This window comes from Lissotriton vulgaris, chromosome 8 (genome assembly GCF_964263255.1).
Source record: "Lissotriton vulgaris chromosome 8, aLisVul1.2, whole genome shotgun sequence".
Taxonomy (NCBI): domain Eukaryota; kingdom Metazoa; phylum Chordata; class Amphibia; order Caudata; family Salamandridae; genus Lissotriton; species Lissotriton vulgaris.
Window position 1 is genome coordinate 587678685 of NC_141696.1, and position 72089 is coordinate 587750773.

Here is a 72089-nt window from a genome sequence, read left to right on the forward strand (position 1 = left end):
GAGAGGGGTGGATGCAAAGAGAAGGGCATGACCACGCTGAACTATTTGCAGCACCCACGCGCTGAAGTTGTAGCATAATAGCCAGAAAGAAGACAAATCTTTTCTGCCACCAATCAGTCACACATGATCACGGGAGGGGGAATCAAAGATCTTTAGGCACATTTTGTGCTATAACAAAATGGAAGCTATGAGTAGAGCCTCTTTGTTGAACACACTTCATAACCAGAGTTAACATGTACCCTCAAAACAGAGTGTTTTGAAAAGGTGTCAGTTGATGTAGTTTACATTGTAATTGGTGACATTAAAAGGCACACACAGTAAAATATCGCACAGTAGACCCTTTTTGCAAAAGGCCTCTATTTTGTTGTATCTTTAAGAAAGTCTATGTGTGCATGCTTTTGCCTTGGGAACAAAAAAACATGAATCCAACAGCAAGTTATCATGACAGCAAAGTAAAACAAATAAATGTGCAAATGTGATTAGAGAATAGTACTGTGTCTTGATGATAAGCTAAGGCATCCAAATAGCATATACTCCATAAACAAATAAATCCATACATCAGCAATTAAAATGTGACTCTGTATGCAAATTTATATCAAAGAACACACACTGGCTCTCATGTTGCATGTCCAGTCTAACAGAAGAGGTATTTAATGTCCTATAACCAAACACTAAGGGGAATATAAATGGAACCATTCTCAAAATACTAAGGACTTGATGGATAACTTGTCCAAGCAATCAATGACAAAGTATGACCAATACATGAAAGAAAATGGCTGAAGGGGGCTGAACCAAATTCAACTGTCTCTCAGAACTATGTATTGCACATTAAAAAAAATGATGACATTAAATCTCAACAGAGCTGAACATATCTGAAGTCTGATCTAAACAGTAGTTAAATACTCAAATTCCAGCATCAGCCAAATTGCACAAGTCTGTTCATCCCAAAAGAAAATACACTGACCCCGAATTAGGATCTGTCCTGATACAAGAGGACAGTAAAAGAGAAGAACATGTCATTGATTTGCTGGTACAGGAGTCCTCCAAGTTCAAATTAAAACAATTTTATGACTGAATAAGAACTATTTGAGCTCAAAGAAGCATGCATTAGATTGAGACATCATCACCCAAGACTGTGAATATATCACACATCGAAGAGATCTTCGCAGCCTCAAAGTATTGCAACAACTCGAGAGAAACACTCAAAAGATCAGACAGACTTCTTTTCTTTGCATATATTTTTATTTTTTCAAGTTGCTCAAACACATGCATGTTTTCAGAGGATTCGTTATTGCACATTTTACAAACTCATAGACCAAACTGTCACTCTTTATTTCCCAGTCCCTTCCACTCTGAGCTACTCCCATCTCATCTTGCACACCACAATCTCTCGATTTCCCCAACCAAACTATTGGGGTCACTTATCCATAACATAGAGAAATACTCATGCCATGGCACCAAACTTTTTGAACCCTTACCTGGGTGACCTCTGTTCTTAAATACCCCCTTCTCCACTAACATGTAATAGAAAACGCCCCTCAACCACTTGGCAATGCATGGTACTTCACTTGACACTGACTCAATAATGAATTTCTGTTTCACAAGACGCTAACTCCACAAAAATGATTTTGTACTTTGCTGGCACTGCCAAGCAGAGCAAGCTTAGGTTCAATATCACAAGCAGAATAAGCTTAGGCTAATTCCACACGCAAAGCAGAGCCTATCCTCAAGCTATACTCCAAACGCAGTCACTCTAGTAAAAATATCTCCCACCTCCCTGCAAAACTGATGGACAATAGGCAGTCCTAATGCAACCATGCTGAGTCTTTCTCTGACTCAATGCATTTCAAACATGAGTCCCTAGCTCGATCTGTCTTTAGGTCTAGAGCTGCAACTCACTAATGAGGCCCAACAAGGGTGAAACTGCTCTGGTGCGGCTTGTAATTTCATTCAGAGCGAGTTAGTCCAGTGCTTATTTTGTAATAGAATAAGTAGGGCCCAAAGTTTTGCTCAGAAGCCCATGGCTAGTGCAATCGAAGGTCAGGTCCGGAATATCAAGGGTGTGTCATCTGAATTCAAACTGATGCTTCTTTAGTTCACCACCAGACACTTGCTGTCTCTTTATCTCACTCTTACCAGTTCCTGCTTTCTCTTTGTCACAGTTTTCCATTCTTCCTACTGCGTTTTACTCTCTCTCTTACTTTATATCAAAGTCTGAAGAGGAAAACTAAGTGCTGGTTGGCCCCCACCTGCAACCACAAGCTAAAATTAAGCTCTGAGTTGGTCTAGAAGTTCGGGATAGGCTGTTCCAATTGGAGCAGTGCCAAGGCTGAATGGCACATGCAGGTCCATGTTTGTAATAGAATGGACAAGTTATAACGACACTGGCACCAGGTTTGACAGCTGTATGGAGACCGTTAAACTCTGGATGGACAGACATTGTCTAAAGCTAAACTCTGCTAAGACGGAAGTCCTACTGTTTGGAGCTCATGCCTCCTTCTGGACCATCTCCTGTTGGCCACAGGAGTAGGGTCCCCTACCATCTCCCATACAGAAGGTTCATAACCTGGGGGTATTTGATGGACAATAGACTGTCTTTTTCAGTCCATATTTATTGAGTGACCTCTTCTGCTTATTTTTACTTGGAGGACCATTAAAAAGATCCTATCATTTATTCCAATTCAACTCCAAAAAAGTCTTATGACATCTCTGATCATGATAAAACAGGACTACTGCAATGGACTACTCTTCTCTGCCAACCAATGTGTTATAAACAATTTGCAGACCCTACAAAATATAGCTGCCAGGCTTCTTTTTAAGATCCCTAAATATCATTCAGATTTCAATGCCATAGGACATTTGCAGTGGCTCCCCATTAAACACAGACCTATAAAACACTGCATGAACTAGACCCACTCGTTATTCAACAGAGTTTCATATGGTACACTCCAGGTAGAACCGTATGCTCAACCTCAGCTGAACTTGTGGTGCCTACCAGATTAAAGCGGGCAACCTGGGGAGGAAAGAATGTTGTACTGGGAGCCAGAAAAGCCTGGAATGTACTCCCACTGCATATCAAGGAGACCCCAAATGTACTAGTCTTCAGGAAACTTTTAAAGACTGAGTTATTTCAGTCTCTGTAGCTTTTCTTCTTCCTGGTCCACCTGTTACACTGCTAGCTTTAAAGCTTGCGCCAAGACGCTTCCGGGTATTTGAGCACTTTAGAAAACTTTATAACATAACAAAAAGAAATCCCAGAGCAATTATCAGTTTCTGATTAATTCAAGCATTTTCAGCCATAAGTAATTTGCAGTACCTGGTGTGCAGCCCATTATTCATCAGAGAGAGGCAGGCTAAGCAATCCCCTCATCGATAAATGAATTCTGCTATATTAATTCAAAAATTAAAGCACACAAACATAAATTGCTGGTTTTTGCAATGGGACCATGTCTTAAAATGGTTCACTTCTCTATATAGGCAATATAGCTTCAACGAGGTGCTCCGTGCACAGTGTAAAAAGTGGTTGTGTAATAAGTGAATGTGAGTGAAAAAGACAGACAATGAACAAGAATCAATTCCAAATTGTTTCAACCTAGTTACATAACAATGTATAAGTGCGTTCCAGCAGGTTAGGTATATATTTGTTTTGACCAAACACAATCCCATAGTACCGGCAATTTCATTTCCGGATTTGGAATGTATTATCTTTCATTGTATATCTTTTTCAGGGGCATTCAGTTATTGCACAAGCCTTATTAGCTTAGTTTACCTATGAGGGATTGCTTTGAGCGCCTCTCTATATAAAGTGTAGCCTGAATTATTAGATCCAAAAGAACTAAGGGGTTTTTATGTACTGTCACTAGTCCAGGTTCCGAGGAACCCAGTGGGACCCCATTGATCACTGCGTAGCATTGCTCATCTCATCACATTTTTTTGTGCAGATTTATATTGCATGAACTCGACCCGAAGGCATTGGAGCGCTTTACATTAGCACCATTTATGTTATACAAGGGCACATTCATTTTTCTTTTCTGTTAGGCATGGGGAGATTAAGCCATTTGCCCAGAATCACAGGTTGTGAAGTTGACCCCGAGCCTCCAACCTTGGTTTCCCAGCTCCTAATAAGTCAGTCTAGCCGTGAGACCACAACATCCTCGCCCCACATGCATCAATAGTAGGAAAAGAGAAGCAACCAATTAATTATTTTTGTACGAGCTTTAGAACAAGTGTTAGTATCACCCAGTTCAGAAGGACTCATGTAATGAATATCAGACCAGGATATGGCTCAGTCATCTGCACCGAGAATTAAGCCAGTGACTTTTGGGCTACCTACAGATATCTGCAGTGGGCATATCACCACACTCAACAATTATATTATAACATCTATGTTTTTGACCAGCTTCATCAACTCAAAAACAGATCTCTATCTTTACCCAAAATCATTTGTATCATTGGAAAAATGGCACAGATATAAGAGGTGAAGAGGATTACCAAATTCACTACTAGTAAGAGATAAGACCCATGTGCCGTCACGCCGTTCCCGACTCCACACTACCGCCCCGCCAACAGCACAGAATTTCACAACTTGTCGCTGCTGATACAATCCGAGCACAGATTTTGTAAATTGTACTAGCAGTAGCAAGCAGCTGGTTTAGCTGTGCTCCCCATGCAGGTGCAGTCATCTTTAAATCAAACAAAATTTCCACCGATCTTACTGGCCTAATGTGCTAACAAATGCACCACCTGAAGACATATTCCTTAAAAAATCTTCGGGCAAATACCTCAAAATGCCCTCTTAATTAGTCTTTAAATGATACGTTTTGTACATTAAGAGCTGCCATAATGTGCTTACACATGCACTACATGTCATTATTACATTTGCGCCCAACGCCTCCTGCTAATGCCTGCCAGATGCCCACCTCAAGGTAACTTAATAAAGTATGTCGCACCCTCGAAAACCCTCCTCCACGACCACCACCACCCTTCTCCTACCATCGATCTTGGATACATTCCTGATTTGCAAAAATGTGCTGTGTTTGAAAGGAGACAACGCCGCACCCTGTACTTCACCCCGTGCTCTGCTTTCTGTAAGGGACGTGACCGGACGAGCGTAACGTAAGTTACGTAACTCCCAGCATCCGAGAAGGATCGGATCTGTGAAGTGTTGAGTGGTTGCTGGCTGCGCGATGGCCGCAGAGGGGGGCCCTAGAGCGTGGAGACCCACCTGCGCCATGGGGGCTGCGGGGGCCTGTGTTACGCCCCTGTTTGCAGCTATCACAACATCCGCTATGCAGCAGAATAGTATTTGGTCTAACATATGCTATGCAGCAGAATAGAATGTCCCACACCCATGCATTATCTAATGCTATTTGTCCATTGTGTCACACTTGCTGGCCCACCTAAAACTTAGTCTGCCTTTCTTACTGTTACTTTTTATGGAAAAACATTGTTTAATTTTCTTCTACCTTTGGTACCAGTTTCTAAACATAGTGTTTAGAAACGGGAACGCTACTGCCTACTGGCCCATTACAAAACTACAATTCTCATTGGTCCTAGCAGTCTTTTGTGACATGCGTGTGCTTTTTACATTTTGGGGAAACGGATATTCCCACGTATACCCTATACCAGAGACAGTTCCCTTGTCTTCATCATACGCGCTTAGTTGTGCTTGCTTATACTGTTTATAAACTGAGCTTAGACTTTGACTGCTTATGAATCAGATGCCATACTGTAGGTTAACTGAGGGCTTGTACGATGGTACAACGCAGGTAAATACATCGTAGACCAATACCACCCATACTTTTTTACAACGGATATGCTTTTACAACCATGTCATTACTATGCATTGTTATATATATATATATATATATATATATATATATATATATATATATATATATATATATATATATATATATATATATATATAAAAAAATGTGGCGAAGACTCCCTACCCCCTCCAACGTACATTGAATGAGTGGTAAAGGAATACGTTGTAAAAGCATGTACATGGTAAAAGTATACATGCTAATAAATGCATGGTAAAGGCACAACGAGGTTAAAACCTCGTTGTAAAGGCTGTTTCCCAACTGAGGAGACCACCTGTTGACCAAGTAAGCATTGGGGCTTTTTTTCTATGTGGAAGTCTGCTGAGACCAAGCTCCCTCAATTTTCTTATTTTCACTATATGTTTCCTTAGTGTGTGACTGCAAAGGAGACCTCCTGGTGTCTACTCCATAGTACACTACGATTCCTAAACCAATGTAATCACTATGCAATACTGAATGAATGTAAAGGCTGTGAGTGTCACTTCATGCACCATGAATCTCAGACTTTAGCAAGATACCTTTTCACAGGAGCATGTATTTTAATCTTTTCTGTGGATGCTAGCACTATAATATTGTTTACAGATTTTTCTTGATTTCAACATTTTATTTTTGTCTTGTGTGTCTGTTTTTTATGTTCGCTACAGGTCCTCTTTCAATATTGATGACTGATACATTGATTAGCAGGAAGTATATAGCAACAATGTTTGCATATTGTATACAGGATTGCATTGAAAGCGTCCTTAAATAGTAAGGGATACAGGTCATGATGAATGCCACAGACCCTGTCTCGGGCCACTGGTCAGAAAAATGTTGACCTTATGAGTGCCGGAGTACTGATTCTCCTGAGGCACCACATCTGTTTTTAATCATATCTCTGGTACTCAAGTAATAAAATTGTGGATTTGGGATATCGGGAATGTTTTTTTTGTTTTTGTTAGTGGGACCCTTCGCTCTCTACTCAAAATGTTGATATCCTGTTAAGCGCTTGCTTATTACCAGGGAAGCCAGCTCATTATTAAAACCTTTATTGGTGAATGAGGAAACCCAATGATGAAACAGGAGTATGTGTTTGATGGCTGACCTTATATTTTTAGATTATTAATAGGATACTTTCACACTTGACTTTTAGTAATTGCTCATAGTCCAGGGATAAGGGGGTCCATGGTTTGGTTGATTGCTTGCTAGTTGAGTTTTGCTTTTTGTTATTGTGTAGCTGTTGGACGGCGCAAGCCCCTATACCCATACATCTCTAGTCCCTACCCTCATTATCTTGAGGATTTTTGTTTTCAAAGACCTATGTAGGTATGCCCTGTTGAGGATCCGAACAAATGAAAAAGCTAAAGTGTAGAAAGAGAAATTCATTATTCACAAAACCTACACAGGATGACAATGAGTGAAGAGAAAAGAAGAAAATTAAACACATTTTGAATCATGCTGTCTGCCTTAGAATCCATAGCCCTAAATAGAAACAAAATTAAAAAAAAAACAATGGTGGTGTTTCATACCTTCGTTTACCCTTCAATCATTTTATTAATTATTTCTATTACTCTGTTGCTGCAGTATCTCCTAAACCTTGACAAACTCTTGGCAATTAAAGATTTGTGTGGTAAAATACTACAATCCTATGAGCCTTCCGCAACTAGCGATTACGTCACTATGGGCCTACCGCAGATCGTCTACGTCCCAGGCTGCTCGTCAGATACAGTCATTCTGTGGAAGGTAGGAGTGAGATTCGAGTTAGGTATACAATGGGTGTGAAACATTTGACCAAATTCCTTAGTGATATAACTTTCTGCACCCTTTCTTGCCTAAAGGAGTTACTGGTTAGGGTAAGATTTTATATATACATCACAAGTTGGTGTGCTAGTATGAACAAAATACCTGCCTGCCTGCTTCCCAATAACGGTTCAAAATAATCACTGAACATTTCAGTGTGTTTTGGTTCCCGCAGTAGTAACAGGTATGTGCACTGACATTGAAATTGAATGATTGAGTTACTGGGTCAAACAGAAAAAAGAGTTGATCACTGTTTATAATCACATCAGCTCTGCTTAGGTACTATGGAGTTGTATATAGCCATGAAAGACAATGAATGCATCATAATGTATGTTTGGTTTGGTCTTTCCACAGGAATCAAGAGTGGATATCACTCCAGTAAACCATACGAGTATGCCTGTTTTGCATACATCTGTATAATGTGTGTTTGTCCCCGTCTGAATGTGACATAGATAGGGAACAAGAATCCTGGGCACTTTTTTTTGTCCTGATGGAAGCCAAGGAGCTTTAGTGACCATTGTTTATGCCTGAAATATGTCGACAATAGAGTAAGGTAAGAGGGACATTATTCCCTAACTTTTACCGAGCTCTTCATTTTTTAACCGTACCTCAGCAACCACTAATAAAAGGATATCTGGGCTACTCGCAGTATTTATATTCTTAAATACCCTGGCTGCAAATGAATTTCAAAAGTGATCCCTGGAATATGGTCGAGCCCATCCTGGGCTTTCGGGACAAGGATGAGACCCTTTGATGAAGCATACCATTAAAAGAGTGGGTGAGGCTCTAACAAAAGAAACAATCATGTTTTTAGTGCAAACGGCAATGATCTGTGATCATCTGACCCAACATGAGTTTATTTCCCGGTGTTATTATTGCACGTCTCTTTATTAATTTATAATTCTTCTGTTTTTAATTGTTTTGTGTATCTTTTCATACTCAATACGTAATGGTCATCCTAGTCCGTGCACATTGCAAGGCTTTTAATTAATTGCGCAATAAAAACTTTACTTACTTACTTACTTACTTCTGATAGCATCAGACAAATGCATTGGGGGAGGATATCCATTAGTGTGTATTATTAAAAGATTTGGCCCTTGAAACCTATCTGCAAATTGGCAGGCTCTAACAAAAAGTTTGCAACACTAGCTTGTATAATAAATGGTGTATGCTGGTGAAGTTGCCATATTTGCTCAACTGTCACTGACACAAATCATACCACCCAAAAAACTCCACACTACAAGATTTCATTATACTCTATAGAAAAGCTTCTTGGAACACAGGCTATTGCAAAATATAATTCCCTATGTATATGAGTCTGGCCAGTGGATGAGGCCTTTTTTGATCATTGCTTGCCTTCCAAAAAGGAAATGAATGCCTTCTCTGTTCATGGTAGTCAATATCAAAGTTACTAAATTGAGGAAATTCTGTACTATGTAAGCTATGTGACCATTTCCTTAATTTCCCTACAGAATGCCAAGAATTTGTAAGTTATTCAATCACATAACAATTCTCCACATCTTCCATTTTGAGTTTTGAGCATATCCTAAGGCCACCTTTTGGGGACGTTTTACTGACCAACCTGCTTTTGTTGAACCTGCAGCAACTCGGGTCTCCCTCCCGCCGCCGCAGCTTGACATCCAGCGGCCGCCGAGTGGAGGGAGACTACATCTCCCAGGCTGCACTGCTTCATGGCAGAAGCCGCCACCGCCATTTCTGCGCCCGGAGGCGCTTTAAACGGATGACAGCCCCCGAGTCGCGGGATCACGCGCGGGCCGCACCGGGCGAAGCCCGGGCCAAGGGCGGGCCCGTTTGAGCCCGTTCGAGGCCTTAGAGGCTGGGCTGGACCACCCCCTTAACACGTGGATAAGCAAACTGTCTGAGTAAGTGTATTAATTCGAACTTGCATTAATTCAATGGTTTATCTTGCTAACTCAATACTGCCATGGCTGAACATCCTCCAAGAGTAAATACACGGGGAGGAACTGTGTCTGGAACCCTAGACAATTTCATTATTAGAGCAACTACAGTTTTAGCCCACGAAATCGAGTTACCTGAACGCCGGCTTTCTACAGATTCATCATTTAATAAACGGTCTTCTCTGGGCAAAATTGCTCTGTTTAAAAGCCCAGAAAGACACACAGTCATCAACACAACTAACAATTCAGTTGCCATGGACCTAATCAGTGATATAGCTGACGATCTTACAAGTATTGGCACCAATGAAGCTATAAACGCCCAGCCATTAAATGCACAAACACATGTTACAATCTCCCCAGATGGTGTATCAACTGGTGCTCAAACATTGGATGATAAAAGGGGCCCAACTCTTTCAATGAGTACTTCGCTAGGAGCGATACCTAAGCAGAATAGGGCAGGGGCAACCAAAAAGGGAAGGCAAGCTAAGATCTTACCAGCTGGCAAAAATGATTCTATATCCACCATTCAACCTATCACTGAGAAACACACAGCGGGACCCGACTTTAATCCTGCAAATATGACAGTTTGTACTCCTGCTCTTTCAGGGGAAAGTTTATGGGTAAAACTTAATGAGATCCTGACATCCTCCACAAGGTCTATTAACGACAGTCTAAAGCATATGGAGGAGCGTCTGAAAAAACTTGAGCAGCTGACCCTAACGAATCTTGAGTTAAATAAAAAAATCCAACTCTATAAATACACTAGCCACAAAGGAGAGATCCGCCGCACCAAAAGAGTTAAGAAAAACAAAGGACACACCCGCAACATCTACTCCATCTGGATGTGACTTAACAAAAAGCCCACCACAAATAAGGATGGAAAGTGCCCAGAGCACAAAGACTGTTGAAAAAACACCTGCGAAGGAGAAGACGGGTGGGGGAATAAAAAAATCCACATCAAAACGGGAAATTCGTACTGGTACAGCTGATGTAGAACCCTGTTCACTACCAATTATTGACTTGCCCCCAGAATCCATTCCTTATGTCGTCATTCTGACAGGAGTCCCTGAATTGGGGCAAGGTAATACAGAATCCTATTCAGAATTAAAAAACAAGACTAAAACAAGATGACATATTGGCTTAATACCAATAGGCCGTTACCACCACATATCCACAGCAAGATTTTGTTTGTACGGAGGGTTAGTTGGGTAGGGAGAAGCAGAAAAAATATTAAGGGAGACTGCTTCATTATAAATTTCGGAGACAGGCAAGCCCCTAGATGTATATGTGATGAGTGGCATCATATGTCAGGTACTAGGATGCAGCCGTTCGATCCTACATATTTCTATAGCCTAGAAACGGGTGCACTAAACTACCCCCTTCAAGGAAACTACCCGGCAGTGAACTCACGAATAAGATACCCCATAAACAAAAAAGCTAGTGATGATCTGGGAGAGTTAAGGGGCTTACCAACCAGCAACAGATACAGCTCACTTGAAATGGTATATTGACTGCCTACAAATATTGCTATCCCAAGTTATCTGGGCAAAACATGCCTAAAGAATAAGGATAATACCCCCAGTAGTTATCCCCCTGACAATAGCGCCCAAACTATTAATACTGAGGATGAGTTGGGGATGACCTTGGCAGAATGTAAGATCACAGAGACAGAAATCGAAGGTAACCCTGCTAATATCTCAACGCAGAAAATGGACAGGACACACAACAAAAACATGGAAATGACTGACAGCATTAGCCTGATGTCATGGAATGTAGTAGGGCTATCGGGTAGGACTGACGATATGGACTGTCTAACCCTTTTTCAAAAATATACAATGTTATGCCTGCAGGAAACCTGGGCCTTGGATGCCATTCATATAAATGGTTTCCGTACTTTCCATACACCAGCCACTTACACGACAAGGGGTAGGAACAAGGGGGGTCTTTGCACCTACATATCAAACCTCCAAGATGGCTTAATTATAAAATTTGAACCAATGTCTGAATATTACCAGATATTATCGATAACTGATGGGAGAAACCAAAAAATAGTTCGGGTGAATTTTTATAACAACATTCCTAAACCAGATATCTCAAAGATCATAGATAATCTATCCCAAACTCTGAGTAGTATCAAAGAGAATCAGACAGGTGGCAATTGCGTCATTTTGGTGGGGGACTTCAACTCCCTCCTATGTCCACATAGTCACCTGAACATCTGTGGTTTGGGCTCTGATAGAGGTGATGTCACTGCACATTTTTCCCATACAAACTCGGGCAATCGTCCTAATGATATAATTTTTCATCTACACTTGAGGTTTGTAAATGAATTATGTTCCCCTCTGGTTCCTTTCAAGCCAACTTTTATCGGGAGGGGCTGTCAATCAATCATAGACTATGCCTTAATATCAAAGCGGCACTCTAAATTATAGTCTATGTGAAGTAGCGATGAGTGACCATTATCCTTGTAGCTCATCCCTCTTTATCGCAGGGACGCGGGGCAAAAAAAATCACTTTAACTGAGAATTTATATAGCTATAACCTAACTCTGGCAAAGAGAAATGGTTACTCTTTGAAATGGAAAAAAATAAAACCATCGGCCTTTCCTACAAATCTTATCATCAATAAACAGAGTGAGTTTGAGATCTGTCTCTCCGGGGAAAAATTAGATTCTCAAGTCTGTGAGGCTTTCCTTAAAATCACAGAAGAAATCCAAAACCTTCTTACCAGGCCGCAGAGATCGGACAGGATCACTGTAAAAAGATGGTTCAACTCTGAGTGCAGCAAAACACATGCACATTTAATGCTATCCCCAAAAAGATTGCCACAAAATCAAATAGCCATTAGATCCGCAAGAACTGCCTATCCTTTGGCAGTAAAAAACCGCAAAAGAGAGTTGAAATGAAATAAAATGAAGGAAAATTTATATCGCGCAGACTAAGCCCCAAAGGGCATCAAGGCGCCTAGCTCAATATTGATAGATTATCTGTCCCAGGAGCTGATTACTGGTAGGCTTTCTTAAAATACCATGTTTTCAGGGCCTTTTTGAAGAGGGAAAGTGAAGATAGAGACTTAAGTTCCAGAGGGAGTGCATTCCAGAGACGGGGGGCGACTGTAGAAAAAGCTCTACCTCCCCATCTGGTCTTCTTGGTCCTAGGGATAGCCAGAAGATTTTGTTGCCGTGAGCGCAGACATCTGCTGGGGACATAGCTGGATAGAAGTGCACCCAGCCCAACTGATGTTTCAGTTTTAAGAGCGCTGTGTACCAGACAAATGATTTTGAAAGAAATACGATGCTCTATAGGAAGCCAGTGTAGATTCTTTCTGGCTAGTGTTGCCGAGGAGGATCGGGGAGTGTCCAGGACGAATCTTGCAGCCGCATTTTGAACAGTTTGCAGTCGTTGTATTAGTCCTTTGTTAATCCCTGCATACAGTGAGTTGCAGTAGTCCAATCTTGAACCAACAAGTGCAACCACTGTCAGTTTCCTGGCTTGCGGGGAGAGATAATGTACTATTCGACGGAGAATTTTAAGAATTCCCCAGCAAGTAGCCACTGTTCTATTAACCTGAAGGGTCATTGCCAGCGAGGTGTCAAACATAACCCCAAGGTTCCTAGCTGAATGGGAGGGGACCGGGCAGGTTCCCAAGGATTGCGGCCACCACTCGCTTGACCACACATCTTGGTCCTTTCCGAAGATCAGCACCTCAGTTTTATCGCCGTTCAGCTTCAGGGAGTTGACTATCATCCAGTCAGAGACTTTTTGCATGCAACTCCTGAAGCTGGAGGCGGAGGTACTGACCGGTTGGGCTAGTGACACCATAATCTGAGTGTCATCTGCGTATGACGTTACTTCCATTCCCTGAGCTTTTACCAATCTCGCAAGGGGGGCCACATAAATGTTAAATAGGGTCGGGCTTAAAGCCGACCCTTGTGGTACCCCACATTGCAGAGATGTAGCAGGGGAGAGGTATTCTCCTAGTTTAATCCTCTGTTCTCTAAGGTCTAAAAAAGAGGACAGAAGGTCCAGGGCTGACCCCTCCACTCCCATCTCCCTCAGACGAGATGTTAAAATTGAGGGAGATAGGGTGTCAAATGCTGCGGTCAGGTCGAGTAAGACCAGCAGTGTTGTCTGACCCTGATCTACCAGTTGAACCAAGTTGAACCAAGAAGTTGAACCAAGAAGCTTGGCAGGCGTTACATAATGCATGCATGGCAAAAGATAACAGCGGATTCTGGAAGGCTATAAACGCCCCCTTCTTTGTAGTTAAAGCTTCAAACACAATAGAAGTGGCAATTACAGAAAATACTTGGGTAACACACTTTAGCGAGCTTTATAGGACAGATGCCCTATATGAGTCTGAGAGTACTGAGCAAATACTTGAAGCTTTGGACATGGTTAAAAAAACATTCCCTTTAAGCGTTACATTTTCTTTATCAGAGGTACAACTAGCCATCAATAATAGTGTTGCTGGGAAAGCCCCAGGAACTGATGGGTTACCAATAGATGTATATAAATCTAATTTAGAACTATGGGCCCCACTTTTAACGAATGTCTTAAACAGCTGCAATAATAACAGGTTTTTTAACACTTGACAAGAGGCCATTGTTGTTCCAATTTTTAAAAACGGCGATCGCGGCGATCCAAAATGTTACAGACCAATATCCTTACTGGATTCGCTAATGAAGGTCGCTGGGAGAGTCATACTTAACAGACTGCATTCCTGGGTGGAAGATCAAGGCGTCCTCTCACAATTTCAATACGGGTTCAGGGCTGGCCTTGGCACCGTGGAACAAGGCTTGAATTTAGCATTAATAATCTCTAAGTATACCATATCCAAAAAGGATAATCTATTTTTATGTTTCGTAGATTTACATTCGGCCTTTGATTGTTGGAATCACGATCAATTGTGGTTCATATTAGCGCAATTAGGAGTTGAATCTGAACTGCTAGTCTTCACAAAGGAACTATATAGGGGGGCTGGGGCCAGGGTGAGGTACGGAAATAAAGGTGAATGCACCACCAAATTTAACATTCAAAAAGGGGTAAGGCAGGGATGCATACTAGCACCTTTTTTATTTAATTTGTATATAAATTGTGTAGCATCCCACCCTATGGAAGATCAGTACGATTACCCCAAAATTAAGAACTCCCCAGTACCCATACTTTTATATGCAGATGATGCAGTAATCATGGCCAGGACAAAAATCGGCCTCCAAAGATCTATGACTAAATTTTCCAAGTACATGAGTGACGGAGGCCTTAACATAAATATAAGCAAGACCTTTACCATGTGCTGTACTACTAAAAAGACCCTAAAATGCAAGACCTTTCTTTCAGGTTCTAAAATAGCCACGGTAGAGACTTTCTCATATCTGGGAATTAACTTTAATAAAAGGGGGACTTGGTCCTCGGCAGTGGAGGCAAGAGAAATGACATTCTATAGAGCGATTGGGGCCGTTCAATGCTTTGCAAATAAACTGGGAGGTCGCCCAATTCCAGTACTAATGGACATATTTAAAACGAAATGTGTGTCCACAGCTACGTACGGCGCTGGCCTATGGGGCATTACTGACTCCAATATTATACAGCTTGGAGAAAATAAATTCCTTTGTTACTTACTAGCTGTCCCTTTTAACACCTCAACGTTTATGTGCCATCCAGAACTCGGCTCTACTACATTTCAGACCTAATCAAACTAGACCCCATTTTACTGTGGCATAAAGTGTGGTCAACCGAGGAGACAGGCCTGAATAGGGATGTTATATTGGATTGATTAAATCTAGAGGGGGTCAATAGGATACCATGGCTCAACTATGTCAAGGCATTTCTGACCGACATTGGGCATATACAGTACTTTGACTCACCGGAATGCTTAATGTCAGTACCCAGCAAGTAACTTAAGCACCAATGCTTGCTTTTTCTCGAGAGTAAGCGCTGGACGGCCGAGAAAAGTAAAACATCAGTCATGGAAAACCAGTTGATTCTCCTAGGACAGGGCACACAGCAATACCTGATTAAGGTGCAGAGCTGCTATTCACGCATGCTATTGACAAGATTCAAAGTGGGCACCTTCTTCAGAATGATCACATTTTCTGATCTAAACTGCTGGTCCAAAGACCTGGTTTTATGTCCTTGTGACAATGTGTCAAAACAGTCCACCCTACACTACGGTATACACCCGTTACAACGCATCTTTTACTCCGCACTACCATTACAACGCGACTTTTACAACGCATACCATTACAACGCATTGCGCTGGGGGGCGCTCTAGGATAGGAATAAGTATAATTTACTATCCAACACCTTCCCTAGGGTCCACGGGAACTGGAGTTAGAATAGTAAATTATACTTACCACTATCCAGCACCTCAAAGCGCTATGCGTTGTAATGGTATGCGTTGTAATGGTCGCGTTGTAACGGTAGGTAGTTGTAATAGTATGCGTTGTAACATGGTACATCCTACACTACACACTATTCTGTAAATTTTACACCCTGCCAAGAAAAAGATTCTTGATACCACTCTTAAAAATATGGGGCTTAAGGCAATGTAGGACTGCATATATGAAATTACAAATGCTGGAGGACGATTTACCCATGTACCTTGTCTCATCCTTTTTAAAATCGATAATTAAATCCAGGAATACCATGAATTAACTAAACACACCTCTGTAAATATCACCTTGACTCTTCCCCTCACAGATGCTTTCTTATTGTACTTTTTATTGTATTTCTTACTGTATCTTTTTTATATCTAATCAATTTTATTCATAGTCTGACCAACAATTTATATGCATACTCATAATTTTATTGTGCTTTTATGACTTTTATTACCAACATCGAATAAAGCTGTTTTTGACTTTGACTTTGACTTTGAGTTTTAGATCCTTTATTCTAGTCCTCTGTTTCCCAACTTGGGACTGAGTAGCATGCAGTCTCTGAGAGGTTGGAAGTATATGAGTAAATATCACTGAGGTGACCATTCATTGTAACCATATTCTTAGACATTTTTTGCAAGGCCACTTGTGTTTTCAAAAGTAAAGTCTTAAATGCTGAAAAATGTTTAGCTAGGCATACATATTCAAGTACTGTAGACTCCACAAAAACAGTCAGTACGTTGGTAGTGATGAGGTCAGTCCCATTAAGATCCCAAAGCAATTCATCACCTTTCACCTTTTTGTCAATTGCTTGTATTTTATCTGCTTGCAGAAGCCTTTCATCCACCTCTTCTATCCATGTTTTATGAGTCATATGCCATCTTTTTATAGATGCCTTGTGTATAACAACAGAAAGGACAAAATCCCTTTCTGCCACATCCTGCTCAGACTCTGAGTCAAACTGTGAGATAGAGGTAAGACTTCCTGCTAAAGATAGACCAGGGAGCGAAATGCAATCTCTTGTGTTTCAGGCATTATTTGTGTTAACCCATGTTTGAACCCCATAGTAGTAAGATTATACAAGGACCTTATTTGGCGAGCAGATGCTAGAGCAGGTAACCTACCATGAGTATTGGCCTAATGAGGTTTATTAGGCATGGCCGGTGGACAAAATTTGGACTTATCCAAACTTATGGAATGCATCAATAACCGGGGAAATGGTTGCCCTTGCGTGGTTACATTTCTATTTGCAGCAGATGTTAAAGCTAGCTTAAGCCAAATAGACTACTGCTGAATATTATTTGCTACTATAGTGTTACTAGCATCATCAGTCAATGGTGATAATGATGTTAATCCTTACCACTCTGTCCTGTGCATCCTTTGTAGATATTGTGCGCTGTTGATAGTATCTGCTGCTTAGGTGCACATTCTGAATGAGTTAGAGCAGGGCTAAGGTGTCCATTTGACACAGTGCTCTCAGGTACCATCTCTGAAGCTGCAATCCCCTGATATGAAGGATCGTCTAAAACGGCCTTGGGTTCCCGTGGCTGAAGTTTCAATTTATGAGCTGGATGTTGAGTACTCTCCTAGAAGTTCCACATTGAGAGGCTCCCCAGCATTTTTAAGACAGCCAAAGACTTTCACACTGCAGGTGGGTAATTAGGAGAGACTCTTGCTACTTAGACCTCTTGCTTATTCTCTGTGTTGGCTGAAACTGGGAGAGCTAGTTCTGATTTATCTCACAGCTGCCCAGCACATTCACCTGGTCTTTGCCGAGTTACCTCTGCCATGGGTTTAGCTCCTCTACCCAGCACATGAGCGTATTTATCCCGTGCCATCAGAGAGAGCAAAGTAAATTGACAGTTGAATCTGTGTGGCACGGTGAACACCCCTCTATGGAGGATGCGGTGACAACCTTGCTAGAGCATGGCTGCACGTCTCCAGAGACACTGGAGTTTCCAAGGTATGCCTGCTAGTTTTTCTACAATAGGCAGAAGGGCAGATGCATACTCTTGAATGTAGGATATAAAAATTCAAACAGCTGAGGTTCTACTAAATGCAGCAGATATAAAATGCACTCGTATGTCGTTCGGAGCTCCCCATGACACAGCAATCAGTGGTCAACATCGCTCTGCCATGATCTGAGACAGGTAAAAATAAATGGCTTATTTTAAAAAAATATAAAATGAAAAGCAGATTTTTAGTGATGAGATGTTATGGTACGGCACCAGCAATATGCACAGCTATAAATGGAAATCTATAGTCTAACTCTCCTTAAGTTACACTCTACTCTAAGCATAGACTTCACTCCAAGATGGCCTCCAAAAACACAACAATACCATTCCAGTAGGTCTCCTTCTGAGATTTGCCCCCACCTGTCAGGTGGTTCTGTTCAGATACATGCACATTTCAGGTCTATGTGTACATATTTAGCCTCTTACTTCTGCACCAGTGAGCTGTTGTTGGATTTTTCTGCTTCTTCTCTGTTCCTAACTGCTTCAGCTCCTGATTCTGCTCGGTTCCAGATCTGCTCCAGTCCTCCTAGCCCCATCTCTAGCTCTACACCAGTCCTGGTCTTACTCCTGCTCTGCACCAGTAATGGTCACACTCCGGCTCTGCTCGAAGCCTGCATCTTCTGACTTTACTCCAGTCTTGGTCTTTCCCAGTTCTGCTTCAGGCCTCCTAGCTCCAGATGCATTGATGCTTCAGTCCTATTCTTACTCCTGCTCTGCTCCTTTACTGGTCGTATTCCTGCATGCTTTAGCTCCAGTCCAGGTCTTACCTCAAATCTTCTCCAGGCCTTTCTGCTCCAGCCTTGCTCCAGTCCTGGCCTTGAATAGATCTAAAACTAAAACCTTGCATGAACTGCCCTGCAATCTGGACCCAGCACTTTGAAGGTTTTTAATGTCTTTGTTTTTGTTCCTCCTTGTGCTGTCAGGCACTACTTTCCTGTGTCAATTTCTCGGTAATCCATATTTCAGCCAGGACAGAGGTATGGTTTCCGGAAGGGGTCGCTATTTCTCAGAGCCTCTAAGAAAGAGGTAAAGAATTGACCCTTACTTCCTGCCATTAGCATAAGATGATTTTGATTCTAAAAATAAAAGATTACATTTGAGAATGAAAAAGCAGCATATTTTCTCAATTTATCAAGTTGACAGCAAAATTAGGTTTACATAATAATAACATTTAAACCTTTCCACTATAGACAAAAGGCTCATTTTGAGAGAATAGAAAGCGTGCATTTGGAGTCAAAATTAATGTAGTTACTAAAATGCAAAACTGAAACCTGGGGCCACAAAGGGCCTGATTATCAGTGACTTAGTTGATTGAGAACCCTGTGCAAACACCTGTTTGCACAGTGATTGACAAGGGTTGAAATTCCAAATGGAAAAAATAGCATTTGGGAATAAAATGTTTATCGATAGATATTGGTACTCTGCTGATTTAGGACTACATGGATCAACTACTAAAATGGAAAAGCACACTTTATGCACAAGTAATGTACTTTCAGAAAATTATGAGCTGCACTTTGGCGACATAATTAGTTCTCTAACAAAAATTAATCTGGCTTTTGTGGTCTAAAGTGTGTATTTTTGAATCGGAGAGCTATTGTTTGTGGAATAGTATTTCTGAAATAAAAAGAAGAGCTTACACTTAAAATGAATTATTATTTAATGAAGATAATTAATTAATGTTTAGAAAAATAATTTGTTAATGTCTAAATCATTTCAAATTGATATTTATTAATGTTTGTTTAATTACTGTTACACCCGCAGTGAAATCAAAATTTGGAAAATAAATTCTGCTTAAAATCTGATTATAAAAACTCAACCCAAAAATCTTCCCCCAGGACCTTGACCTCCCTCCCCACTGCAGCTTTACCCCGGGTATTCACCCCTTAGAAAGCAACTCATCTAGTAGGTGTCATACTCGCCAAATCATTGAGCACCAAGCATATCTCTTGACCTCAACCATGTTGTCTCGCACAACATTATAGCTCAATATGAGCAGACATACACCAAATAAAATTAATTGATCTACCAAATCCTATGATATAAATCACAATTCTAGACTCTGACTGCTAAGGAAGCTTTAAGCTGAGGAATCACCATAAATAAATCAATCTCCTTCCACCGTGCTTTTAAGCAGAGAACAATCTATTCTTCCCCTCATTTAGAGTGTTGGCAGAGAAGATGATTCAAAGCAGGTAACCTTTTTAAAATATTTATTAAGGAGGTACAGAGAGCCGTCCTGAGCGGTAAAAACTGAGGCACAGGCAGCAACTGTCACCAGCGAGACGCTGCCGCAGATCGCTCGTGCCACACATAGCATTCTGCATGACATCAGTCTCACCACATTCTACCGGCATTACCACACCTCACCCTTTTTAGCAAAAAGGTTTCTGATATACATATTTTCATTGGATAGAGAAAACAAAACAAAAGCTTAATATTCACATAAAGACATGCATATAAAACTTAAAAACTTTAAACATGCCTCCATAATATCATGGAAAATCAACGAGAACATTTAGACATAATTGCATAGTTTGCTGGGTCTCACAGAGACACTTGTGCCTTTCCTGTTAGCTCTTGCAGCACCCCAATCACTTGAGGCGGTATCAATTACCTGGTAATCACTCCCATACATATCAACCATCTTGTAACATACACAGGGATCCTGTGCTACTCGAGAAGTACTCCACCAGTTCCCGTCGGACAATTTCACAGCATTCATACCGTGTTTAAATAACCTGTTGAGGGTGTATAAATTTAGAAAGACCTTTCCTTACCGAGGTTGGATTTTCGACTCTAACTCAATCCCTGATATTTAATTTATGCATCTCTCTGTTAGCTGTAGATTCACAATTCTTTGTACTAACATCGCTTGACTTTCTGTTTGCTAACTCCCACACTTGCTTCATATTACAACCTTCATGAAAAACCTTAACAATTCAAAATGGATACATCTGTGTAGTAGCTCTCCTACCCTCTCATGAGTTCAAATGGACTGAGGTGAGTAGCAAAAAAAGGTGAAGTACGGTACGACCAAACCAAGTGTTGCAGAGCTTGGAGGACACACACCTTGGTCCTGTAGGCTCCAACTTGCAATTACTTTGCGGGTGATAGAGGGGAGTTCTAGTATATTTGATCCCACAAGTGCATAAAAATAGGTTCATTTCGTGCGTGACAAATTCAACTCCATTCTCCGTTAAAATCTCCTCTAGATAAACTTCTCCTATTTAAACAATTGATCATACTCCTAGATGTAGGCACGCGGATCACCACCACTTCCACCCACCTAGATCTCCAAAATTAGAAAATATCTCATATTGGAACGTAGTTTGTGGAACAGTACTAGGAAATACATCCCTAATTTCTGCCAAGCCCTTTTCAGGCGGAGAAACAGGAGACTCAACCACCCCCCCCAAATCCAATATTCTAGTAGGCAATAAAATGGACCGGTGCATCTTAATTGTTAATTCTTAGAGTTCTCTCAACTTCCTAAGCAATAAAGAATGAACTGTAAAGTTTGAGAGGCAGACCTATCATGCATGGATCTATGGTACTTAGGGGAAACAAATCTTTAAAAGCACTTCCTGAAAAAGCAAATGCTCCTACACTAAAGAAAGCAAGAAATAGGACTTTGCCTAAGAAGTCTGTTATACCCTTCTTTGAAAGTCCATCAGTTATACCAGCCTTAAAAAGTTATCAAATAATGGTCACCGTACAGATTGAATCAATACAAGTTAATATAATACAGAAAGACGATTATCGTTAGATCCTATCTTTGACAAACGGTCATCCCTGGGCAGGCTGGCTAATGTTACCTCACCAAAATTGCTTCCAACTAAAGCCACTGACTCTTTTCCCAGTGCAGGCAATGGTGCCCAGCAGCCTGAGGATGTAGGGGGCCAGCTCATTATATCTGCTTGTCTGGATATCACACTGGATACCTTGCAAGTCTGTTTAACAAATCAAATGCATGCTAGTTTTGTAACGAAAGGAGCACAAACGAGGTCTGCGTGCAACTTAACTTTGAAAGCGGCGACCAAACTGTGCAAACCGGATCCAGCCACTAAGAGAAAGCTCGGAGAAACCCTGCAGGAGAACAATAAAGCTAAAATTCCAAAACCTACTAAGTCAGGAGTCTTGGTAACTAGCGGATCCAGCCCTGAACCACGTAGCCCACATATGCAAGAGAGTGCGACCATATTAGACTATGGTGTCGGTAACTCTATACAGACAGGAACAGACTTCTAGTCTAAAATGGAAGCTCTATTTACCAACTCCAGTCTTCCTCTCTATAATAGACTCAATTCTATAGAGGAAAGACTAGCGCATCTTGAGCATCTCTTACCATCAAACAATGCTAAGGACATCGTACGGGAAAATAGAGCAAATGGGACCCCAGCGAGGCCAGATAGGCCAATAAGTTTATCTTGTATCTCGCATGTTTCTAGTACTGTATCCCATCTACTCCCTCCTAATTTACCTCCTAACCTACCTGTACCACTAACTAGTGCTAATGCTGCGATTAATGCTACAACAATGGGCAGAGGGGCGGGTAATGGTGGGAGTGGAGGAACTAAGGTCACAAATCCAGTTATATTGTCCTATGAGGGTGGTATGATGTATGAGCCAATGAGAACGGCTGGCCCGTCTGCTCCTGTAAGGGGTGCTGTGACAAGAGATACACCAAATGTTATATTACCGTTTCTAGATCTTCCACCTGAGTCAACACCTTATGTTGTGGTGTTAGCTGGGGTTCCTGTGTTAAGCGAAGGTAAAGATGAGACATACACTGATCTTAAGAACAAGTCTATTCACTGGCTGAATAATAACAGGCCACTCCCTGCACAGGTATCCTGGGAAATCCTCTTTGCTCGAAGGGTGAATTGGGTGGGGCAACAAACGAAAAGTATTAAAGGTGACTGTATTGTTATTAACTTTAGAAGTAGGCAGGCTGTTGAGCACATATGCTATTGGTATTCACCCAGTCAAAGTACACAAATACAGTCCCTTCCTTTAACTTATTTTTATCCTCCCACCCAAACCCATACCAATTGTACTTCCAATGAAACTAGAAGATCTCACCGCTGGGTGAATTGGGATATCTGGGGACCGAGAGCTCAGACAAGCAATGGAAATTGGGGGTAAGAATTTAATAATATTCCCCAATTATTTTCTCTTCCCCTGAGCAATATATTCAGTGCCCTGGAGCAGGTAGATTGACAGTCAAGGAATGGCGGTCATCTGATCGCCCTTGATAATGGCCTGGGATTGCTGGAGGTGGTGAGGGAGCAGTGCCCCATGAACAGATTCTCCCCTCAAAACGCTGCCAGGGGAGTTAGAGCTCTATGTTGGGAGCTAGTGATGAGATTAGGGAAGATATAGGCGGGACTAGCAGGGATGATGGTGTGCTGCTGGGTACCGTGCTACCACTTACAAGGGATTGCGCAGTTAGAGCTGTATCTCCTGCAGTAGCCAGGGGGCTTTAGGCTCAGACATTGAACTAGTAGAGGAAGGTGCACAAGCAAAATCAAGTGGGATTAAGCATCAATGGCATCCCTGCCAAGGATGACAGACATAGCATTGTACCCCAGAATACCCGAGGGACGGAGGACAATGCAAATATAAGAATTCTTTGTTGGAACTTGGCTGGCATTAAAAACAAGCTATCCTGCCCAGATTGGGGATCTTTTGTAGAAGAATCTGATGTGTGCCTGTTCCAAAAGACGTGGGCTCTGGAGGATTACCAGAGAATAGGTTTTGCCACAAATAATGTAATGGCCTCCACGAAGGGAAGGGGAAGACCCTCGGGTGGCCTAAGCATTTGGGTGGGTATCCACCTGGGGGCAAAAGCCGAGCAAATTCCAACAAAATCCGAGGATGTAGAATGTGTACTCCTAACTATGCCTGGCAATGCACAAATTGCCTTATTCAACGTCTATTCCAGGCCAGTACAGAATGGGCAGGAATCTGGGACGATTGATCACTTGAGACAGTTCACTTGAGACAGGTCATACAAACTCTTGATCCATCAGTTGTTCTGATAGTAGGGGGCAATTTTAATTGCCAGTTTGAGCCCCTAACTATTCGAACTTTGGATGGCCCTGCTGATGAGGACCAGTATTGGCATATACCTGATCCTCAGATTCCACCTGTTAGAGCTTGGACACCGTTGGTTCTGCAAATAAACTTGCTTACTTTGGCACTCTCGCTCATGGCTTGTAATGGGAGGACTAAATCAGATAGTCCAGGCCAGTTTACCTTTAATAGAGAAGGACAAAACTTGTTATTGGATTATATTATGGTTGAAACCAGAACATGGAGTAGGGTTCTGGACTTCCAGATCCATCGAAGAGGGGACACTGACCATAACGCCCTAGTAATGACACTCAAATCAGGGAGTTTGGGCATGTCCAATCCTGCACCAGTTCCCAATTTAGCACTTGCTCCACTGTCCCTAGCAAACTATAGGCGGAGAGTAAAGTGGTGTCATATTCAGGACTCGCCAACTAAATTGGCAAATATTTACCAACAAGTCTTACCTTATCTTAAAGAAATGAGCGAGGTCGGTGAAATTATTATCAAGCCGGGGAATGTCGATAGGCCCGCACAAATTCACAAATGGCTGACATCTAAGTTGTTGGATGTGTTCTACCCAATAGAGAAACAAAGGGCAAAAATCCCCCCAGCCCACCCATGGTACAATGCAAACTGCCGTAAAGCCAAATCAAAACTGCTAATTGCAGTAAAGGCTAAGGATAGGCAAAGTATTAACCTTTGCAGGACTAAGTATAGGCAGATTATCTATCAAGCAAAGAAAAATTGGGAAGCCGATCAGTAGGAAGATCTTAGAAGTGCTCTTCGGTAAAGAGACCTGAAAACATTTTGGGCAATAGTAAGCTCTGGGGGTTGGGAGGGGAGACCCGCGGTAGAGCCTAATATTGCCTCAGTCGCCTGGGGAGCATACTTTGGGGCATTGTATGCTGAGTCGGGCAATGACGGTAATTCTTCTTCGCTCCCGAGCCCCTTCCATGAGTATCGACTGGAGGGGGTCTGGGAGATTACCCTACGCGAAGTAGAATCCACCATTGATAAATTACAACCCAATAAAGTGCCAGGCTTACATAAGCTACCTGGGGATCTCTTTAGGATGGAAACAAAATTTCGGCCCCTTATTTATGTCCCCTGTTTATGGCTATTTTAAAGGGCATGGATCCCCCGGATACTTGGCGAGGGGCGGAGATAGTTCCAATATATAAAAAAGGCAGCCCACTTTTTACCGTCCAATCATAGGCCTATTAGTCTAATAGATACTACCCAGAAACTTATGGGACGGGTTATCCTGAACAGACTCCAGGGTTGGATTGAGGAGAAAGAGATCCTGAGCCCCTTTCAGGCTGGCTTCAGGATGAGTACATCAACAACTGACCAGATATTCAGACTTCAGGTCCAACACTGGAAGACAGTGAGTGTAGAGGGTGGCAGCCTTTACCTCATCTTTGTTGACCCGAAGTCTGTGTTTGATCTGGTGCCCAGAGAAAAGTTGTGGATGGTACTGTACGATCTTGGAATCCCACCATATCTTTTGGATGTGATCGAGAGGCTACATAGGGAGACCTATGCACAAGTTAGGTGTGGGAAGCAGGGAGAACTGTCAGCACGCTTCCCGGTGAAACAGGGAGTTCGCCAGGGGTGCGTTTTGGCACCAACCTTATTTTGCCTTTGCATCAATGGGCCCATAGACCACTAACTCGGTACCAAAGATAGTGATGCCCCCAGATTAGCTTCGGGGAGGGTTCATGCTTTTATGTTTGCGGACGACACTCTGTTGCTGTCCAAACCATCAACGGGCATCCAACGTACTTTGAATGGCTTTCCTGGCTTCTGTATTTCGAGAGGCCTGGAGGTCAATCTATCCAAGACCAAATATATGATCTTCAATCCTCCAAGGACCACTCGTTTGAACACATCATTAAATGGTCCTCCCCTGGAGGGTGTGGAGACGTTTGAGTATTTGGGCATCACTCTATCGTAACAGTTTGAGTGGGAGATCTAGATAGCTAGGGCATCCTTAAAGCTAACCCAAGTAGCGGGGGGGATAACCGAAATGTATAGATTGTCCAAACCGAAGCCAGTTGCTCCTAGTATTGAAATCTATAAAGTACAGGCCTGGGCAGCCACTTTATATGGGGCCGAACTGTGGGAAGGTAGAGCATGCATTCATGAGGAATTCTGGTTGGACTTCTGGAGAGTACGCCTCTTGTACCCCTCCGTATGGACCTAGGGCTTCTACCCATTGAAGAGGAAGCTACGCTGCAGCCATTGATGTACTGGAGAAGACTCTGGGTAGTTCCAGAGTTATCTTCTTACAGAGAGGAATTTAGTGAGGTATTGCCAACTCTGAGCAGCAGGAAAATTCCATGGCTCAGCCACATAAGAGCTCTTTGTAATCGATTAGGAAGGTCTGAGCTCTGGGAAGCTCCTGATACAGCGTGCCCATTAATAACTAGGGCAGATCTGGGGTGGCACTATAGGCACCATAATCTGCTGACTTTACAAGCAAGTTCCAGTGTTGGGAGCTTGACAACAGAGTTGTTCCAAGTGAAAGTGGAATAAGAAAAAGAAGAGTTTCTAGACTTGATGTACCCGCCTGCAGCTAGGAAATTATATATGTAATTTAGATTAGGGACCATCCCTCTTAAGCTGGTTACTAGCAAATGGGACAGTGAAAAGAATACTGAATGTCCAGCGTGTAAATATAAGTTAGAGTCAGAAATCCATGTATTTTTCATTTGCCCTGCATATTTGGAATCCCGCAAAAGATGGGTAATTCCAATTTGCAGAAACTTGGGTTTTAGACACTGTTTGCAAGCTTTTAGGGTTTTAAGGTATGATACCCATCCCCCTATTGTTTTTGCTGTCTCACGTTTTCTTAACGGGATGTGGCACTATGCTAGGAGTATTTTAAATAACTAACTATGGAACTGTATACTTGTTTTTTATGAAAGTGATAAGTACGAAGGTATTGATGTATTGGATATCCGTTTTTAAACTCGCTTAGTTTCCTCGATAACTTTTAACAAATTCTTTTGAGTTATAACTGGGATAGTAGAAGCGCTATTTTAATGTGGTAAATGATTGTAAATATGATTGTCTTATATTGTCTAATGCTAAATGCTATTTATTAATTTGTATGTTGCTTGTATGTATGTTATAAATGTGCTTTTATTTTCTTATGTGACCGAAATAAAACAAAGTTATCGATCGATAATTTATTACAAGTTCATCTAAATTCAACAGCCATGGATTCCAGTGCCACTAAATCGATGTCCAATTGTGCTCAGCATGCTTCTTCAACAATTTATTATATCAGAAAGGAATAAAGTTGTTGAGATAGTTAATCGAAAAAAAATGCCTGAGAACCAAATGGGCGAAAGTCAACCCTGATGCTTTTAACTAAAAGATTGTTAAAGAGAATATGGAATATGTTTTAACTTGTTTATCAGAGAATTTTGATTACTCTTCTATATCGGCTGGGGTTGAAAGTTTATGTAGGTCCATTTAAAATAATCTGACCACAAATAGGTCCTTTACAGAGACCGTGTTACATATATGGTTCAATATGGCCTTTACAGCTGTCCTTTAAAAACTTGAAGATCACCCTTAAATCCAACGTTTTAGTTGCATCAAAGGTATGGGACAATACTAAGGGCCTAATTAGGATGGCAGTCGGACGTACTTCCGACACCATTCTGGTGGGAAACAGGACTGCTCTACAAGCTATTGGTGGTCCCGCATCTTGAATCACGATGCAACCGCCTACAAGGCGGTCACAAAGCGCATGTTTTGTATTGCTACAGTACAAAATATTCACTCGTGCATATCCCTGCAATATGTGGCAGGCACCATGTCGCGCCTGCCACATGGTGCAGGGGTATGTGGGGGGGCACCATGGGTGCCCTCCCAGAGGTCATGTCAGTGGGCCAGGGAGGAAGGGGGGCCCGCTATGGGCCCCTAATTTCCCTTTCCACCTGACTTTTCATGGCCGGTAAACTGCCATGAAACGGGCGGAGCAAAGGGACATTGTAATCCCTGTGGCAGTGCCTGGCAGGCACCGCCACTTTTATAGAGATATAAGTACCTCCAACGGACTGACTTGATCCGTGCCGGTTGGTCTTGCTGACTGCCAAACATCCGCCTGCCATCCTAATGTGGTGGGCAGTAATCCGTATTATGATGCGGTGGGACTGCCACTGATGAGCTGTCGGTGGTAGTCCCACCGTCATTGTAATCAGGCCCTATTGTTCTGGGAAGTAGTCAATCATTGGTTTTACAAAATCTTTCAATCAGGTAATGAGCAGTCACAAACTCTTGATGTCTCAGACTGTGGACATATTATTGAACAGAACACAAAGGTTTTTACCACGCCTATAGAACTAAGTGAAGTAGTGCTGGTTATTAATTAACATGCCCCAGGTAAAGCTCTTGGATCAGGCAGGGTTCCTGCTGACATTTACAAATCCAGTGTTTATTTATGGGCCCCTATGTTAACAAACATGTTAAAAATGCTGTAGTGGGCTCTATTCCAGACTCTTGATGGTCTGCTACAATTGTTTGCATCTTTAAAAAGGAGATAGAGCCTTTCCTGCTTGCTATAGACTGATTTCCCTCTTAGACTCAAGTGTCAAGATCCTGGAGTGAGTACTTGTGTTCCGCCTGGAAACCTGGGCCGAAGAAAATAAGATCTTGTCTGAAGCTTAATTTGGTTTCAGACTAGGAATTGGCACAATGGAAAAACCTTTAAATCTCTATCTTTATTGCAGGGAAATATGTCATGGCTAAGAAGGAAACACTGCATATAGCATTCAGTGATCTAGCAAATGCTTTTGACTTAGTCAGTCACTGAAAGCAATGAATGATGTTGGAGAAAATGGGGGTCGATACTGAACTCCTCACTCTTATAAAAGACCTTCATCATGATTTAGCAGTAACAGTTCGGTTTGGTCAATATGGTGAAAATACTTCTCAAATTAGTTCCAGAGGTGGTGTGAGACAGGGATGTATTTTAGCCCCCTTCCTTTTCCTGCGTGGCATAAATGGGATTAGTAAGCACCTAATAGGGACATGAAAGGACATTCCAAGGATGGGAAATCAATCCATATGCCTGTGCTGCAAATGGCCTGAAGGTGTTGCTGGACCCCTTTTTGTCCTATATGAAAGATTCAGACATAAAAGTCAACTACTCTAAATTATACATTATGACCTGTGGGCATCATATTTTGAAAACAAAGCACTTTGCAATAGGGCACACCCTTGGAGAAGGCAACATTTTTTTAAGGTTCCAGGGATTATTTAAGTTCATCTCACCTTTGGAAATCTCTTCTTACTAAGAGAGAACAGCAATTTGGCAGGAATACTGGGGCCATTTTTAGATTTGTACAGAAACTAAAGAAAAAAACAATTCAGGAAATTATAAATCTACACAAAAAAATGTATTTCAGCAGGGATATACATTACAGGTTTGTGGTTCCATTGTAATGTGAGAGCCCTTCAACAAATAGAAATTGGCTTTACCTGTAGATTGCATGCAGTTCACAAAAGTTTATTTGCCAAGAGGAATTCGGATTACCTTATGTGGAGGACTTGATTGTTTTAGCAGCACTCGTATTGTGGATTAAGTGCTGGGGGAACCCGTAGGCAGCCCTAGTTAGGACCTTCATCTCTGATTGTTTATCCCTAGACAAGGTTACTCATATAGCTTGGAGTGCACATTTGAAGTGAACATTTGAGAAATAAAGAGAGTAAAGCAGTGCTATCTTGAGTACTGCACTTAAGTAAGATTGGCAAAAGCCCAGGCATTGTAGACGGTAGCAAGATACTCATTGGTGTCAACCGCCAGGACCCTAAAACTATATATATTGTGGATCATCAACCCAAACCATCATTTTTATCATGCCCATTTTAGATTGAATACAGTGCACTTTAAGGATGCCTTCCCGTTGCAAAGTGCCTGGCAGCATGACTTTCCCCCTGTTGCTGTTATAGAAACTTGAAACAGAGCACACGTCACTTTATATTGTTCTGCTCTTTATACTCAGCACTTCGGTCCTCTATTCTGGTATTTTCATAGGTCAAACATGAGACAGCACCAATTATGGCAGGAAATGTTTCTGCAACTTTCTACATTAGATATCTATTATGTAGTGTTCATTTTGATTAAGAGGACTTCAAATTCTATTAGACTCCTTCTACTCTTTCATGAAGTCAAGAGAGTTAAGTATTAATAACTCTAAATCTTACATAATGAAGGTCGGCCAAGGAAACAAAAAAACAAATCGCCTAAATGTAAATGGAGTACAAATCCCTGTAACACATACATTCTCCTACCTTGGGGTCCTCTTTGATAGTCAATTAAATTGGGGACCCGTGATTCAAAAAAAGAAGGGAGAGGTTATCAGGGTAAATGCGGCTATACTGGACTTTTCCAGGAAAGTGGGTAATAGCCCAGTTGCTTCATTACTCCAACTTTACCAGGCCAAAAGTGTTACCACAGCATGTTACGGCAGTGAAATATGGGGTTATGCTCCTCTGGAAGCCCTACAGATAGTCGAAAATAACTTTCTAAAACAATTACTAAGGGTCCCCAGGGGCACGGCAAATTTTTCTGTGCATGAGGAATTGGGGGTTCCCTTTGTAAGTGACAAAATTGCAGTCAATCCCTTGTTATGCTGGATGAACTGTTGGTTAAATGACAACATACCACTCACCCAGCTTATCCTAAGAGAAACACTTACATGGGATAACAGGATGAAGGTTCCCTGGTTAAAGTACTTACACAAGTGCTTTTCTGACTTAGGTCGTCCTGAACTCCTTTTATTTCCTGAATCCATTACTAAAAAGGATGTTATAGCGGTCAAGAAAGCTTTTATCGATTCTAGACACCAGGATAGGGAATCATGTGAACTAAAAAAAGAAAGTGTTCGTAATCATGTATTAATTAAAAGCACTTTGCTCATGGAACCTTACCTAACATGGCAAATGTCTAGTTATGACCGTTTTTTACTGACAAGGTTCAGGTTCAACCTGTTTCATTTTTTGTTGGCTGTTCCCAGGGGATCTCATCGTGGGCAAGTGTTGCCGGCTTGCGGCTGCGACGATAAGTCTCTGCAAGACCTGGCACACTTTCTGTTTTTTTTCCCTTTTATGTTATACCGAGGAAGTTATATTTAAAACCCTGTTTGAAAAAACTAAATTTTCTACAATTTCGTCCTGCACTGCATTTTCTTCAGCTGCTAAGTTGTGAATACACCTTGTATATATGTAGTTTTTTAAAATTGGCAGTAAAATTCAGAAACACTATGGAAGGATAAAAATACTAATAAATGAATTGCTATCTTCTCTTTTTAAGGATTTCTTAAACGTTTTGAATGTACTATGTAGATCTGTCTTTTTTATGACTATATTATAATTGAATCTCCCTTTTAACGTATAATTGTGTTATTAATTGTAATGTAAATGCTTTTATGGTTGTTAACAAGAACAACCGAATAAAGTTTATTGACTTGACTTGACTTGATTAAGAGGTCCTTTAGAATCAGGAAAAGATATGAAAAGTTATACATATGATTTAACCTTGTTATTCTGCCAGACTATGAACTCGATGGTTGTATTCCTGATGTTTTGATTAGACAATTGAATTTTTTAACATGTATTTATTTGTATATGTTTAGTTTATATGACTTTTATGACATATGCTGAATAAAGATTTTAAACTTGACTTGAAATCAGTGCTTCTTCTTCAAAATACAGCTCTCTCCGTCTTTGTTCTTTTGACTTTCTGATCCCTGATCTGATGAAGGTTTCCACTGCTAATACAAACACACAACTAAGGTCTGAAAAAGATGATACACAAGACGTGGAAAAACATGTGAATGAAAAAAAGACTGAGTAGTGCTTAATAATAGAGAAAGTTTCTCTATGTGATACATTATGATACATTATTGCCTACTGTGATATTTCCGGACTGGACTAGGGACACATTGATTACACCAGAATCACTCCAAGCATTAGGTAGTAAATCAAATAAACATAATCCTAGTATTAAATTGGTGCCCTCCCAGCTCCTCATGAAAACAAATAATTCCTCTTTTTAAGTAGGTGTTGACTCCTTGACTCATGCTGGTATTGATCCCCTCATTATGCAAAAAGGATGTCAACACACAAAGAATAAAAAATTACATGAAAACGAAGCTTCAAAACAGGAAACCACATCAGTCAGAGAAAGATAAATAATTCAGCATCAAGCATGTATTTAAGGAAATATACCCACACAAAAGGAAATCCATGTAGCCAAGACTAAGTAAGCAGCCAGGAACAACATTACTGGCTACTAAACACAAGTAGTGTGCAAACTAGAATAACAAAAAAGTTCCAAAGCCTCTTTTATGCTTAGCACCTAATTAAACCAACCTCACCTCGTCTCAGGATGATTTTTCTTCTCCTAAAGAACATTTTCCTCCAGGCAAGATAAAAATAGTCAGTCGTCTGCAATTGCTAAAAATGAAAGGAAAGCTGAGCTATAAAAAAATTCATCTTTCAATCCAGAGGTAAATTGTTTTGGACATGTCCTAATCTGAAAAAATAGAATAAATACTAAACAGTGCAGGGACGTTTATGAGAACTGTGCAAAATGTAGAGGCGATGGATCCAGATAGGATTCCAGTCACTAACCTAAAAAGTAATCAAGAAGCCTGGAGTAAACTTCTAGAACCTCTATTCTGATACATATATAAAACTGGTCAAATACCAAAATCATGGACCGGTAGCATTGTCACCCCCCTTTTGAAAAAGGGCTCAAGGCTTTCTCTGAGCAATTACAGGCAGATAGCTCTGTTGGACGCGAATGGAATTTTTTTTGCGTCAAAAGTATTCAGTGATTAATAACATCAGTCTGCTACAGTCAATAATTGACAAATATGTGGTAATGGAGTCACCGATTGTATATACTGTATTTGTGGATCTCTACAGCCTTTGGCAAGGTCGATAGACCTTGCCTACGAAGGAAGCTGATGAAAATGGGAATTACTGATGTTTTATTAAGATTAATTGTGACACTACATACTACACCGTGGTGTACAGTGCGTGCAGATGGGAGGAAAAAAGGGCCTAACTGATAGGATTCCTACTTTGACAAACAAGGCTGGCTGTTGGCCCCTTTACTTTTTTGTTGTTGTATGTAAGCAACCTACTGGAATGTCTAGTAGGTATGAAAAATGTCCCCCCTAAAATAGGCTCACGTGAAAGACATACCTTAAGGTACGCCAACGACATTTTCATCCTTGACTTAACCCTGATCGGCCTACAACACAATTTAGATACTCTTTTCACCTACACTGAAAAAAAGATTTTTAAAATAAATACTTTAAAGACAAAGGTGGTTCCTTTTAGGGGAAAGACGCACCATATCCATTTCAATTCGAAATTAGGTGGTAAACTAATAGAAACAGCAAAGGCCTTTGTTTACTTAGCGTGAATATTTTCAGACACTGGAAAACAATTCTTATCCACGCAACCTAGAATCAAAAGCTATATCCCATGTAGGTGCCTTAAAAAAGCTATACACCTACCCAGGAAAGAGAAATTTTCAAGCCATTTTTAAAGATTCCACCTACTCTGACATTTGCCTTAGAATACTTTCCAGAAAAAAATTGCACTTTTTGCATAAATGTGAAGGGAAATTTCCACGTAAAATAACAAATACTAGTCAGGCCACTGCAGTTCAGGCTCCTCGCCTAGAACTATCTTTGACGAGTGCGTATACAATCGGCCTGGCCAATATAATCAGGTGGGCATATAATATGCTACATGCAGAAAAAGAGACAGTAAGAGCCTTATTAAAACTTGAAACTCCTGAGAGTTGCTCGAGAATAAAATACATTTAACAAAAATCTTGTTGTAACTCTATCACATTTTAAGTGCACAATTTCACTCTTATCGACTTGGTCGTGGGCTCATTTGAAAACTTTGAAAAGAAATATGACCCCACATCTTAGCTATGATCTAGAATTAGCACACCCCTCACAGTAATCCCATTTTAGGTCTTATTCTGCTTCCCTTGAGTATAAGATATGTCAGAACTACTTGAAATTCACACTCGCGCATAGCGTGCGATGAAGAATTACTTTGCTACGTCTAGGGATCCTGCCTTTGAATTCTTATATTAAAGATTGAGAAATCTTTACTGGCAAAGCAGGAGTTTGCAATCTCTGTAATAGTGGGGAACAAAACCTAGCTCACATGATACATATATGTCCAAACAGAGAGATAGTAGAGGCTCAACATCGTCCTAATCCTATAACGTCCCTACAGGGAAGGAAAAGATACATTTACCATTTTACTAGCAATTGATGAACTTATGAAAATCAAGAACTATTAATACCTTTTCTAGGAAAATGTATTCATGATAAGGGTGTTGATGGTTCTTATTAATTTTCCGCTAACAGAATTTGTAACAATGTATATAAATGTTTAAAAATTACCACTTTAATAGCATTAGATGAAATTATGGTAACTAAGCAAACTTACTAAAGTTTGTTTTAAAATTTTATTGTTGACATCAGTAAAGGTCCAAATTAATTAATACAAATCTTGATCTTGGTTTAGAGGTGCTTGTGTAACACAACTGGTCCTCATGTAAAGTGCTCTGATACCTTTGGGTCAAGTTTGCGCTATATAAAACTCAGTAAACAAAGAACCAAAAAAACAACTATGACAGGCTACTGAAGATGCTAATTTTCAAACTCATGACTCTTTTTTTTAATTTGCAGATTTGTTTTCAGATTCTGAAAAATATTTAAATTGGTGCAATCTCATCAACATTTTCTGTGCTGTTCCTTAGTAGAGTGATAAACAGTAGTGATATGGCCAGCATAGTCGTACTAGATTCTAAGAAAGAGCAGGATTCTACAGTAAATATGCAAAAAAAAGCAACTGCAGAGCTCAGACCTATGGCGTGTTTGCATCAAATGGGAAAAGAAATATAAAAAGTTCTAGCAGTTTTTATCGTAACCCAAAATACATGGCTTACATGAGTGTATGAACATAAATAAATTTTCAGTCCATACCACCCCTGGCATATTTCTGCGATACCTGGATTCAGTGACAATTCACCTACCAAGTAAAGGATATCAAGTTGTATCTTAGTTTGGGATAGAAAATACCTTAAACTATGACAAAGACAAATCTTCTTGGTACTTCTGCCCAGCTACTCTAAGCTCAATTTCTTCATCTGTGAAGGAAATATCAAAGGTTTAACAGTTATGTACGAAATATTAGCTGGAGTACAGACACCTTTACAGTCAGGCTCTTTGACTTCAGGTATACGGTCCATACAGGCTAGCACCATAGTATAGACTATATCCTAAGACTTAGGTCACACATAAAGGATCACATTTGTGTCATTTAGAGCACCTCTCTGGGGATGTGGGGACATGTGGAGCACTTAATTGGATATCATACTACATCTAATTGAGTTTGTGTGGTATGTACCCCCATCACAGGACATACCCTTTGTCATATGAGGCACTGTTACATGGATGACATTCAACATGCCATTGTATGTCTTGTTAGATTGGTTGATTGTAACAAAGCTGCTGATTCACATATCAAAAACTCTTCAGTAGTAACTAACTCTCTACATTGTTAATGTGTCTCCTGTGCAATAGGCCTCTACAATGCAAGCATTATTTATGGAAAAGTGACACCAGACCTGTGGTAGTAAGGGGCCTGTCAGATGTAAATGACACACATGGACAATGTAGGTTAATGGAAAGAAGTATCAGGTCAGGGTTTTTTTTCAGTCAGCATTCCAAATGTAGTCCATGTAAAACTAAACAGGGCTAGTAGGTTTTCAGAATACTCATTTTGGAAACATCCAAGGATGTGCAGGTCTACAGGGAGATTACTCTGTGCATCAGTTGTATTGCCACAGTAACTCTGGCATACTATAGGTATGCCACACTGGGCACAACTCATTCTCAGGTCTTGCTCTCTGCAGGTTGTTCATATCGATCCCACATTAACCTCAATACATAAAAGTGAATCTTCTGCCCATCTAATATATGACCATAAGGTTTTGTGGCACTCTGAAGGAGTCTGTGCAGCATAGCTACATCCTAGACAACAGTTGTGCTGTGCCTGATGGGGACTGAGTGATATTTTGAACTGTACACATGGCTAACATCATCCTCAAATGTTCCTAACAATAGTCACACACAGCTAATGGTGTAAATCCGAAACATATCTTTGCACATATACCATGATGTGATGCAGGAAGTCATTATAGGTACATTGAAATGTAGACATTCACATATCTATGCATGTACCACAAGCAGAATATTGGGAATATCACACAATTAGGCATGAGCGAATTTTGCGAATCTCGCATTCGCGAATTTTGCGGATTTGCGAACTCGCAATCCGCAAAATCCTTGAATTCTCGCGAATTTGCGGATTTTTTTTTTTTATGTTCGCACGGGTTTCTGCAAGTTCGCGAGGGTTTTGTACAATTTCGCAAATTGCGAAATTGTACAAAACGCGTGCGAACTTGCAGCAACCCGTGCGAACACAATTATATGAAGAGAAAGAAGCTCCTGGCCACAGGAACAGCACGGGGATTGCGCTCATGAAAGTCAAGGATGCAAAGGCCTCTACCCAGCATCACAGCTGATTTTCCACAGTAGATTTGGGAAGAGGCACACCTGTCCCGCCTCGAAGACGCTCATGATTGTTTTTGGGCTAATGAATGAGTCACTGATTTTGAGCATCAACTAGTTCGAGCGACCATGCAAAGGCCGCCCTCTACCCAGCATCACAGCTGATTTTCCACGGTAGATTTGGGAAGAGGCACACCTGTCCAGCCTCGAAGACGCTCAGGATTGTTTTTGGGCTAATGAATGAGTCACTGAATTTGAGCAACTAGTTCGAGTGACCATGTGTGTGTTACTATGCAATCGCCCTGAAGGGCGCAGGGGTCCCTTGAGTGACCTGTGTGAGGCTGTGCCTGTAACTATTTTACAATGGCGCCAGCAAGCTGCCAGCGCTGTTGTAAAATAGTTACAAAGTTAGCTTGCACAGGAAGCACTTAGATAAAATAAAGCAGCACCTGCTTCGTTTTATCTAGTGGTTCCTGTGCAAGCTAACTTTGTAACTATTTTACAACGGCGCTGGCAGCTTGCTGGCGCCATTGTAAAATAGTTGCATGAGTGGGGGTTCAACTTTTGAACCCATTACGCTCGCGGATTTTTTTTTTGCGGGAAATCCGCAAAATTCGCGGATTGCGGATTTCCCAAAAATCCGCAAAATCCGCGAGCGTAACGGATTTCCCGCTCATGCTTACACACAATATAATGCTGATGTTCACTCCTCAAAGTGCAGCGCCTCATAATCCATGACATGATTGTCCTATGTATGGACCACTCCCTTTGACCAAACAACACAATATGGTCACACTCTGGGACTCAGAGGCACATTGCAGCCTATGGGAATTGAATGGAAGAAGTTGAATAGAGTAAACAAATATATTTTAGATAGTTACCTGATCCTATGGTGAGCCATAGAGCTTGCATACAGCGGAAGGACCTCTTCAAACAGGGCCTCCAGCTTCTCTGAAGAGAATGGAGGGGGTCTCTCACATGTTTGGCCTGGCATGATTACTCCCAGGGGTGGCAAACAGCAGCTAAAGTGGAGGGGGTGTTGCTAGCAGCAGTGTCAGGAGACAAGTGAGTTATTTTTCAAACCCCAGAGGACATGTACACCACGTACACGGTCAGCAGCATAGATGCACAGAGTGATTGGATCGAAACTGCCACTGTCAGTAACTTTAGCCTATGTCTGTTTCCACAGTGGTGTCAACTGCTCACCATGCAGTTGACTTCTGTTGGCTGCGGTTGTCCCAATTCTCCTATATGTGAGGTCAGACATCCACCATTTTAGCAGTAGGAAAAGTTTCATTTGAAAAACTCCCTTCACATGTCATCACCAGTACAAAACATCATCTACATAGAGCATACCTGTGCATGTAGGCAAAATGTGCATGGGGCTCTGTACACTGCGGTTGGCGGTATTTGAAATCAAATTTCATGAAAACCTTTATATAATGTAAATGTAACTTTTGTGAGATGATGATGTGTGCAGTGCTGCTACAGAAATGTGAAGGCCACATTGGGGATTATTGGTGGATGTTTACCAGTAGTCAATGTTGATGTGCAATATGTTTAATGCTTCATGAAGCAGTTATGTTTTGTCACATGACATTTGGCCAACTCTTCATATATGTTACTCTGGACACTGTGATCTACTTTACAAATATATTTATTTTCACTACTCACATAGGTACCCTGGGAGAGGGGGAGATGGCAGCATCCAGTGTTTCGCCCATTTCGAGACCTTCAGACCATGGAAGAAAGACATGTTATCCAGAAATATTGTTTGAATCACCAGACAATGCTGGATTTATGTAATCAGTTGTAGCCTGACCTCTTTCCTTACATCAATTATCCTACATCTATCACACCAATTATGAAACTCATGTCAGAAATGCCTTTTCTGGCCACAGGTTCCTTCCAATTCACTGTGGCTATTTCTGGTGGTATGTCACAACCGATGTTCAGTCGTGTCCTTCAAAAGGTGCTTTCACCAATGATGAGGCACATGGGTAGCTACATACAGATCCAGCCACGGTGAAGAGTTATTTCTATTGATTTAACCTTACCAACACTTTACAAATGGTGACGTGGATGATAAATGAACATGAGTTGTAACATGGCAGACAAATGAGCAGGGGCAAAAAGTCTATTGCATCTTGGTTTAAGTTACAGTCGCAGGGCCTCATGGTAGTAGTACACATTTCTATCTCAATTTATCAACATTTGACAAATGCTGACCCGCATAATAAGTATTTACAACAAGGGGTGGTGAGGGACAGAGTCTCTGAATTAAGCAGAAAGCTCTCACCCAGTCAAGAGATCAGGGCTAGATCCAACACCGTTTTTTAGCTCACTGCACCATCCCAGTTTCAGAACCTGGCTGTATGCAAATTAGTCTGTTCCTGTCCCAGTGCATGATGGGAACAGGGCAAACCAAACTACAAAAGCCAATTCTTACACTGGGAAGGAAACAAGCTCCCGGGGACCGGTTTCTGGCATTACAGCCATCTTCGGCCCGGTTTGCTTGAATCCTGATGGTGCAATGAGCAAGGGTCTCACATCTGAGAATACCCTTCCACGCTTAGGGTGGACAAAAATATTTACAACAAGGGGTGGTGAGGGACAGAGTCTCTGAATTAAGCAGAAAGCTCTCACCCAGTCAAGAGATCAGGGCTAGATCCAACACCGTTTTTTAGCTCACTGCACCATCCCAGTTTCAGAACCTGGCTGTATGCAAATTAGTCTGTTCCTGTCCCAGTGCATGATGGGAACAGGGCAAACCAAACTACAAAAGCCAATTCTTACACTGGGAAGGAAACAAGCTCCCGGGGACCGGTTTCTGGCATTACAGCCGTCTTCGGCCCGGTTTGCTTGAATCCTGATGGTGCAATGAGCAAGGGTCTCACATCTGAGAATACCCTTCCACGCTTAGGGTGGACAAAAATATTTACAACAAGGGGTGGTGAGGGACAGAGTCTCTGAATTAAGCAGAAAGCTCTCACCCAGTCAAGAGATCAGGGCTAGATCCAACACCGTTTTTTAGCTCACTGCACAATCCCAGTTTCAGAACCTGGCTGTATGCAAATTAGTCTGTTCCTGTCCCAGTGCATGATGGGAACAGGGCAAACCAAACTACAAAAGCCAATTCTTACACTGGGAAGAAAACAAGCTCCCGGGGACCGGTTTCTGGCATTACAGCCGTCTTCGGCCCGGTTTGCTTGAATCCTGATGGTGCAATGAGCAAGGGTCTCACATCTGAGAATACCCTTCCACGCTTAGGGTGGACAAAAATATTTACAACAAGGGGTGGTGAGGGACAGAGTCTCTGAATTAAGCAGAAAGCTCTCACCCAGTCAAGAGATCAGGGCTAGATCCAACACCGTTTTTTAGCTCACTGCACCATCCCAGTTTCAGAACCTGGCTGTATGCAAATTAGTCTGTTCCTGTCCCAGTGCATGATGGGAACAGGGCAAACCAAACTACAAAAGCCAATTCTTACACTGGGAAGGAAACAAGCTCCCGGGGACCGGTTTCTGGCATTACAGCCGTCTTCGGCCCGGTTTGCTTGAATCCTGATGGTGCAATGAGCAAGGGTCTCACATCTGAGAATACCCTTCCACGCTTAGGGTCCCCGGTAGCTTGTCTCCTTTCTGGTGAAGAATTGGCTTGGTAGTTTAGTCTGCCCTGTTCCCATGATGCACTGGGCCAGGGACGGACTGATTTGCATATAGCCAGGTTCTGAGCTGGGATGGGGCAGTGAGATAAATAACGGTGATGGATCAAGCCCTGATCTTTGGACTGGGTAAGAGTGGTCTGTTTAACTCAGACACTATGTTCATCAACACCCCCTTTTGTAAATCGTTTTTGGCCACTATAGGTGTGGCAGGGTATACTCAGACATGAGTCCCTTTCTCACTGCTCCATCAGGATTCAAGCAAGCCGGGCCGAAGAAGGCTGAAATGCCAGAAACCGGTCCCCGGTAGCTTGTCTCCTTTCTGGTGAAGAATTGGCTTGGTAGTTTAGTCTGCCCTGTTCCCATGATTCACTGGGCCAGGGACGGACTGATTTGCATATAGCCAGGTTCTGAGCTGGGATGGGGCAGTGAGATAAATAACGGTGATGGATCAAGCCCTGATCTTTGGACTGGGTAAGAGTGGTCTGTTTAACTCAGACACTTTAGTCTAGAACTTAGAAGCTGTCCCTCTGTTTTATCTCATATCCAATTCAAACACCATATCCCCCCAGTTCAGTCAAACTCAAACCTCCTTTCTACTCTAGACCGGCAAGGTCATAATTCAAGTATTGAGGGGCGTTGATTGCCTCCCGAGCTTGATTGTGGCTAGATAGGCACTTTTCCACTAACTTGATAAAACCGTTATCAGGTTCTATTTCAAACAGCATTCAGCCACCATGTTACAACAAGAAGACACAAAGGGATTGTGGAATCATAGACCGTAGATTAGAGAATACAAACTAGGGGATCCACCCTGGTGTGAGCCCAGGAATAAAGAACATGACGCCAGTCCCTATCATCAGCTGTAATGGCAGCCCAAGTAATATCTCGCATGACAGCCTAGAATCTAATCCTCAATTTATATTTGTATCCTGGAATGTGGCAGGGCTAAGCAGCAAAATCTCCCTTCGTCACTGGAACAATTTTAAAGAGGTTTTCGATATATGTATTTTACAGGAAACCTGGAGCCTGGTTTCATTACACAAGGCAGGGTATGTCTGTGACTGCTCTCCATCAGTTACCAAGGGGATAGGATGCCCGGCTGGGGGATTAATAATTTGTGTCAAGATTGCTCTGGGCTGCAAGATTACACCCCTTAGTATTGACAGCCCAGATATCCTGGGGATCTGCATAGAGGAAAGCTCAGGTAAACCCATTTAGTTATATAATATAGATGCGAGAGGAAGGGGGGGTCAGATCCTCTGCTATACTTTTGCAATTGGAGGAGCTTTTGGATATGATTCCCCCAAAACATAGACTAATAATAGCAGGCAATTTTAATAACACTTTCAAACCCCTAGATTAAGTCAATGTAATGGAGACAAATGAAGAAGATCGAAAATGGTTGGTTCCTGCTTTAGACCTGCCCCCAGTTAAGAACTGGTCGCAATTGGTGCTCCATGTAAATACCATAAACTTAGAGTACGAGCTAAGGGCAGTGTATGGCAGAACAAAATAAGACATACTTGATGCAAACACTTTCAACAGTGTACATAGTCCATCCAATATTGATTATATTTTATTAGATCTGAGGCTCTGGAAGAGTGCTATTGATATGATTGTGAGTGAGACAACTGACAGTGACCACCACCCACTGTGTTTAAGTATGATACCAGTTTAGGATGGTTTTACTAAAGAGACCCCAATTCAGAATACACTGACTGAAGAAGTTCCTCCATCCAATGATAGACGCAGATTAAAATGGCGAACGGTTATTTTATGTGAAGACAAGCTTCTAGGCATTCAGCAGAATTTGATGGTAGGCATTCAGGAACTACAGTCCCAGCTCAAAAGCCCAGGAGGTCTGGCCAAAGTTGATACTGTCCACTCCCGTTTCCTTGAGCAAATAGGCTCTTAATTCATCCCATCGGGGCATAGTCCAAGGGCTAGAGAACAAAAAGGAGGCTCAGAATCCTAGTGTAATAAGGAATGCAAAACCCAGCGGTTAAAACTAGCCATAGCTATAAAAACCAAAGATAGTGACCAAATAAGAACCTCCAGAAGGAGCTATAAGCCAGCCCTCCAACATGCAAAGAAGGAGTGGGACGAATCTCGATGGCTGCTACTTAAAGAATCCTGTGCCGCCAAAGACTCCAAAGGAATCTAGTGATGCCTCCCCAAAGAACCCCACTTTATCCTATAATATTTGCTTTGGGGTGACGCCCCATTAGGTATATAGCAAAGCTTTATCCCTTGATATTCTGAGCCAGAATCTGAAGGACTCCGGAGCTTTTGCCCTATGCGGAAGCCCTGGCGGATGTCATCTTTCTAGACACCTTCAACATGATCGGGTCGCTAAGTAATTTAACTAGGCTAGTGTGTGATATAGGGCCACAGGAAGCTTGGGAAAAAACCTGACTTACCCCTACTCCAAAAAGATAAATTAAAGAAGCGCTATTGGGAATGGTTCACACAAATAGATTCTAGTAGGACTGATTGGGGGAAGCTTACTATAGAATTCTGAAAGCCTAAGCAGATTTGTTTCCTTGAACCCTATCTTGATCTAATTCAAGAAAATCGTGAAAGGGAACTTTATATTCAATTTAGTCATGGCACCATTACCTTAAATGAGCTAGTAGATAAGTGGCATACTAAAGTTCAAAGCCTAAGTAATTGCCCTGGGTGCAAGGCCCTCTGTGGAGTCCGTAGCCCACCTGTTGTTCGCTTGTCCAGCTTACGCCTGCCCTAGATCAAAATGGATCAAATCGACCTGCCAGCAAATGGGCACACAGAACTACCGGAATGCCTTGCGGATTGTGAAATCAGAAACTAGACATGCTTTGTTTGTACAGTTACCAAGTTCCTCGGCCACATGTGGGGCATAAGAAAAAGATGCAAGAAAGAACCATAGAACGAAGTGGGCCGGTTATTAGCACTTAATTGGTGCCTGTTTCCAAGAATTTTTGGCTATGGTAATATGACTATAAATGCTCTAGCCGTAATGTATTTTAGAGATGTTATTTAAGCACTGGATTGATTGCAGGAAAGCTGATCTTCATATACCTGTAATTAAGTAATGAGGTTTTATTTTGTAAATGGTAGCAATGTGATTTATTGTCATTGTGAATTTTAACTTTTATGGAATTTTGAATGGTACACCCATTTTTTTATTATTTATCCAAAAGAATGTATTTTTAAGGTAATACGCTTGGTTTTTTAAATATTTGTATGTGAACACTTTCAAGGCATGAATGCAGAAATAAAGTTAACTGCTTGCTTGAATATAAAAATAAAATAAATGCTGAATGTAGGGCAGTTTAGAGTTTTTTACCAAATTTTTCGCTCACCATTTACAAACGTTAACCATTGTCAGTGATGTATGTGAGAATCATTTGTATTTTTCAGCCAATCCACACACCTCAAACACGTCGCCATATTTGAGAAAGTGCAATGTGGTACAATGTCTCTTGAAGTCAGACGTTCTACATCGCCTATTAAAGGAACTGGAACAGTTGTATCTCATTTCCCATACTGATCCTCCCATCTGGAAGCATATTTGTGGATATTGTTGTGTGTAGATGATGTGGTGCTTCAGCTCGCAACACAACTTTGGTCCTCACTCTCAGTGCCCCTTGTAATCTTGAAATGAGTTGCCAGCCTCATTGGGTGTAGGAAATGGAGTGTTTCACCCGACATATTTGCCTTTTGAAATACAGTTCATGCAGGTTGTTCCCTAAAACATGTATTGGGGAGTATTTTTTCATCCCAGAGTTACGGATGCCCTTGCTCTTGGTAACTCCTTGGGGCAGTGGGGGTGGACTATCAAGCTAAAATTTTCTCACTTGTGATCTTACATGTGTGCAATTCTCCTCCTTCCTGTTGTACTGTGGAACACCACCTGGAATTGTTCAAACTGCGTGTGCATCAAAAATCCTGGGGCCTCATTTATGAAAAGTGACGCATCGCTGAGTGAAAGTAGTGATGCGTCACTTCTCAGTGCGCACTCCTTGCGACATACCTGATGCGTCATATTTAATGTATGACGCATCATGTCGCAAGGAGTTACAGATACGTCAGTATTTCTGACGTATCTGTAAGCGCAAAAGTGACGCATTGCTGGAGTGTGTCAGAAAAGTGACGCAACTCCAGCAATGCATCCTTTCACATGGGGCAAGCCCCATGTGAAAGGGCCTGCGTCAGTCTTACGCCTGCTGTGAGGCAGGTACAAGATTTTGATGCAAAGGCGTCCTAGAAGTGACGCAGTGAAATCGCATAGATTTCACTGCCTCATTTCTACAAAGCTTTTTGCGGGGGAACGCCCCCCCTGCATACATTATACCTGACGCAGGTATAATGTAGCGCAGGGGTTTACAAAGTGACGCATCTGCTCAGATGCGTCACTTTGTAAATAGTGAGCAACAGGAGGCATGTTTTTACGCCACCGATGCGTCATTAAAAGTGACGCATCGGAAGCGCAAAACTGACGCATGGCCTAATAAATTAGGCCCCAGGGATTACACCGTGTCAATGAGGGGTTTAGGACATTTCTGTGTTAAATTAGCCCCCATGTACAGCTGTGTCGGTGGTGCATGAATACACATAGTGATATATTCTTAAATGAATGTGAGAAACTTTATTGTGCCGAATTTCAGATTCTCCGCCACGATAACCTGAATATAACTCTTCGCCTAATGCTACAAATATGTGCCATTGGAATTTAATATGTAAGTGACACTACTGTCTATAAAACTCAAATTATTGCAATCCATTCAAGCCTAGCAACAATCACCAGATATCTATAGCTTTTGTTGTTTTTTTTAATATTAAGCCCGAAGTTAGAAAAGGGCACAGTAACGTTGACACGATTGATTCACACACAAAATAGAACAAAATGCTGATGGCAGACGCTCCGATTCTTACAGCTTTCCCTCGTGTAAAGATCTAATTAAAAACCAGTTGTATAATCAGACGTTTTTATTACAGACTTATTTAACTGCCTTGTTCGAAAGATTATAAAAATGTAATTTGCAATAAGGTCATCACAGTATCTCGCTGCATGTATTAAATCCTACCATTGAAGGCAAAGTTGAAAGCTGAAATATTCATGAGCTGGAATTGTCTGCTTAGTTCTTAGAGTGGTTCGGAGGAAAGAGTTCGCCGATGTTTGCAAAAATTCAAACGATATGTCCTTTACAACATCATGGACCTTTTATTTAATGTATAAAATGTGTTCTTCTCCTTCCTTTCATATGTGTTAAGCCCAAAATATATTTTTTTGCACTATGGAGTTGATTGTGGTAGTATTGATTGAAGGCTTTATTTCGATATATAAAATATCATAAAAGCATTGTACAATAAATTTAAAATGCAACATTTAAAACAAGCACATTCTATTTATAGGGATAAAACATTGCATAACAGTTAAAACAAGCATTATATGGACAAAGAAAGCCTTTTTGAGCGAATTAACCAAGACCATTTTAAAAACTTGGACACACCGCAAACGAACAAAGGGCGTGTATCAGACATTAAAATACGTAGCGCCACTTTATGCTGCCGGGTGCCTAATAGTCTGCATAAAGGCTTGAGCCAGCGCCGCCTCAGCACTAAGTAAGCCAGGCATTCGAAGAAAATGTGGGCAACCGACTCTACTCGTGTTAGGCATATCGCACAGAAGGGAGAGGACTGATGGGAAGATTTCCAGCGGGCAGTCAGTTCGCTTACTGGTAAGATCCCTACTCTAAATTTAAAATACAAGGCCTGATCTATGGGGTTAGAAATAGTGTCAAGATACAATTCATAAGCCACCACATCCTTAATCCTCACAAAGTCAGCAGTGGATTTACAATGTTTCGACTCTGTGGAGATTTTGCAAGAGATCCAGTTCCAGTACATCTTCTTTAAAACAGCTTTAGGGGGGGCTGTCCTGGATTCCCATGCATCTCCAAGGCCTAGATCCCCTAACAGCCGTTTCACATCCCTCAACCACTTGATCTTAGACCAGCCCTCCATTAGCATAACCTCTAGCAAAGCCTCTGCATATGAGGCCAGCTCGGGCACACTCCACAGCCGCGCCCAAAGTAGGAGGGGGCGGAGATGGGCTTGATCCTTAATTGATCTACATCCCAAATCCATTAGCACAGGAACTGTTGGAGTACTCTGAGGAAGAGCCATCAAGTCCTTCAGAGATTTGCTCTCTGATCTGGCTAGTACTTCAAGATTGCACATGCCCCACAGCTCCGCCTCCGCACCCATACAAAGCAGCACTGACCCCTCTTGCTTTATAAATCTCCATGACAGGGTCAATAGGCTTAGTTGTGGAGGAGTGTTGCTCCTTAAGAAGGGCACCGACCACCCTTTTATGACTAAGTAGCATCTTTTGGATGTGCGAGTTCCAGTGCATTGAGTCCGTAAGACGAATGCCGAAGTAGTCAAATTCGGCCACCCTCTCCAGGGGCACGGAGTTCAACACCGGGGGGCGGCCCAATTTTTTGGGCGGCTTCAGAACCAAATACTTAGTTTTATTGGTGTTGATTATCAGACCCCTGTGTGAGCAGAACTCCTGAAAGCTATTCAGGAGACTCTGCAAACCCACAGAGGTCTTTGAAATAAGGAGAGTATCATCAGTGAAAAGCAGTGTGGGGATTGTGGTAGTACTGGAAGCAGGATGTTTTACTTTAAGCTACAGAGTGCCCTCAATGATAGTTGAAAGTAGCACTGCTCAATTTTGTAAAAAAATGAATACATAAAAATAAGTGCAAAACACTTCTCAGGCCACCTTCTGTCCCACAGTGCCTATTGCCAGGTTTGCCGTGCATCTAGGTAGGGCACATAGTCTTGATTCCACCGCATGCCTCTTTCCTCCTCCACATTACAATTCCTGTCTTTTTATTTCTCTTTTGCAGGCTCTTTGTCATCTCTTCTTTCTCACTTTCGGTCTGATTTATATCTTGGAGGATCTGGTCCTACCATCACTTTTTCCATCAATTTCTTTGCTCGCCTACTAGGCGGTCCACACGCTCAATTTAGATGCTGGCCATTCTATGGATGATAATTTGTCCGAGTGCCGCAATCTCTATCAGTATTTTCCTCACACGTTGACGGTGCCGTAGGCAAAAGTGTCTGTCGGAGGGAGTCGAACCATTATTTCAGCCGGGCCAATCACAATGTTCCTTCTCCCTGACGTCACTGTGGCGAGCAATCCTCCAAACCTGAGCTGGCGGTTATGAAGCAATATAAGGTAGAAACTTTGCTTTTTTCTTTTTCCACTTCCGTTTCCATAATCAGGGCCATAGCGGGCACCGGGCATTTCACTGGTGGGCCGCCAGGGTGGGGGCCGATTTTGGGCCCCTGGGGGCCGTTTTTGTTACAGGGCAGTTTTTGCAGCATAGCTGCAAAATCGGCCCAAGTAACTAAATCGGCCAATACCGACCCTGACAAACAGCTCGGCCGCTCCAAGGGGGGCCGGCCGAGCTCTTTGATTCCTTTTGGTTCCCAGTCCGGCCCTGTCCATCATGAACTCGATCATCCAAGTCCTTCCTTTGCTAATGCTCTATGACCACGAAGCAAATCAACCCGGTGTTGCCGGAATCGAAGGGAAGCTTCTTTTTCATTTGTTTCCTTTAAAATTTTCTGTTGCATTTTGAAATCTGCAACAACAACTAAAGAGTGAATAATAGGTTCTGTGGTCAAAAATTGAAAACCAAACCACCCTAAGAAAACAGACTCACACCATCCGTGATGAGACTTAGACAAGAGCGAAAGCAACTAATGAGTGAAACACATGCAATGATGGAAAAAATAACGTATTTTCTAAGAAGAACTCTCACTCACCCTAGTGGTGACATGCTTCATCATGGGGTTCCCACTGGAGGAACCGAATGTCCCTCCAGTGTACTTCAACACCTGAATTACAGCGGAGCTGGTTGTTGTGAAAATGATGTTTGCAATTTGTGTTATGTGAAAGTGATAGTGAGTTAAAAAATATTAGCTGTACCAGAACCAACTTTATTCAGTGGTCAGCTAATATTAATAAAAACAGTGTGTTGAATACCTTTGAGGTGATATTATTAACCCCTTGTATGCTTTCAAAAGTTTAGGTCGACATGTTTCAGCTGTCCAAAGATATTAATGCAGCTTTCTTCAGGACCAAAAAGGTGAATATCCCCGGCGGTCCACGCCCGCTAAGGCGTGTCCATCCCAGGTGGATATAATGTGTGAAAAATATGGATTAATAAAATCTACCAGAATTTTCCTTGTGGGCACTCCTAGTATTTCCAGGCACCATAATAGCACATTGCTATGGTGCTGTCGTCATGGGCCAGGCGGTGGGGGCATTCTTCACGCTACCATTTTTGTGTGACAGCAGCTCGCCGCCAGCAACCTACTCCATCCAACGCCACTGCCCGGATTTTGAAATCTCTCTTACAAGCATTATTTTTATAATGCGTAATCCATATGTGTGTAATGTTGTCATTAAGAAATTTTTAAAAACACACCTGCACTACTTTTTTTTCTGGATTTGGTGCAAGCTGCCTTCATGACCGGGAACGATTCAGAAAAAAGGGTGGTGATGAACAGAGTGTCTGAATTAAGCAGACCACTCTTACCCAGTCCAAAAATCAGGGCTTGATCCATCACCGTTTTTTAGCTCACTGCACCATCCCAGCTCAGAACCTGGCTACATGAAAATTAGTCTGACCCTGGCCCAGTGCATCATGGGAACAGGGCAGACCAAACTACCAAGCCAATTATTATACTAGGAAGAAAACAAGATTCCAGGGACCAGTTTCTGGCATTTCAGCCGTCTTCGGCCCGGCTTACCTGAATCCTGATGGTGCAATGAGCAAGAGACTCACATCTGAATATACCCTTCCATGCTTATGGTGGACAAAAACGATTCAGAAAAGGGAGTGGTGATAAACAGAGTGTCTGAATTAAGCAGACCACTCTTACCCAGTCCAAAGATCAGGGCTTGATCCATTACCGTTTTTTAGCTCACTGCACCATCCCAGCTCAGAACCTGGCTACATGCAAATTAGTCTGACCCTGACCCAGTGCATCATGGGAACAGGGCAGACCAAACTACCAAGCCAATTCTTATACTGGGAAGGAAACAAGCTTCATGAGTCCCTTGCTCACTGCACCATCAGAATTCAAGCAAGCCGGGCCGACAACAGCTGAAATGCCAGAAACCGGTCCCCCGGAAGCTTGTCTCCTTTCTGGTGAAGAATTGGCTTGGTAGTTTAGTCTGCCCTGTTCCCATGATGCACTGGGCCAGGGACAGACTGATTTGCATATAGCCAGGTTCTGAGCTGGGATGGTGCAGTGAGCTAAATAACGGTGATGGATCAAGCCCTGATCTTTGGACTGGGTAAGAGTGGTCTGCTTAATTCAGACACTCTGTTCATCACCACCCCCTTTTCTGAATCGTTTTTGGCCACTATAGGTGTGGCAGGGTATACTCAGACATGAGTCCCTTGCTCACTGCACCATCAGGATTCAAGCAAGCCGGGCCGACGACGGCTAACATGCCAGAAACCGGTCCCCTGAAGCTTGTCTCCTTTCTGGTGAAGAATTGGCTTGGTAGTTTAGTCTGCCCTGTTCCCATGATGCACTGGGCCAGGGACAGACTGATTTGCATATAGCCAGGTTCTGAGCTGGGATGGTGCAGTTAGCTAAATAACGGTGATGGATCAAGCCCTGATCTTTGGACTGGGTAAGAGTGGTCTGCTTAATTCAGACACTCTGTTCATCACCACCCCTTTTTCTGAATCGTTTTTGGCCACTATAAGTGTGGTAGGGTATACTCAGACATGAGTCCCTTGCTCACTGCACCATCAGGATTCAAGCAAGCCGGGCCGACGACGGCTGAAATGCCAGAAACCGGTCCCCGGAAGCTTGTCTCCTTTCTGGTGAAGAATTGGCTCGGTAGTTTAGTCTGCCCTGTTCCCATGATGCACTGGGCCAGGGACAGACTGATTTGCATATAGCCAGGTTCTGAGCTGGGATAGTGCAGTTAGCTAAATAAGGGTGGTGGATCAAGCCCTGATCTTTGGTCTGGGTAAGAGTGGTCCGCTTAATTCAGACACTCTGTTCATCACCACCCCCTTTTCTGAATCGTTTTTGGCCACTATAGGTGTGGCAGGGTATACTCAGACATGAGTCCCTTGCTCACTGCACCATCAGGATTCAAGCAAGCCGGGCCGACGACGGCTGAAATGCCAGAAACCGGTCCCCGGAAGCTTGTCTCCTTTCTGGTGAAGAATTGGCTTGGAAGTTTAGTCTGCCCTGTTCCCCTGATGCACTGGGCCAGGGACAGACTGATTTGCATATAGCCAGGTTCTGAGCTGGGATGGTGCAGTGAGCTAAATAATGGTGATGGATCAAGCCCTGATCTTTGGACTGGGTAAGAGTGGTCTGCTTAATTCAGACACTCTGTTCATCACAACCCCCTTTTCTGTGGCAGGGTATACTCAGACATTAGTCCCTTGCTCACTGCACCATCAGGATTCAAGCAAGCCGGGCCGACGACGGCTGAAATGCCAGAAACCGGTCCCCGGAAGCTTGTCTCCTTTCTGGTGAAGAATTGGCTTGGTAGTTTAGTCCGCCCTGTTCCCATGATGCACTGGGCCAGGGACAGACTGATTTGCATATAGCCAGGTTCTGAGCTGGGATGGTGCAGTGAGCTAAATAACGGTGATGGATCAAGCCCTGATCTTTGGACTGGGTAAGAGTGGTTTGCTTAATTCAGACACTCTGTTCATCACCACCCCCTTTTCTGAATCGTTTTTGGCCACTATAGGTGTGGCAGGGTATACTCAGACATGAGTCCCTTGCTCACTGCACCATCAGGATTCAAGCAAGCTGGGCCGACGACGGCTGAAATGCCAGAAACCGGTCCCCGGAAGCTTGCCTCCTTTCTGGTGAAGAATTGGCTTGGTAGTTTAGTCTGCCCTTTTCCCATGATGCACTGGGCCAGGGACAGACTGATTTGCATATAGCCAGGTTCTGAGCTGGGATGGTGCAGTGAGCTAAATAACGGTGATGGATCAAGCCCTGATCTTTGGACTGGGTAAGAGTGGTCTGCTTAATTCAGACACTCTGTTCATCACCACCCCCTTTTCTGAATCGTTTTTGGCCACTATAGGTGTGGCAGGGTATACTCAGACATGAGTCCCTTGCTCACTGCACCATCAGGATTCAAGCAAGCCGGGCCGACGACGGCTGAAATGCCAGAAACTGGTCCCCAGAAGCTTGTCTCCTTTCTGGTGAATAATTGGCTTGGTAGTTTAGTCTGCCCTGTTCCCATGATGCACTGGGCCAGGGACAGACTGATTTGCATAAAGCCAGGTTCTGAGCTGGGATGGTGCAGTGAGCTAAATAACGGTGATGGATCAAGCCCTGATCTTTGGACTGGGTTAGAGTGGTCTGCTTAATTCAGACACTCTATTCATCACCACCCTCTTTTCTGAATCGTTTTTGGCCACTATAGGTGTGGCAGGGTATACTCAGACATGAGTCCCTTGCTCACTGCACCATCAGGATTCAAGCAAGCCGGGCCGACGACGGCTGAAATGCCAGAAACCGGTCCCCGGAAGCTTGTCTCCTTTCTGGTGAAGAATTGGCTTGGTAGTTTAGTCTGCCCTGTTCCCATGATGCACTGGGCCAGGGACAGACTGATTTGCATATAGCCAGGTTCTGAGCTGGGATGGTGCAGTGAGCTAAATAACGGTGATGGATCAAGCCCTGATCTTTGGACTGGGTAAGAGTGGTCTGCTTAATTCAGACACTCTGTTCATCACCACCCCCTTTTCTGAATCGTTTTTGGCCACTATAGGTGTGGCAGGGTATACTCAGACATGAGTCCCTTGCTCACTGCACCATCAGGATTCAAGCAAGCCGGGCCGACGATGGCTAGAATGCCAGAAACCGGTCCCCGGAAGCTTGTCTCCTTTCTGGTGAAGAATTGGCTTGGTAGTTTAGTCTGCCCTGTTCCCATGATGCACTGGGCCAGGGACAGACTGATTTGCATATAGCCAGGTTCTGAGCTGGGATGGTGCAGTGAGCTAAATAACGGTGATGGATCAAGCCCTGATCTTTGGGCTGGGTAAGAGTGGTCTGCTTAATTCAGACACTCTGTTCATCACCACCCCTTTTTCTGAATCATTTTTGGCCACTATAAGTGTGGTAGGGTATACTCAGACATGAGTCCCTTGCTCACTGCACCATCAGGATTCAAGCAAGCCGGGCCGACGACGGCTGAAATGCCAGAAACCGGTCCCTGGAAGCTTGTCTCCTTTCTGGTGAAGAATTGGCTCGGTAGTTTAGTCTGCCCTGTTCCCATGATGCACTGGGCCAGGGACAGACTGATTTGCATATAGCCAGGTTCTGAGCTGGGATGGTGCAGTTAGCTAAATAAGGGTGGTGGATCAAGCCCTGATCTTTGGACTGGGTAAGAGTGGTCTGCTTAATTCAGACACTCTGTTCATCACCACCCCCTTTTCTGAATCGTTTTTGGCCACTATAGGTGTGGCAGGGTATACTCAGACATGAGTCCCTTGCTCACTGCACCATCAGGATTCAAGCAAGCCGGGCCGACGACGGCTGAAATGCCAGAAACCGGTCCCCGGAAGCTTGTCTCCTTTCTGGTGAAGAATTGGCTTGGTAGTTTAGTCTGCCCTGTTCCCATGATGCACTGGGCCAGGGACAGACTGATTTGCATATAGCCAGGTTCTGAGCTGGGATGGTGCAGTGAGCTAAATAACGGTGATGGATCAAGCCCTGATCTTTGGACTGGGTAAGAGTGGTCTGCTTAATTCAGACACTCTGTTCATCACCACCCCCTTTTCTGAATCGTTCATGACCGGGAAAGCGAGGAGTGTGCATACATTGCTTTTAAATTGTTTGCTAATTTTTAACATTGTGTGCTTTTAAAAATTCTATTACTGCTAATTTAAAATATTGTGTGCTTTTATAAATTCTATTTCTGTTTTGCCCTGCATTTACCCCACGCAGTGTTTACTCCCTCCCGCACTGTCACTGCGAACCCTGCAGCTGACTAGGAGCTGTTCAGGGACTCACGCGGGCCTAGGTGCCATTTTCAGACCAGTTTGGGGTGACGGTCTAGTTGTTTTTAGCTGCCTGCCCCCTTCCCTCCCTTACTTATGGCCACCACCAAACGTCCATGCAGGCGCTAAATAGGGATACCAGAGGCTATGGTATTGCAGTAATTTATAAAGCTCAATACCCCTGTTCCTTTATCAAGGAAGATCTATGTGGCAGTGAATGTGCCCATTTTAAGATTGCTATTAGTGCACAGTTCACACTCTCAGGACTGTATATCTCCGCCCACCGGGGCCTGCCTAGAAGTTTATTTAGGCTCTGCTAGAAACAGCTAACTCGCTAGTGGTGGGTTCGGCCAACTTTACAGTCTTGAAGGATTTGAATCTCCACTTCAGATCCAGGATCCCATTATCTGCAACTTGTTGGCTGACCTAGCCGCTCTACAGCTAGATCCGCTGATTAATGTTGCTACGCACTTGGCCGGCCATATCTTGGACCCAGTGTTCTCTAATATTCCGCAAGTGAAAGGGGATTTGCCTAAACCTATGGGCTGGACTGACCACTTTTTGGTCAGAGTCAGTATGGAGATTCCTGAGCCTTTCTCGATGGAGGAGGTGAAGAGGGTCTTGAAAAGGCCCTGGCATAAACTCAAATTGAAGGATTTTCATGCTTTCCTAGGGACGTTTTCCCTGGAGGGCTTGGCTGATCCAGAGGTGGCGTACGCTGCCTTTTGTGACTGGATCGTAAGAGGCCTGGACGCTCTCAATCCAGTCAAATGGACCAAGGGGCGCAGGTCCATCTCTAATCCATGGTACGGTGAGGCTCTGAGAGCATTGATGAAGCAATGCAATAGAGCCGAGCGGACATGGAGAAGGGAATATAAAAAGGAAGATAAAGTAATCTATTTGGCTAAAATGAAGTTGTATCATAAAGCGATCTGTTCTACACGTGCTACATTCTATGTAGAGGAAATAAAAACTAGCCCTAATCCTACTAAATGCATTTTTAAAATTGTGCAAGAGCTAAAGATTTCTAGATGTAGAATATCTAATATATTCTCTGCACAGCAGTGCGAAGAACTAGCCATCTTCTTAGTTGAAAAGGGTCAAAAAATCTATAAGACCTTTCCGCAGCACCTTCCCGGTCCATCTGTTTTTGTTGATACTAGGGTTGGGGCTCCACCTTAGCAACTATCCCAGAGATCTCTGGGGAAGATTTAGCTAAATTATGCAGGAAAGTGAAAGCGGGCTCTCCAACGGACCCTATGAGGCTGGCTCAATTTGTGGGGTCCCTGGTGCACTTCCAACAGTCGATCGGCGCCATACTTACCCTGTCCTTTTCCACATCTATAGTCCCTAGGGCTTGGAAACAGGCATGGGTATCCCCCATTATTAAGAAGCCCTCTCTGGATCCGTCCAAACCAGAAAACTTTAGGCCGATCTCCCTCCTCCCGTGGGTGGCCAAGATTGTGGAGGCTCATGTGAATAATGTTCTATCTCTGTATATGAGCCAAAATGACATTCTGGATCCGTCGCAAAATGGGTTGAGGCCTGGCCATAGCATGGAGTCCGCTCTTCTTGCCTCTACGGAACCCTTAAGGATGATCCTTGATGCCGTTCAGAGTGCAGCGCTGATCCTGTTAGACCTCAGCGCTGCCTTTGACACGGTCTCACATGAAATTCTTCTGCACCGGCTGGAGGCAGTAGGGATCTGCCTTAGAGTGGTTTCGGTCTTTCCTAGAGGAGAGATCCTTTCGGGTTTCAGCACTGCCATACATCTCTCAGTCTCACTCTATTGGCCAGGGGGTTCCGCAAGGCTCTGCACTCAGTCCATCTTTGCTCAATCTGTATGTGCAACCTCTGGCAGTTGTGGCAAAAGAGTGGGACTTAGCACTGGTGTCTTACGCGGATGATACCCAACTGGTCATCACCCTAGCTGAAGGGCCATCTACATCAGCTACTAGGTTTAGATATGGTATGGCAGCTGTCGTCCAGTGGATGGCAGACAATTGTTTACAGCTCAATGCTAGCAAAACAGAGGGTTTGCTAGTAGGGAAAAACCCCGCCCTCTGGAATTAGCATTGGTGGCCGGCATCGCTGGGCACGATGCCAACGCCCCTAGTTAAGAACTTGGGAGTGTGGATGGACTCCTCACTTAGCTTTCAGACCGACACAAAGAGAGAGGCAGCTACCTGTGTGGGCCTGCTGAGAGGCCTAAAACCTATCCTGACGTATTTTGAGCCAACAGTACGTCAGCTTATTGTCCAAGCCATGATTATCTCTTGTTTGGACTATGCCAGCGTATTGTTCCTGGGTGCTAACAAAGCTGAGGTACTGCGACTCCAACGGGTTCAAAACCTGGCAGTGAGAACTCTGATTGGGCTCCCTCGCAGATGCCCTGTCAGAGCAACGATTGGAAGACTCCATTGGCTCCCGATTGCTTCTCGGATTCAATTTAAAGCCCTCGTCATGGCGTTTAAGATCCTTAAAACCGGGAGACCGGTCTTATTGCGCCCATTGTTGGCCTGGTACGTTCCGCGGCGTAGCCTGCGCTCGCTGGGACAACACCTGGTGAATGTACCACAAACCAAACTATGCCGCTCCTTTCGGGTGCTGGCGGCTACACTATGGAACTCCCTGCCGGCCCACATCAATGGAATAGAGAACCTGCTGGCTTTTCGAAAAGCCATTAAAATTCTTCTCTTCTCATCATCATAGGCTGTTGTCTACATCTGGCTAACCTTGAGTACCTGTCTCTTTGATCTAGCAGCGCCGGGACGCCTCTTTGCTGGGGCAGCTGTTGCGCTTTACCAAACCCCTAACATGATAATGGACACTCAAAATTCATAATGTGTTTACATAGGTGTGTTTAATTATTTTTGTAAAGAACCAAATTATAAACATATGCATTACAGTTTATTAAAATCCTTTAACTTTAATATAATTTAGAAATTGAACTACATAAGGTAAACTGTATTTCTTTTATAATTAAATGCAAAATCAATGTGAGTTCTTAACTTAAATCAATTTATATATGGGGATGTATGTTACATATCCCCTTGTCTAGTGCATGTTTTGTATTTTATTGAATAAAATTACTCTTTTTTTCTTTTTTTAAGGTGTAAAGCATATGTGGTTCATTTTTTACTTATATAAGTAAAATGAAGGGGCGTGTCTATAATGGCGCCCGTGTAGGAGCAGTTCTCCGGAGCTCTGCTGCGCCACATAACCAAGCAGCTGATTCCCAGGCTCCAAGCGCAGGCACCGGACCGCCATGATCCATAGTTGTCTCCTGGTCCCCACCATCTAATGGGAGAGTGAGGAGAGCCCCGCAATAGAAAGGAAAAGTAGTGGAGCTGCATGAGGCAAAATGGGGGCAGAGGGAAGAAGAGGCTCCTGCTGATCCACGGAGCTACTGAGGGGCGCAGCCACTGCACATGGGGCTCTCGAGGTACTGGAGGTACATCAGAAGGGAGCTCTCTGGAAAGTCTGCTGATCGGTGGGGGCGCTTCCTCCACCCACTGCGCTGGAACAGACGCACATCCTGAGAGTGAAACGGGGCTGCGGCCTAGAATCCCACACAGCAGATTGTCCCTGCTGGACCCAAGATGCCGATAACGGCGTGAGGAGGGGGCCGTCGAGGGAGTAAGCTTGGCTCCAGTTTAGATTCAAAGTGCGGTGAGGGCCCCTTGGAGACACAGTGGATCGCGTTTGCCTTGTGTGAAGTGCCGGTGACAGGAGTAAGAAGCTTCAGCTGGGGGAGAGAGGGGGGAATCTCGCTACAGAGCAGGATACAACGCTTACCCAAGCATTGTAGCTTTATCTGGAAGGATTGGCCAGACTGGTGCTGCCCTTCTCCCCTGCCCCCTCCCCCTCTCTGGTGATACTGGGGGGTGTTTGGAAGGGGAGCCTGGCACACCGCAATGGACACAGGAGTAGTGCGACCTGCACACAAGGTGCCCAGGTAAGAAGTCACACCAGACTGCTGAACTGTTGGAAGGCCAAGAGTGGGGTCTGTGTTTCTGGACCAGCTGTGGTGGAGGTGGTCCACGGTTTCAATTGCCTTGAAGACTTCTGCCTCCCCTGCAGCAAAAGGTGGTGTTTTAAAGCTGGAGCAGAGTGTTCAAAGTGTCCCCCCTGAACTAGACTGCGGGTCAACATTACGTGGTGTTCTAAAATAGGGGCATCATTGGTGTCCAGCGAGCGATTTGCAAGCCCCTCCAGCCGCACAGGATATGAAGGGCTGGGTGGGTGCCACATGTGCAGCAGGCAAAATACATTGCAAAAGAATTCACATCCGGTGGTGCGGTACACGCTTGGGGAAATTGTGCTTGATCACCTGAAAGAAGGTGACCCACAGTGAATCTGCAATGGGGGACAAGATGGCACATACCAGGACTAAAAAGGATCCTACCGTCAATGATCTTTTTACTAAAACTTCTCCCAAGCAGGCTGGGCTGATCTTCTTGGGAGCAGAGCCGTCAGAGCACCAACCGACAGGTACAGAGACTGGGCAGGTAGAGGGCGAGGAGGGCCTGATTACAAGGGACTTCATAGAGTCCCTCTTTGGTACGTTGAGGGAGGATATAGCAGCATTAAGGACAGAGGTGGCAAGTGACGTGAAAGAACTGTGCCGCGAGGTGGGCGAATTTGAGTAGTGAGTGGACTCCATAGGGAAAATGGGTGATGCTAGAGAAGGGGAACTGGAGCGACACCGCAGGGAGATACTTGAACTTAAAGAGCGCAATGCCGACCTCAACTACTATTTACAAGACTTAGAAAACTGGTCTAGGAGATCTAATATAAGACTTAAGGGGCTTCCACTAAAGGCAGATGGCAACCATCTTGAGGACTTTGCCACAAGGCTATTCTGCCAAATCATTCCAGAGCTGAAGGACGTTGAAATCCCCTTGGACTGCACACATAGGGCAGGTTGCCCATTCTCCTCGCCGGGTACACCTCATGACATCCTAGCATGTCTACATTACTACCGACAGAAAGAACTCATAATGAATGCAGTACGAGGCCAGGCCCACAAAGTTCGAAGGGTTCAAGGTCTGCCTTTTTCAAGCTCTTTCCCCCATCAAACTCTAGCGTTGTTGCTCTATGAAACCCATTACTGATTTCCTGAGGGAGAAGGACGTGCGTTACAGATGGGCCCCCCCTTTCGCCTACAGTTCTTATGGAATAGTGAGACGCGTTCAACTTGCCCCAACCCGGAAGCGGCAGCGATCTTGGGTCTGGATCTGGAGCCGGAGGAACAGATGGATGATTGGGGATTCCCCACCTCGCGCTCGCAGAGATCCGAGAGGCGAGGGCGACTCCCTAGAGACCAGCTTCAAAAACTCGTGAGCAAGCCATCAATCACTGAAAGTAACAAGGAGCGGTCGGCCCTAAACCATCCCCTTACATAGCAGGACTCTGCACCGGAACAAGAAAAAGAATAATGGCCCAGGAAGCAAGAGCCGAGAGAGGCTGCGTTTTCACTGATCTTCTGCGGAACTGGTCTTGGTCCAAATAGTTTTAGATGGTATGGTTAGTCTGCCCAGCTCTGAACTCTGCTGCATGATAATCTTGTGATATCAGCATGTGCTGGCGGAGGCTTCCTTTGACTTTTTCCGTTTTCAACGACTCACAAGGTTTGCCTGCCACATGGTCCCCAACCACGTCTACACTGGTTGTTTTTCAATTGGTGTTCTTCTTGTTGTTTTATTGTATGTTTTCACCCACCCAGGCCCATATGTAGCACATGATCTAGATCTTTCCCTTCCGCCACAAAGAGGAGAAGCAAGGCGTCACTTTCCTTTTAAAGTCGCCACTATTTTCATTTTAACACCAAGTCATGTTAAAAGTGGTTAGCCTCAACGTACAAGGCCTTAATTATCCAACGAAACAAATACCTCTGTTGACACAGTTGAGGGCAATGCAATGCAATATATGTTTTTTGGAAGAGACCCAACTTGTTAAAAACAACTGGAGTCGCATGAAGTCAAAGTGGTTTGACTGTCAATTTTGGTTGGCAGGGCCCAGCAAGAAGGCAGTGGTTGCTATATTACTAGAAAACACTTTCAGGTCGTATGCTAGCTTTGCGAATCACCTTCCCACAGTGTACTGTGTGTTATTGTAGGGGTTGGTGAGGCTGAGGTGCTTGTGGGAGTGATGGTGGTGGTGGTTGTGGATGTCATGGTGGTTGTGGTGCTTGTGGGAGTGCTGTTGGTTGTGGGTATGGTGGGAGTTGTGGGTGTGGTGGTGGGTGTATGACAGTTGTGGTGCTTGTGAGTGTGGTGGTAGTTGTGGTGATTGTAGGTGGGTGAGTGGTGGTTTATGTACTTGTGTGTGTGTGGTGATTGTGCTGTGAAGTGGTGGCTGTAGTGGTTGTGGGTATGGTGGTGCTTGTGGTTGTAGGTGAGTTTATGTTTGTGGTGGTTGTGAGTTTTAAGCTTTTGGTGCCTGTTGGTTTAGATTAAATAGTGTGTGAATAATGTGTGTGTGTTTCTTTATGTGCTTCTGTTTATGTGTGTGGCCCATTATGCTGCTTGAGTTTGTTGTAGAGGGTGCCTGCAAAGAAGTGAGCATGCTTGGGATTGAGATGGGATGGGAGTTTGGACTGGGGTTGAGAAAGGACCTGAGTTGGGGGAGAAGGTTGGGTTGGTTGGGGGGCTAGGGTCAGTAAAGAGACTGCTATTTTGGTCAGAATTCTCTTTGTGCCAGATATTGAACCTTGACTCGCATCCAGATATTCAACCATTTGTTCCATTTTGCAAGTAAGGCCTTGGAAGCCATTCACTATCGTTGTCTGGCCTACAGAGATGCTGAGTAGGAGGTCAATAGCCTCCTCATTAGCAGCTGGGAAGACAAGGGCAGAGGTGCCTGTGGCGAAGGAGACCCCAGCCCTTTTAAGGGGTCAGGTTTGGCCAACTGGAGGGAGAGCAAGAGTGAGAGTGGAGATGTGTCTCTGGGTGGTGGACAAGAGTGATGTTTGTAGAGTTCTGGTAGGGTCCACCACCACTAGGGAATGGTAACCTCCATTACAGCCCCCTCACCCTCCATGCCACTGTGTCCAGCAGTGTCAGATATTTCGCCACCTGAAACAAAGTGGCCAGTAGCTTCCCCGCCTTCTTAGCCAATGCCTCCTCCAACTGCTCTTGAAGATGCAGTAAAGACATATACAATAGTTTAATTGTATCTGTGTAAATATAACTGAGCAATACGTTTTTTTCTCTAAACATTTTTAAAATTGTCATATTTCATTTGCTTCACAACTTTTAAACTTTGTTTTTTTTAAATCTTTATTTCCTGCATGTAGAGAACATCTTCAGAAACCATTTGCTCACAGTTTTGTAATTTTCTGTTCGTGCTCTTATGTTTTAAAACTCTTTTTATTTTGGTACAGAGCATTATAATTTTCATTTAACATTGAGGGCCATATGTAGGTAGCTTAATACAGGTCGGTAACGGCCGAAAATCGGTAAATTTGCAGTTACCGACCGGTATTTGGCTTTTTCCAATGTAGGTGGCTGGAGTTAAGGATTCAGTAATTTACCGAGTCGGTAATTTAAGGAATCTGTAAATTACCGAATCCTTAAATCCTATATAGGGAGCACTCAAGTGCCGAAGTTTACCAAATCGGTAAAATATACCGAATTTTTACCTACATACTATTTACCGATTCTTAAATACCGAATCGGTAAAATTCGGTATTTAAGAATCGGTAAATAGAGATTACCTACATATGGCCCTAAGACAAGTATTTGTCATATCATGCAATTTAGACATCCATTACTTGACGAGCTATACTGCATAGACACAAGAATTCATAACATCAGACACAGTTTGCATTTGTGGGTCATTCACTGTCTTCCAATATTGAATCAACAACCGGTACTTCACATGTATTACCTCTAAAAGCGTTCCATTTTCCCCAAACCCGTTCCTATTTCTTGGGGCACCCCCTATCTTGCTCCTACATTTTGATAATTTTTCTTAACCACTTTCAGTTCTCTCCAGGAACTGTTTTACACCTCTGAACGGTTCAGACATGTTGTTTTGATTATCGTACTTATGTCACAAAATGTGATATAAAAAAAATCTCTTTGTACATTGTGTGTACAATGCAGAAAAAGCTTCTTTATTTTTATTTGTAAAAATAAAAATATAAATTAATGTGTGTTCATAAATACTGCAATGTTGTACCAATAGTTGTATAAAATTGGAGCCTGTTTCTTTTGTTTGGGCATTTCAAAATTGTATAACTTACTTCAAGTAAATTAAGCATTTTTTAAATGTTGAAATTAATTTGATTGATTCTGTACTTAAGTTCCTTATTAATGTTTCATGTCCTATGTATTTGCTTATGCTGTTGAAGAAATCCAAAAATAATGTTTTGGGTAGTTTCAATTTACTTCAACAGCATAAGTAAATACATAAGACTTGATACATTTTTAATTCACTTTAGTACAGTAAAACCTTTTACAGTTTATGCCAAAATATCTTATTATTTTTAGTTTGTTTTAACATTGTAAAAAAAGTAAAGAAATGTGTATACATATTGATAGATTGAATTCACCAACAAGCCAGGGCCTCCCAAGTCCAAGGGGCTGATTAGGATGGGGGGCGTCCTTCCGCAACCCTATCAGGGATAGGGACCATCTGACTTGCTGTCGGCGGTCCCGCAGGGCAAATTAGGATGCGACCGCCACTGTGGAGTCGCATTGCCCATGTTTTACATTACGGCGGGTGCTGCTAGCTGCAGCACCCACCACAATGTAAAAAACAATGTTTTACATATCCAAGTACTACATGACAGGCACCATGTGGTGCCTATCAAATGGTACAGGAATATGTAGGCGCACACCATAGGTGCCCCCCAGGTCCCATGTCTGGAGGGGTGCAAGGCGGGCCCACTACGGGCCCCCAAAGTCCTTATCCGTCAGTCTTTTTATGGTAGGTGAACCACCATGAAAAGGCTGGTGGAGCGGGATATTGTTATCCCTATGGCAGTGCCTAATAGGCACTGCCACCATTCTGGGGATGCGGGTGGTCTGACAGGCAATTGGAATAATTTCTACTGTCGGACCTGTGCCGGTGTGACTTTCCGTCAGCCATCAAAATATGATGGGTGGGAAAGCTGCTTAGAATGGCTGGGAGAACGCCACTGACAGCCTGTCGGTGGTGGTCTCCCCACCTTCCTAATCAGCCCCCAAGTAGTAACATTTTCAGGGGTATGGTGCTGTTACATAGTACAAAGAGATAATGTATTTTCCTGGAAAACACAAACACATGTAGAAATCTGGTAAGCCCACAACCTGCACATTGATTGAATAGAAGTTTTTTTTGTTGCACTACACTTGTTTAGTTGTGTTGTAGCACCAAGACAATAAGTCCTGCTTAAATTGCTCTAACCACACATGGTAGGCCGCCCAAATCATTCAAATCTCCCTTCACAGAGGCAAAATGCACATTTTGTGGTAACTGTATGAAAATATTGATGTCTCATCACTGAAGAAATAACTTCTTGTAGCAAACCACTGAAAGTTGGTTGTAATATTCCACCAGACACTGCAACAGCGTATTGGATTGATCCTATGGCCACAAAATAGAGCCCTGCCATTATTTTCATCATCATCAAAGAATGGTATTTTGATCAATTAGGATCATCAAATTTTAACACAAAACACAACATAAAAATAATAACAACTATAAATATTTTCACTATTGGTGTTATTGATGTGGGCTTCCTGTTGTGAGGCAAAAGATCTGTCTCAGCTGATGACATACATCAATAATAGTTAGCCTATTTAATCAGATTCCTTTTTAATATATATCCCATTCTTCTATGATGGCAATGTCTGGACTTGAAAATGAAAATATAATATGATGTTTTTTGATTCTGGATATGTTCTAATGTATTAGAAAAATATGACAATCAATTCTTGATTACAATTTAATCAAATACTAGTTTTAGATTTTTGGGTTTGTGTTATTTTTTTGTCATTTTTAAAAAACGTGAGAAACATTACCTATATGGAATTGCTTTATGAATAAACAATCTTTTACATTTTAATTTTTTTAAATGTACGATAGAACAAAAAGGTGAATTAATTGTGAAAAGAAAAACAACACCATTCTTTGATTTTTCTTTAATTTTTTTCAACATCACCAAATAAACTAAAACTGGATAAACACAAAAAAGGAAACAAAAAACAATGACAAGTAAATCATGCTGAATGAAACTATCATTGAAGAGCCAAATTATTTGAAATCCAATGTACAAAATACAACTGACATAAAAAAGGAAATGTGTCCAGAAAATAGCCCACAGAGTTCATGTCAGTCACACAGTGGAGTAAATTAGGTTCTGCTTCTCATGCTGATAGTGGTGGAGGTGGAGGTGTTGCCATTCTGTCCTGCTGAAACTGTTGGATCCACAGTTGCAGGGACTACGGTGGGCGCAGGTGTTTCTTTGGCTTGTTTTCTTGTGGCTGAGGCAGATGTTGTAGGCCCAGATGTTGTTGGACCACAGAAAGGGGAAGTTGTTGCTGGGTAAAACAATCATGGGAGAGGATCTACAGGCTCTTTACTTCCAATACTTCACCTGTGTCTGGTTGATGGTTTAGCACGGCCCTCTTTCTTTTGGCACAATGTTCACTGTCACTGAAATGCATGGCATCAGAATTACAAAATGAAGTATTAACATTCAGAGTACCAACCTTTCCTGCAACCGTAGAAGGTGACAGAAACAGAGAACGGAAGGAAGTATATTGTTAGGGCCAATGGCTGGCCTTGCTGAGGATTCCAAGGGGGAACCAGGGGCTGCTCCAAAGTCCAGAAAGAGTCACCTTTCGGCCTGTTCTATCTCTTTGGAGACAACGCCAACTGCGTGTGTCAAGGAAGGAGTCCAGTGCTGTGCCACCCGATGGCTTAGTAATAACAATAGCTCTGCCCCCTGGAATCGCGCTTTTATCCATGGAAGCCCAATGGCTCCGCCAGTTTTGACGGGGGACGTAGTGCCACTCCATTCATGAAGCAAAAGTAAGTCCTGGAATGTGGGCCAGGAAAACTGGCATCATTGCCACCCATGCTGCAGGATCGTTGTAGTGTTGTTATAGTGCGCGGAAACTCTCTGGCCCCGCCTGCAGTAGTGTTGACTGGAGGGCTTCGTCCCACCCCAGTCATGAAGTAAAAACAAGTCCTGGAATGAGGGCCTGTGAAACCGCCATTGTTGCCACCTGCACTGCAGGATCCATGTAGCAGTTTGATAGCATAGGGATATAGACCACCCTCAGTCACAAAGCAAAAGTAAGTCTTGGAATGTAGACAAGTGAAACAGGCGTCATTGCCACTGTGCTGCGGGATCCTTGTGGTACTTTTATAGCACGTGGAAGCCCACTGAACCCACCTGCAGCAGTGTTGGCTAGGGGACCTGTCCCGAGGCAAAAGTAAATCCTGGAATGTAGGAGGCCAAGGAAACCATTGTCATTGCCGCCTTTCCCGACAAATGTATACAAAGTGTAAGGGCAACACACTATTTGTTGTGTTAAAACCAACACATTCATCCATCAGAATGTGTTTTCTGGAAGCTGTTTCTCTGCAAGTTTCCTTCCTGCCTAGTTCCTCCAATACATTTTTTGTTTTTTTCTTTCCACTTTTTGGGATCATTCCTTCACCTTACTCTACTGCTGATCTTAATTGATCTTCATCCCTGACACTATTGTCTTTCCATTTCAATGTAAACATATATCTTTCAAACGTGTGTTGCGCATTCACAAAAACATCTCATCTGCTAACCAGTAGAGCAGGTATTTGGGTCTTACAAAGGAAACCTTCTTGGATCCCCTTTTTGCAATTGAAAAAAAGAACTGCTGTATGGTTAACCTTCGTTCACTCCATTATTAAACGCCATGAGTGCCAAATTCCCAACCCGTTTGATGTTTGTGAATTGTATCTGTTTTTCACGTAGTAAGATGCATACCAATATTATTACAATTGGCCACGAATGCAAATATAATTTTCTTGTTTCCTGGAGAGGATACTGATTAACAAATGATAGCGGTGAAGCTTGGCAAAGTGGACTGGTGCTTTCAGTGTTTAAAAACATTGTCGTGCTTGGAGTGACATCATTCCATTGAATTATGGATTAGGTAGCATTGCTGTTTGTACAAGATAAGTAGCCAAGCATCTAACATAAGCACATACAACACAGTAGTCTTCAAATGGTGATTATTGAATAAAGTAATATTCAAATTGCCCCAAAATATTGCATCTGTATACATATGTTTATGAACTCCTGTAAAACCCATTAAAATGCACTTAAACGGTTGTTTCAGAAAGTACACCTCCAGCTCATCAAAAGAAAAAAAAGGACAACTTTGTAAAACCTAAACTTTCTACGTTTCTGACTTTAAGACAAAATTAAAAGCAAACAACGAAGCCCATCGGCTAAAGGAGATGTTATCCTAAAACACTTGTAAAACAAACTTGACCACATATTAGGTTGTATTCTCCTTTTGTTTTAACAATAATATCATTGTTATTAGTATCAATATATTAACATTCTCCAATACAAAATGTAGAAACAACAAATATGTGCTCTAAAATGGTTATGCTTCAGAATTGACAAATATATTTAAATCTCATGCAAATTTCATTCAAGCGTTAGGAAGTCTCATTTAAAAAAAGCACCTTTGCTAAAAGAAATTCAGCAGATTACCTATTTACTTATGCTAAATTAATCTGTGCTGGCAAATAGGAGGATGTTGTGCAATTACAGTCCTGCTACCTCCTCAGGAAATCTTCGAACTAATTCCATCACCCTGTAAAATGGAAATCAACTCAAAGATACCAGATGGAGTTATTAAAACAGATTGCAGTCATATAAAAAGGCAAATTAGCAGTCCTATATTTAAAACATCAGGTAAAATAAGAAGCAGTACACCGAAGCCAACAGTTAAACAGGAATAAGAACCGTGTGCATAAAAAGAAGCCTACAGGTGTTTCAGAAAGAAAGTGGAGCTCGGTCCTATCAAGTCAGAAAGCCAAATTAAATTACAGAACTACACTCCATTAGACAAGCAAGCAATATACGCTACTGCAACAGTTCAGCAGTTAATTTACCTACATTTATGTGTTTCAATGAAATATCTAAATGGTAAAGCACTATGTTAAAAACCAAAGGGGATGATGGACGGAAATGGTGAACATTGTAAGTACGAATTGTAACAGAAGGGGGGAGAGAGAGAGTCAGTGGATTCAGTCTCCCTAAATGTATAAATAAACAAAGTGGAATCCACTCAAGGTGGTAGTGATCCCTGAAGTGATGGGGAAACACACAGTGTTGTTTAAATGCCCCTCACACACCAACAGGCCCCTTGGTGTCATGCTTCATCATCGGGGCCTTCGCACCCCTCTACGGGATGCGGCGTGCTTCGACTAGCGGGTACGCAGGAGCACTTTGAAGTGAACTATATGTGGGGGTGTGTGTATAGAACAAAGGTGTGAGTGAGGTGAGGTGAAAAAAGTGAAAGGTTAAAAAATACCTGGCACGTGGGAGGAATTTTTTTTTTAATTTAATCCCCGGCTGGTATTATTAAAAGAAGTGCAGGGCGTGGTTAGGTAGATACGAGTTAAGGTATCGAAAACCACTATTAAAGTGTCAACATGTTTCGGAGGTCACAGCCTCCTTCTTCAGGACAAGGGTTATGCACTTACCCTCCCCTTACTCACATGCAGAATGTTAAAGTGTATTAAAAAATTTACAAAATTACCACAATGTGTAATATTCCTAACAGTGTTTTTAGTGTTAGCGAATGCAGTTGCGCCCAGTTGGCGAAAAAACCTGCAAAAAGAAATGCATAGATAAATACATGCAAATGTCACAGACAAATCAATGGAGAAGAAGAAACCTTCTTTAAGTATCACCAGGTCATACCAAAAATAATGGGACCCTGTGAAGAAAAGAAAAGACACAAGTGGACATAACAATACTGACACACACATATACAAAACACAGAATTACTCTCTGCTCTGATGGAAAGAGAGCACATAATAAGAAGGAGAAAGTCTTACTTAGAGTTCTAAAGTGTAAGACCTCATGAGCCTAAGCGTATATTGGGGATCCTTCCTTCCTGCTCAGAAAAGACCTAAAACAACATTAATGAACGAGGTTCAGTTGGAAAAAAGCATGATATTGTATCTACCAGACTGGTGGAAAAAGCTCGTCTTTGTCACCCATAAACTCACGGTTACTGCAATGGCAATTCGCCTGCCTTCCCTCAACGCGGCTCCGATGAAGTGAGCCTGTGTAGCGTCAGGGCCCTTATATACACTATCCCTCACGGTAATTGATGATGGTTAATTCGTTAATAAGGATCGGTATATGCCCAAATACGGAGATCGCAATCATCTAAGGTCCGGTGTTGCGCTCCTGTGGAACACTAAGGGCGCGCATGCGCATAACAGCCTGTCTAATACGCATGCGCGGTCAAAAAAGGCGACCGCGCATGCGTGGAGCAGAGGCGCTACAAGTGATACCGCAGAAGCCAAGAAAGAACGATCTAATGCCTCCGCCTTGCTTAAAAGAGCGTGTACTTCAAGGCTGAACTGGGTTCACAACCGGGCAAATATTTACTGTTACAATATGAAGGGACAGCAAGATATGCCATTGACTAGATATTTGTTTAGTACAATACTATAAATTAGAAGCGTGTACTGTACAATAGTGCCTATGCCCCAATAAATATCTAAAAGGGGGGCTCACGTTATCTATTAAGTTTCAAGATGAAAAAAACTGATAGAATTAACGCACAGATGAGTCTCAGTTGCAGGGCATGGAGGCCATGTGCACGTGGTGAGGTGATGGCAGTATGACCTAATAGACCAAAAGCATCATGATGTAGGATATGAACAACATAATGTATCAGAGACAGTTTTTATCTCAAGAGGCTCCACGGGATGGAGTCATTAAGCCCCGTTGTGTCAGTTCCCAACCTGAACACCCACCGTTGCTCTTTTTCCAAGAGGCCTACCTCTGAGGGTAATTGTTCAATAACTGTCCACTGCAGCTCATTCACACAGTGTTGGTGTTCGATGAAGTGGGTTGACATTTTGGTAGTGAGTTTCTTACATCTGATGTTACTTTTGTGTTCATTTAATCTCACTTTAACAGGTCTTGTTGTCATACCAACGTATTCTTTTCCACAGGGGCACGTGATCAGATATACAACATTCTTGCTGTTGCAATTTGTGAACACACGTTGTCCCATTTGAGAGGGTCAGAGTCAGGCTTTTTTTAGTGAGGTGGCAGTTGTTACAGTTACCACATGGATAGTGACCATGTATGCCCTGAAGTCTTGTTTGATCCTTTTTCGTGGGGGGGGGGGGTCTTGTGTGGACAAGCATGTCTCTCAAGTTCCTGCCCCTTCTATGGGCAAACAATGGCTTCTCCAAAGTTAGACCGCTACTCGTCAGAGTGCGCCAGTGTTTGTTCACCAACTTGGTCACTTGGTTGGTAACTGGACTATTTGTGGTGACACATACTGTTCTTTTTTCGGCTTCCTCCCTCCGAGGGTTATCCTCTAGGAGGGCCTCACGGTTGTTATTCCTGGCCCTTTTTGATGCTTTTCTGATTGCAGTTTCCGGGTATTTCCTCTGTCTCAGTTTCATACTTAGATCCTTAGCCTGAGACTTATACTTAGCAATGTCACTGCAGTTCCGCCGAAGACGCAGGAACTGTCCATAGGGAAGGTTCTCCCTCAGATGACGTGGGTGGAAGCTGTCAAATCTGAGGAGGCAGTTCGTGGCCGTTGGTTTGAAATGTGTTTCTGTTTTGAGGGCTCCTGCTTCGTAATAGATGTTAAAATCCAAAAAGACCATGCTTTGGTTAGACACCTGGTGAGTAAATTTTAAGAAGGCATTTTGGTTGTTAAGCCAAACGGTAAAGTCAGTTACCGTAGTCATATCTCCTTCCCAGATGACCAAAATATCGTCTATATACCTCCGCCAGGTACGAATCCTCGTCCTGTATGGGTTGTCTGGGTGGAGGATTCTTGTGGACTCGAGATGATGGACATATAGTCCGGCCAAGCTCGGGGCAAAAGTACTGCCCATACTGGTCCCATGTCTCTGCCAGAAGAGGGTGACCTCATACTCAAAAAAATTCTTGGTAAGGGCCAATGAGATGCATTCAAGTACTACATTTTGTGGGGTATGGTATTCCCAGTTTGTAGAGTGTAGTACCTCCTCAATGATTTTTAAAGTCTCTTCGTGTGGGAGGCTCGTATAGAGGCTCTCCACATCAAGACTGAGGAGCATCTGGGAGCTGGGATCAAAAGTCTGGTTATTCAACAATTGGAGTACTGCCTTTGTGTCCTTCAAATATGTGTCAGTGGCCTGCACAATTGGTCTAAGAAAGGCATCCGCAAATTTGGACAATGGTTCCAGAATAGATGAAATGCCAGAAACAATGGGGCGACCGGGAGGATTATCAAGGTTTTTGTGCACCTTGGGTATGGTGTAAAAATATGGAGTCCGTGGATTCTTTTGTATCAGAAACTCCGACTCCTTCTTGGTAATCCAATCATGGGTAAGTGCCTCTTCCACCATGCCTCCTATCTGAACTCTCAGTGATTCAGTTGGATCTTCAGTGAGGATCTGATAGTTCCTATTGTCAGAAAGGAGCCTCCTGCACTCTTTATCAAAGGCTAAGGTGGTTTGGATAACTACTGCCTCACCCTTGTCCGTGGGTTTTATGATCAGGTTCTTATTCATCCTCAATTCCTTAATGGCCTCACTTTCCATTCTTGACATGTTCTGAAAAACCTTCTGTTTATTTTCTAGACATTTTAATTCTTGCATTACGGCTTTTTCGAAGGCCAGAACCTCAACCGGGAGTTGATTATCCAAAGGTGTAAAAGTTGATCTCGGTTTTAAACCGGTGTCTGAGGTCTCTGTGGATGGCTCCTTATCTTTGAAAAACGCCCGCAGTTTAATAGTTCTAATAAACTCCTGCATTTCTTTGTGCAATAAGAAAATGTCTGGTTTGTTCATGGGGACATATCCTAGGCCTTTGTTCAGTACCTCCCTCTGTAAATCAGTGAGGGGCCAGGGAGTTATGTTAATAACTAGGTCCCCCTGTTGCTCGATGACGCCTGATTCACCGTCATGCTCCTCGTCACTACCCGTGGGTCTGCCTCCTCTGTGGGTTGCCAATTGACGTTGTTGCCCTTCTTGTTCCGCCCTCTGCGGGATCCTTGGCCCCAAGATAAAAAAGGCTGTTGGTTCTGGGGAGCATTGGTTTGATCCGGAACCCATTGGGGGTACATTTGTCCCATTTGTGGTGGTACAAACTGGTACTGTGGGAATTGGAAAGGCGGCTGATAAGGGTTAAATTGAGGTCCTTGGAAACCTCGCCAGCCTCTCTGGCATGGAAATTGGGCCCTTTGCTGTCGGAAACCTCCCCTTTGCTTTCTTTGTTGAAAACCTCCTGACTTATTGCTTGAGTTACTGCTATCAGAGTTGACACTGTCAGTATCACTTGAGTTATCCTTCATAACGTAGTCAGCTCGGGTGTAGGGGTAGGCTCTCTCAGGGGTAAAGCGATCTTTATCTTTTTTAAATTTATTAAATTTGCTTTGTTTTAAGGTTGCCTCGAAATCCTTCATTTGTTGATTTAGCTCCTCAAGGCCTTTTTTCAAATCTGCAGGGGAAATGAAAGCTTTAAGCTGTACTTCCAGTCTTTGGATCTCAACTTTTAATTCCACTGACTTTCTTGCTGCAGTTTGAACTATGAGTACCAGCCAATCCCTGGTACAGTGCCACGAGATGAGTGACCATGCCTTTTTAAAAACGAGGTCATCTTGGAAAATAAACGGTTCTGTTTTGACTAGTAAGCCTTGCGGAGCCATCTTGCTTCGTAAATACTCCCTCATTAGTAAGCCATGAAGGGCTGTCCTAATTTGGGGTTTTCGGACATTCATTAATTCATCCCAATCTGCTACAGCAGGGCCAGGGTCACTGTTACTAAGGCCTTCAAAGGGTTTGTCATCAGCCAGAATACGGTCGATGTCATCTTCGCTAAAGGTCAATCCATGTTCATCCTCCATATTGTTAGGTGAGGAGAGCAGGAAGGTTTTGAAAATAAAGTGTTTTGTATGTGTGTCTGAGTACGTCCAAAAGTGGAAATAAAGATGGGAAGGGGCTCCCACAGCTGTGCGCTGTCAATATACGAATTGTAACAGAAGGGGGGAGAGAGAGAGTCAGTGGATTCAGTCTCCCTAAATATATAAATAAACAAAGTGGAATCCACTCAAGGTGGTAGTGATCCCTGAAGTGATGGGGAAACACACAGTGTTGTTTAAATGCCCCTCACACACCAACAGGCCCCTTGGTGTCATGCTTCATCATCGGGGCCTTCGCACCCCTCTACGGGATGCGGTGTGCTACGACTAGTGGGTACGCAGGAGCACTTTGAAGTGAACTATGTGTGGGGGTGTGTGTATAGAACCAAGGTGTGAGTGAGGTGAGGTGAAAAAAGTGAAAGGTTAAAAAATACCTGGCACGTGGGAGGAATTTTTTTTTTAATTTAATCCCCGGCTGGTATTATTAAAAGAAGTGCAGGGCGTGGTTAGGTAGATACGAGTTAAGGTATCGAAAACCACTATTAAAGTGTCAACATGTTTCGGAGGTCACAGCCTCCTTCTTCAGGACAAGGGTTATGCACTTACCCTCCCCTTACTCACATG